This window comes from Hylobates moloch, unplaced genomic scaffold (genome assembly GCF_009828535.3).
Source record: "Hylobates moloch isolate HMO894 unplaced genomic scaffold, HMol_V3 SCAFFOLD_8, whole genome shotgun sequence".
Classification (NCBI taxonomy): domain Eukaryota; kingdom Metazoa; phylum Chordata; class Mammalia; order Primates; family Hylobatidae; genus Hylobates; species Hylobates moloch.
In genome coordinates, this window is record NW_026652283.1 from 8,354,852 (window position 1) to 8,424,838 (window position 69,987).

Below are 69,987 nucleotides of genomic sequence, written 5' to 3' on the forward strand. Positions count from 1 at the left end.
TTGTTTTGTTTTTGGTTGGTGCTACTAGGCAATGCATCACCTCTGTTCTCTCTGTTCAGCTCTTGGCCCTGCAGGAACTATCTCAGCTTGGACTTGGCAGAGTTTTGTCCTATGTCTACACAGTCTAGAACTTAGCCACAGACATACAGTGAATTCCCACACAGTCTTAAGGGTGCCTCTCTCTTGTGAATTTCCCTGCCCTGCAAATTCCAGCCATTTAAGCAGCTCAAAACTCCAATCTCTGCCTCCTCATTTTAGTAAGACTGCTGTTCTGTTTAGGATTCATTTTTGTGCCCTGTACTAGAAAGTGGTCCTAGATAGAAAGCTAGAATGATCATTGCACTCACCTTTGTGTTCTCTCAAGGATCACAATGTTGCCTGTGTGTTCCTGAAAATAGCTGCCTCGTGTATTTTGCCATGTGGTATATTTTGATTGGAGAGTAAGTCTAATGCCATTCTGTCATGGCTGGAAGCAGAAATATATTTGTTTTTATTAATATGCACTCCCTGTTTCTTTTCTTTTATCCTTATGCAGTCTATCTTGATGATCTTATCCACTCTTAAGAGTTTCAGTACCCTTTCTGTTTTCCTTACTTTAACTTTTGTATTTTTTTAGACGGAGTTTCACTCTTGTTGCCCAGGCTGGAGTACAATGGTGCAATCTCGGCTCACTGCAACCTCCGCCTCCCAGTTTCAAGCCATTCTCCTGTCTCAGCCTCCTGAGTAGCTGAGATTACAGGCACCCACCACCACACCTGGCTAATTTTTTTGTATTTTTAATAGAGACAGGGTTTCACCATGTTGGCCAGGCTGGTCTTGAATTCCTGACCTCAGGTGATCCACTCGCCTCGGCCTCCCAAAGTGCTGGGATTACAGGCGTGAGCCACCACGCCCGGCCTACTTTAACTTTTTATTAACTTTTCATTCACTTTTCACCCACTAAAAATAAATTACTAAGACGTTAGAATGTATTTGTTTACTTTGCTCTTCTTTTTAGTTATCTTTGCATAAAGTATAATAATAAAAAAAAGACAACAAAGAGAAAAAATTTAATGGAATTTCTGATACTGTGAAGGGTAAAGACCATAGCACAATTTGGACAATGTTTTGGGGAAGACGTCGTTATGTCATATTCACAAAACATATCTGGGCAATAGTCCATTTCTCCCATGATTCCAGGCATATGCACCCAACAGTCCATTTCGTTATTGTTTATCACTACCCAAAAGTTCCAAGAAACGATGAAGTCAGTCTCATTTGGCATACATCTACTTTTTCAGAAGAAAACAAAGCAGAGAAAAAATTCTGAGAGAAATTCATAGCTAGTAACCCCTCTCACTTTTATTTTAGTTTCCATAACTGAAATTGCTGGACTTGAGAGCAATTTTTCCTTGCTCAACAGAATTAGGTGAGATGGGGAATCAATTTAATATATATTTAATGAGCATCTAGAGTGTCATGGGGCAAAAAAATAGCAACTTAAAATATTAATTTCTATAGGCAGCCCCCAAATTTGAATCATTTCCTGAAAAATTACTTCTGCTTTTGTCAAGTTTCCTGCTAGCAGTTTAGAGATTGGGCTGTTTCCTCACTGATACATATCCCTTCACACTTCTATAACTTAACTCTCTCAACTGCATGTGAAAGATCTTAGCTGAAGATGACTGACAGTGTTATTTATTCCATGTTAGAGTTGCCTACGGCAACCCAAGCCCAGAATGACCACGGACCACAGCAAAAATGTGAGTTAACCAAGGTAGCATGGAAGACAATGCATAGTGACAGTAGGCTATGGATGAATGGGGAGTAGAGTAAGTTTAAAGCAGAGGGTGCAGAAGAATCGAGGATAATTTGAGGAAATACTTTTGGTTCAGTTTAAAGTCCAGAGTTGGAATATGGAAAGTTGGTGTATGGTACAGGATCTGATCTTAGGTCTCAGGTAAACTCTTTTCTAACCGTTCACTTCTTTAATCACATCTTAGAAACCCAACCTAGGGCACTGCTGTTATTCCTTCTTGCTCCTAGCTAAAGCAGGAACTTTGTTGGGAGAACTTTATCTCTTTAGTTGTATTCGGAGTAACCTTGGACCAGCTGTTTAAATTCTAGGTATGGCTGTTTTTCTGACTATGGAATGAGGAGGACACCAATAGTTTCCTAGTAAGATTTTTGTCAGGAAAGAAACTGATTTACATATCTAGATTTTTTTTTTTTTTTAACTTCACAGTGTTGCACTAGAAAGGTGACAGGGAAGAAAAAGTATCAAGAACACTACAGATAATAGTCTCTGTGACTGAGGATTTGAAGGCAAAAGAGCCATTTTTACATAGAGCCTTGAGAGAATATTATCTGAGACAGACAGGTAATAGTGTAAATGCCAAAATTAATCCTTGATTTTGTATCGTAGGCAGTAAACTCTCACGAGGTATATTCTTTAGGGTAGTTCCCTAAGCTTTCTCTCTTTTTACTACATAGTTTTACTATTATAATTTTTAATGTCTTTTGAGAGTGTTGCCTTAATTTGCTAAATCATTCTAGTATACTTGGGATATTTAGACCTATTTCTATTACTATAAATTATACAGCATTGGACATCTTTATTTGTGTAATCTTTTCCTATTTTTGCATCATATCTATGTTAATTTCTAAGGAATAGAAATATTAAGTTAGAAGTAATGTATATCTCAAAGTATATGTTCAAGGTCACACACACAACTGGTGATAAATTGGAACCTAGTTGGAACTATTTAGAGGCTTTCAATATATACTTAAAGTAAATTTTAAAAATTTACTTTACTTTTTGAATTGGCTTGTGGTTACACAAATTCAATTATGGTTTGATATCTTTTTAAAATTTAGCATAACACAAAAATGAACATTTGTGTATTTCATTAAATGTTCTCTTGTGATGCAAGTGTATTTTTAAAAGTTTTACTAGAAATCTAATGCTTTTGGATTCATCAGTCCAAATATTTATTATGCAGAATTCTCTCTTTATGAAGGCATCTCTCATAAATTTTTTTCTTTAAGAAGTTCAGAATACTCCATAGATACACACATATATAGAATAATTTATCTAAAATTTAAACAGAAAATTGAAGTCCAAATAGGCAAGTTTAATTTCCTAATTAAATGTTATTAAGCAAAGGAATCAAAATTAGAACTTTTGCTCGTTACACGTAATTTCTACACTATTGCACTATGAGATACCTTTGATTTTAAAATAAAGATTTGCTGAAAATACTTCCATTTTTCAAATTTAAAATTTAGATTTAGGTTGTATGCAACATAGCTAACATGAGGTAGTGTCCTATTCTTAAACTTGGCATCAACTTAAACTTACTGCTCTTTTAGTAACAACAGTTTACAAAGCACTTCTGAAATGTAGATTATTTTTATTTAAATTTTATGTATTTAAATTTTGAGTAGATAATATGTTTACATGGTTCAAAATTCAAAAGGTACAAAAGAAAGTAAGGTAAAAAGTCTTTTTCCTATTTTGTCTCCAGTGACTGTTTTTTCCATTCCAGAGGCAAACAATGTTATCAGATTCTTGGGTGTGCTTGCAGAGATATTTGTATATCTTGTTCTGCAGAATGTTTCTTTGTCTTGACTATATATCTTACAAAATATTCCATATCAGTTAAAAAAAAGCCAGTCTTTATTAGAGCTATATATTCACTTTATGGATATATCAAAAATGTATTTGACTGGCCTTTTACTGATAGAATGTAGATTGTATTCAGTCTTCTCCTCCTACAAATATTGCTGCCATGAATAAATATGACATTTTGCACCGGTGAGTATCTGTAGGAAAAATTTCTTAAGGAGAAATTTCTAGGTCAAAGGATACATGCCTTTGCCATTTTGGTAGATATTGCCAAATTGTCCTCCGAAGAGGTACCAATTTATATTCTCACCACCTAAGTATGAGACAGTGTAAGTCACAATTTCAAAGGAAAAAAGCATTCTTTATCTTGATAAATAGAGTAAGTTCTCTGATACAGGTGTTGGTGGTTACCTTAGACTTTAGAGCAAGTTCCTGACACATCTAGAAAAGGAATCTTTATGGCCTGGATCTCAGTTCCCATCAGGCCAAATTGCTTTAAGATGCGCTATCCTTCCCTGACTTTCTCTTTTCTTTCAACCTGTCTTCTGACTCAGGAGTGTGCTTTGACTCTGTTGTTGCAGCTTCCTCTTCCAGGCCTTCTTGTTCTTGCCTTGTGGCAATAGCTCTGGGGCTTCTGACTGCAGTTCTTATGAGTGTGCTGCTATACCAGTGGATCCTGTGCCAGGGTAAGTGCAAACTTAAACCAAAATTAATCTTTCATTTTATATTATAAAAGCAATATAACATGGCAGAAGCTTTGAAAAATCAAAAAATAATTCAAACAAAATAAATCTCCATCTGTATGCAACTATTTCCTGGGTATAGCCTTTGACCACGTGCATTTGTATAAGCATGTATTTTCTTTTTTCTTTTTGTTTTTTGAGACAGAGTCTTCCTCTATCAGCCAGGCTGTGGGTGATAGATTTGTGTGCTGCTATACCAGTGGATCCTGTGCCACTGTACAATCACAGCTCACTGCAGCCTTGACCTCCTTAGGCTCAAGTGATCCACCTCAGCGTCTCGAGTAGCTGGGACCACAGGCACATACCACCATGCCTGGCTGATTTTTGTATTATTATTATTTTTTTTTTTGTAGAGATATTTCACCATGTTGCCCAGGCTGATCTCAAACTCGTGGGCTCAAGCCATTTGCCCTTCTTGGCCTCCCAAAGTGCTGGGATTATAGGTGTGAGCCACTGCACCTGACCATATTTTCTTAATAGAACTGCAGTCAAGTCCTCTTAAAATTTCTCCCACCTTTCTTTTAATGCAAGGTTGAGAGTAGTTCTTATCGCAGTATGCTCATAATTTTGTATATTGCTTTTTAATTTTATGTTGCCAGAAACATTTCCTTACTGCCATATTTATTGTGATGATTGAGTTATAATATTAATGATGTTTAACTTTTCACATAATAGATATACCATAATGTAATTAAACATAGTCTGATTTTTTTTTTTTTTTTTTTTTTTGCCATTCGGGTGCTTTCACGTTTTCTAAAACTAATTTTTCTAAGTTTAGTTCTTCTAGGTCCTTAAATCTAGTGATCTAGAGGACTCTCAGTTTGTTGTTTTACAGTCTAGAGTCCTAGCTTAAGTTTATGTTTTTAGGGGATGATAGTGACAGATTACACAGCAGTGATTTATTAGGATCCTTTTTTTTAATTAAAAAAAATTTTTTTTTGAGACAGAGTCTCTCAATGTTGCCTGGACTGAAGTGCAATGGTGTGATCTCAGCTCACTGCAACCTCTGCCTCCCAGGTTCAAGCGATTCTTGTGCCTCAGCCTCCCAAGTAGCTGGGATTACAGGCACCCACCACCATGCCTGGCTAAGTTTTTGTATTTTTATTACAGACGGGGTTTCACTATATTGGCCAAGTTGGCCTCGAACTCCTGACCTCGTGATCTGCCTGCCTTGTCCTCCCAAAGTGCTGAGATTACAGGAGTGAGCCACTGTGCTCTGCCAATTTATTAGGGTTCTAAGAGTTCAGCTCCAGGGCTTCTACCTCAGATCCAATTCCGACCTTTGACAAAAAGGAACTCCTAGGGAAGTTGGGAATTTCTAATCCAGGCTGAGTAATGTCACAGTTCTATGGAAAAAGCACAAATCTATAAGGTGCCAATTTAACAGCTTGATCTCCAGAACTTATATTGGTGTATGCCAGGCCTTCCTAGAGAACAATTATCTAATATTTATATGAAAAGTACTAGTTTCCCCACTTTGTAACTCCCAAATCTAGAGTAGATGTATACTCTATTCTGCAATTATATATCTACACACGTGCTCATGGAGTATAATGGCTCATACTTGCTCACTGTAGAATTGTACTTATGGCGAGTTTATGCACATATGTTTAAGTATTGAAACTGAAGTAGAAAATCAATAGAATTTTGGAATCTTGGTTGGAATTACCTTGAAAGCATATTCAGTTCCCTTTCATCTTTGTTTGTTTTTGAGACAGTGTCTTTCTCTGTTGCCCAGGCTGGAGTGCAGTGGCGTGATCTTGGCTCACTGCCACCTTTGCCTCCTGGGTTCAAGTGATTCTCATGCCTCAGCTCGTAAGTAGCTGGGATTACAGGCGGGTGCCACCATGCCTGGCTGATTTTTTTGTATTTTTAGTAGAGATGAGGTTTCACCATGTTGGCCAGGCTGATCTTGAACTCCTGGCCTCATGTGAGCCACCTGCCTCGGCCTCCCGAAGTGCTGGGATTACAAGAGTGAGCCACCATGCCTGGCCAGTTCCCTTTCATCTCGACAGAACTGTGAGCCAACCATTTTAAAGGAATGCAGATCTTCTGTATTTAAAAGAGCTCGGTTAGGGCTTTCTATCACTTTTCACCTTAGCACCTGTTATGCTTCTCTGCCAGAAAACTCTTGAAAAAATATCAAAGTAAGTTCTTTTTGCTGAGATATAAGTGTTTTTTTCCAGTTTTCAATGGTGAGAGACAGTTACATCTGTGATAATAAAAAAGCAAAACCTTTCATTCTAGTTAAGTTTGCTTTTCCTAATTTATTTTTGGCATTTTCAGTTGGGCATTCTGAATGATTCTGCCTGATTTAAGCAATATACATTATGCAATTATGCAATATATACACTGAGCAAAGACAGTACACAGATGCATATTATACAAATTCACAGTTATCTGTTGTGTGTATATTACATATGCACAGAGATCTCTAGCACAAGTAAAGTACTTGCTCCAGAGTTTTCAGGCAGACTGTTGTATGCTTTCTTCTTTGTTCCTTCAGTTATAGTCATATTCTTGTGTAGTGGAATATATACTTAGTAGATGATGGGGTTGGACATTATGAGGTATTCAAATTGACACCATGCATTGTTACACACTTCTCTAACCCTTAATCTGAAAAGTGGTGGAGCAGGGAAGACCCGGGGCTGCCATCTTCCATTTTATCTCCCATTTCATTTCCAAGACTGAGTGGTCCATAAAGATGTGAACCAGGTCCTCTTCTTTCCTAGGCTCCAACTACTCCACTTGTGCCAGCTGTCCTAGCTGCCCAGACCACTGGATGAAATATGGTAACCATTGTTATTATTTCTCAGTGGAGAAAAAGGACTGGAATTCTAGTCTGGAATTCTGCCTAGCCAGAGACTCACACCTCCTTGTGATAACAGACAAACAAGAAATGGTAAATGCAAACATTTAGAAAATGTAGGGTTTTTGTTTTGTTTGTTTTTGTTTTTTTTAAACTGCTATTTAAATGTATCATGTATCCTCTTTTGAGGAACAGAAGGAATCTGTGATTTGGGGGGGATACTATATTCTTCCCCTTCCCTCTTCTTTTCTTTCCTCTTCTTCTACTTCTGCCTTCTTCCCTCTCCCTCCCCACTCTTTACCCTTATGCTGTCTGACCCAACAAACCTCAGTTACAGCAACCCAGATGCTTGTATAGGATGTAAGTGCGTATGTGGGGCAAGGAGGCAGAAGGATGGCGAATGTTTTGGAGAGGAATGAGACCTGAAATACAGGTCTAGTTAAAAGAAGTCTTAGGTCCAGAAACATACAGGTCCAACAACAAGGCAGCAGATTTTTTTTTTCTTTTGATGGAGTCTCCCTCTGTCATCCAGGCTGGAGCACAGTGGCGCGATCTTGGCTCACTGCAACTTCCGCCTCCCAGGTTCAAGCGATTCTCCTGCCTCAGCCTCCCAAGTAGCTGGAACTACAGGCACGTGCCACCATGCCCAGCTAATTTTTTGTATTTTTAGTAGAGACGGGATTTCACCATGTTAGCCAGGATGGTCTCGATCTCCTGACCTTGTGATCCGCCCACCTCGGCCTCCCAAAGTGCTGGGATTACAGGCGTGAGCCACTGTGCCAGGCCTTATATAGTGGAACTTGGGAGGGAGGGAAAGATAGAGATCATGGGGACAGTGATTATGGCAAGGGCTTAAATGCCTTCTTTTACAAAGTTTTCCCTTAATTCACTGGAATCCAGTAAGTTCCAGACTGCAATGTCGAGAAAGTTGGGATATAAGGAAGAAAACACGCATGCACGCGCGCGCGCGTGTGTGTGTGTGTGTGTGTGTGTGGTGGCCTCCACTTCCTTCAGGCCCCTCAGATCCTTCCTATCCACCCAGCAATCTCTTGGAAAAGAGCTTGCTATTAGTCCTAGACCATCTCAAGGCAATACAAGGAATTGACATACTGAGGTTGCCTAGCATAAAAATCAATCAAATTCTAATTTGTCAACATAAATAACATCTATAAGGAAAACAAGAAATCTTAGTTTCGTGTTTAGTGCTAATTTGATACTGATTTTTGTGTTTTGCTATTGTTTTCTGTTTTCTTTTTTTGGGTAGAATCTAGTCACAGAGAACAGTTTATTGAGAATTAAACTATATTAACTTACTTTGGGAAAAATCCAGAGGTTACTCTAAAGCAGTTGGGGAGAACATATAGTTCCTAAATTTTATAGCTACCTATATAACTACCTATATAAAGCATACAGATTCTTGTTTTCTGTCAAAGGAACACTTACTCCTTTGGAATTCCACATAGAATCTAAACTCTAAATCATTCCACATTTGTGACTAACATTTTTTTTTAAAGCCTTCTCTAAGGGAGGTGGCAGAATGCATTGAGCTGTATTCATTAAACATGTGTTCTTAGTTTTATGGCCTCCAGCAATATAGCCTTGCTTTCTGGACCTTGTTGTAGCAACTCCTATTCTCATTCTGATACAGTGGCTCCGAGGATTTGAACTGACTAAAGTCAGTAGCAGAAGTGAGCCATGAACTTGAAACATTGAGGGCAAAACTGATAAACAAGAGTCGTGAGTCATAGCACAAGACACTGCCACAGAAAATTGTGGTGTAGCAGCTACTATAAATTTCACAGTGTGATCATGAGCGGTGAGGAGGGACAGGATGAAGGGCACAGAGTATCTGGGAAAATGGCAATATTTCTGTTTCTCTGAGGTACCCAGAGGAAGGGCAGGATCATTAGAGGGATTTTGTCCTTCCTTTGTTTCCTGACATGCCCCCATCCCTGAGACTATTGTTGAGTAAAACCAGCAGAGTCACACTCACTGCATTTCCAAATTGAGTTTATTTTCTCCTAAGGCTCCTTGGGGCCAAGTCAGTGCTGGAGACGGCGGAATGTCCCTGCTAGATGTCGTTAAGTTTTACTTTTAACATTCCTGTGGAATCTTACTTGATTCTCTAGTTTAATTCTTTTTCTTGCTCCGGCTTTTGCCAGATTCTGTAGAACCAAATTGACTTTTACATGCCCTGCTGTGTCTCTTGTTCTAGTGTTATTATTCTTTTGTTCTCAGGACGAGATTTACATACTATTTTGAGGTATGTACAATGTTTCTAGTATCATACTGGGGTCTGAGCCACTACCAAAAAAGCAAGAAGTAAAAATAAAAAAGAGAGCTCTATGGATCTATTAAAACTGAAGTTTTTCAAACTGACATTCCATTGGTGGAGAGTGCAGCTAGAGAATTTTGTTGCTATATGTAGAATCTACAGGCTTATGGAAAATATCCCTCTCATGCTGTTAAATGGTCATCTTTCAGTGAGATACTTAAGTAGAGTTCACCTCCTATCTTAGATCACTTATGGCAAAGTGTACAATAGTAACAGAGCCTACCATGGATTGAGCACTTGCTTTTTGCCAGATGTTTTATGTATAGTATTCTTTTTTTTTTTCCTTTTGAGATGGAGTTTTGCTCTTGTTGCCCAGGCTGAAGTGCAGTGGCACAATCTCGGCTCACTGCAACCTCTGCCTCTGGGGTTCAAGCAATTCTCCTGCCTTAGCCTCCCGAGTAGCTGGGGTTACAGGCGCCTGCCTCCATGCCTGGCCTTTATGTATAGTATTCTTAATCGTCACAGCAATTCTAAAAAGTAGAGTTCAACATCCCCATTTTGTTGGTGAATGAATACAATTCAGAGGAATTTGCTGCGCGTAGTGGCTCCTGCCTGTAATCCCAGCACTTTTGAGAGGCTGAGGTGGGTGGATCACTTGAGGTCAGGAGTTCAAGACCAGCCTGGATAACATGGTGAAACCCCGTCTCTGCTAAAAATATAAAAATTAGCTGGGTGTGCTGTTGTGCACCTGTAATCCCAGCTTCTTGGGAGGCTAAGGCACCCGAATCATTTGAACCCAGGAGGTGGAGGCTGCAGTGAGCTGAGACTGCACCACTGCACGCCAGCTTAGGCAGCAGAGTGAGACGCTGTCTCAAAAAAAAAAAAAAAAAAAAAAAAACTTGGAGAATTAATGAGTATAAGTCTAAGGCTACAAATCTGGCAGAGCCAAATTTTAAATTCTACTCCAGTGGGCACGGTGGTTCACGCCTGTAATCCTAGCACTTTGCGAGGCCATGGCAGGTGGATTGCTTGAACCCAGAATTCAAGACCAGCCTGGGCAACATGGGGAGACCCTGCCTCTACAAAAAAATACAGAAATTAGCTGGGTGTGGTGGCACACACCTGTGGTCCCAGCTACTCAGGAGGCTGAGGTGGGAGAATCCGCTGAACCCAGGAAGTCGAGGCTGCAGTTAGCCGTAATCACACCACTGCACTCCAGCCTGGGCAACAGAGCGAGACTCTGTCTCAAAAAAAAAAAAAATCCACATCAACTCACCTTCAAAGTCACTTATAGAAATATTGTATTTGACAGCTTCCAGAATCCATTTTGCACATGCTCAACAAGATAACTTTTTCTGCGAATTGTCTTCTGGTTTCTTTTCTATACATATTTTAAAATTTTTTTGAATTGACATACAGAATGTACATTGTATGACTGTGGATATTTAAATTTATTTATTGTGATGAGGTCTCACTATGTTGCCCAGGCTGGTCTTGAACTCCTGGGCTCAAGTGATCCTCCCGCCTTGGTCTCCCAAAGTGCTGGGATTATAGGCTTAAATATATTTAAAATAGTGAGATGTTTTCTTATTATCTCTTTTTTTTTTCTGTCTGGGACTTCAAGATTATTCTTGATAGAGAAAATAAAATGGAAATTAAATTGCTCTGTTATTTTCTCATTTTTGTGTTAACATTATGGTGTCAGCCCTTGCTTCTTCTTGCCCTTTGAGTATATCTTTAGATGTTTGGATATATTCAAATTCTTGATTTTTCTTGCCATTTTTCCCCCATCAAGCTCAGTTCATCCTGGACGTTGTTAGCCCTGGTTCCTTATAGTTATTCGTATGTTATTTTAAAGTATGCATTTGTTAGTGAGTTCCCAGTGAAACTGCTTTGATTTCTTTAAATCTATTCTGATGCTCCTTGCCCTGTAATATCTCTCTTCCTCATTATCATAATTTGGAATTATATGATCCAGATTTACTGTTGCAACAACCTCTCATTCAACTTTACCTGTCTTCCTGACCTTGGGATTCCCCGAACTTTTGACATTGGCTTCTCACATACTTAGGATTTACATCTAATAATACCCAAGGTTTCCTTCTTTGGGTGCAGCAATGCAAACACTATGGTAACATGGTCACTTTTCTGTATATTTTTAATCAGGTAATGAAAACAGCTTGGTCTCTTTCAGACAGTCATGAGTGTGCTTTTACTATAGTTCTTACTAGCTATGCAAACTTCAGCAACTTTCTTAACCTTTTTGACTCTCAGTTTCCTCATGTACAAAGTGAAGATAAAACTTTCTAGACTGTCCGGGCGCGGTGGCTCATGCCTGTAATTCCAGCACTTTGGGAGGCCGAGGTTGGTGAATGATTTGAGGTCAGAAGTTCAAGACCTGGCCAATATGGTGAAACCCCATCTATACTAAAAATACAAAATTAGCTGGGTGTGGTGGTGCGTGTCTATAATCCCAGCTACTCAGGAGGCTGAGGCAGGAGAATCACTTGAGCCCTGGAGGCAGAGGTCACAGTGAGCCGAGATCAGGCCACTGCACTCCAGCCTGGGAGACAGAGTGATACTCTGTCTCAAAAACACAAAAAACTCAAAAAACAATATAAAGCCTAGAGCCAAAAATAACTTTTTACTTTACTCTTCTGTGTCCCAAGACATACAATTTCAGTAAAATATGCATCACAGAGTAAATTATGACTGGTTAAATTAAGTATTTTGTTTATGAGGAAATCTGAGATGATATGTCAGAAGATTCAAAGAAATGGCTGGAAACACAGCATAGATGGCAGGGGAATTATTTTACTCTGGAGGTCTTCACAGTCTGGTAATGTGTGTCTTTTGTCATGCTTCTTTATAATCAGATTAAGCAGCTAGTGTGAACTGCATAACAAGGGATGGGCATGATAAGCTAGGATATTTCCACTATTTTTTAACTTAAAAAATTGTGGGAAAATATGCATAACATAAAATGTACTATTTTAACCATTTTCAAGTGTGCAATTCAGTGGCATTAAGGACATTCACATTGTTGTACAACCATCACTACCATCATCTCCAGAACTTTTTCATCATCTCCAACTGAAGCTCTGTACCTCTTAAACACTAACTCCCCTCCCTCTAGCCCCTGGTAATCACTATTCTACTTACCACATCTATGAATTTGCCTACTCTGTCCTTTAGTGTCTAGCTTATTCACTTAGAATACTGTTTTCAAGGTTCTTCCGTGTTGTAGCATGTATCAAAGTTATGGCTGAATAACATTCTATTATATGGATATACTACATTTTGTTTGTCCATTTATTCATCAGTGGATGCCTGGGATGCTGCCACCTTTTGACTGTTGAGAGTAAGGCTGCTGTGAACTTGGATATCCATCTGTTGACAAACACAGTTTCCACCAGCTTTTAAAAAGAGGAGCAAATGATGGTTTACAGAGCAGGGCTTATTGACTTTTAGCGTTGCGTACTTACACAAAATTATAGGGAAAATTCTTATTGATATTAAGCTCTAGTAATTTGTAACCTGTCAAATTTTCCTTTGAAATTTCTTAATGTTATTTGCATGTTTTTAGATGATGGTAATTAATGTGTTCATATTATAGGATATCTGAAAAGTCTGGAAACAGGCTAAACTTATTTTTAAACAGTATGTTAGTTACAGTTTCAAGTAATATGCTCTATATTTTTACTCAATCTTGAGACATGTTTTCAAGTGAAACATATCTAAATTTAAAGCAATAGATATAATTATTTTTAGACCTTATGAGTACTCTGTAGTGTAATTTTTTCAAATTAGTAATTACATCCTTTGCTTTAAATACTTCACCTGGAAAAGTGTCTGAAGAAAAACATATTAATGATATTTGAAAATATGAGACTGTAGGGTTCCCCAGTGCCTGGCTTTCTTTCTGTGTATTGGCTGAAAATCGCAGAGGGCCTTGACTGCTCTGTGACCCACCCAGCTACAGGTTTTTCCCCTGCAGGGCTCCACCCAAACCCTGGCCTTGAACATTTCCAGTCACTGATAAAGGTATTTAGGTTGCCACTCAAAACACTGAAATAAACTAGCCCCAGCCCTAAGTCAGATTCCTTAAACCCTCATAAAATCTCCATCTCTCATCCCCCTGGCTGTGGACATACGTAGGTCAAATGCTGCTTTTCTCTGGCTGTCCATCGTGAGTGTTGCTGCAGCCTTCTGTAAGTTCCCCTAATAGATGCTTTGCACAGATCACCTTGACGTTTAGTGCCTTATTCTATGGTATCCCAACCAACCCCATCTCATGATGATTTGGGGTTCTCCCTTGTGGGAATTCCCGCCGCTGCTTTTGGGATGATTTCAGCCATGGATTTGGTGGGACAAAACAGAGATATACTGCCTAAAAATACACTTACCCTATGTTTTTAGGTGTTTTGGAACCCATTATTTTATATTCTGCTTTTATCAAACAGCATTATTTCATTCTTGGTTTTTGCTAAGCATTAAATTATTTCCAGGTAACAAAAAGTTGCAACCAGATTTTATTTTATTTTTTATTTAGTTTTAAGAATTATTTTTACACATCCTGCATCGTTCCACTATTGCTTAAATTTTTTCATATTCTTAGATAAAATTCTCCTTATTTTCAATTGTCATGAGCTATGAGCATATTTATAGAAATCATTTTGCTTGCAGTTATTTATTTACATTATATTCCCTAAAATTAAGTTGGCTAATCAAAAGATATGATTTTATAGTTTTGATGTATTATTAGTTTTTATTAATATGGGTTGAAATCACTTACATACATTCTGTAAACCATGTTAATTTGGAAGTTTAAGGGGTATGCTTTGTGCCTTAATGATATTTTAGTTTCAGTTAAAAATACTACATACAGAAGTGTGTGTGGAAGGTATAAATGTTGAACTAAAAAAGCAAAAAAAGGAAAAGAAAAGAAAAAGTGCACCTGATTTTATTTGTTTGGGTTTTATCTTCACTTTGCTTTTAGGGTTTGCATTTTTTCTAAAATATAAGCAAACATTACAAACTCTAAGTGACATAACACCTAAGCGTTCTAGCTCACACCCTCTCTGGGTGACAAGAGTTCTCAGTTACCACCTTTACCTATACTTCTGTTGTTGTTGTTGTTTGAGACTCTCACCCAGGCTGGAGTGCAATGACACAATCTCATCTCACTGCAACCTCCGCCTCCTAGGCTCAAATGATCCTCCTGCAACCTCCGCCTCCTAGGCTCAAATGATCCTCCTATCTCAGCCTCCCAAGTAGCCGGGACTACAGGCATGTGCCACCATGCCCAGCTAATTTTCATATTTTTTGTATTAATGGGGTTTCGCCATGTTACCCAGGCTGGTCTCGAACTCCTGGGCTCAGGAGATTTTCCTGCCTTGGCCTCTCAAGGTGATGGAAGTACAGATGTGAGCCACTGCACCAGACCAATTTGTACTTTCATGCTGCTTCTATATTCTCCCTCTTTCTCTAATACACACACACACACATATTATCCATGAGTACATAGAACATAAGGTTATTGCACTATGGTTTTGAAGGCCTCTTCCAAGTGGGAAGGTTTTTGAGTGAAAGTGCCATAATAAACATTTTTAATATCCAGCCTCACCAATGAGAAGTTGTAGAAGGACCGACTGATCAAGTGACTTAGAATTCTATGGGTCTTGAGGGTAGTAAATGAGCACAGGATTGGGGTTTGTACGTGGGCATTAGCTAATCCTAGCTCTTCAGATTCTAATTGAAATTTCTGAGCAAATCTTTATCAATTTCTGTGCTTCATTAGCTGCCGTTCCTCCTCTTGAAATGAAAGAAAAAGAAATGGACTATTTTTCTCATAGTATCAGTGGAGAAATGGGGAATCACTCTTTTTCTTCCTTTTGTTAATTTTATTTTTTCAAATATTTAGCTTACAATTTTTGATTTGAATATACTCAAATTTTATATACTTTGAATGCAGTAACATTTATTTTTGAATCTTTTAGATCATGGCTATCGTTACCACACCAATTTTGTGAAAATATTAAAAAAAATCCATTCTTTTTTTCTTAAGTTAAATAATTCTTTAAACAAGTTGGTTAAAGAAATGCAAAACTTTTAAGCAATCTTGAAAATTACAGTGTCATTTCATCTGTCGTATACTTCATTCACTCTCCGGTCTACCTCCTTACCCACAGCGTGCACAGTTAAGTGTTCCACAGACAGAAAGTAAAAAATACAGAGTTTGTGTTCAGAGGGTTTTAACTTCTTGCAGCATAATGCCTGATTGTGTGTTCTTTATTTCTATAAATACTTATTAAACATAATTTTTAAAAAAAGAGATGGGATCTTGCTCTGTTACCCAGGCTGGAGAGCAATGGCATGATCACAGCTCACTTTAGCCTCAAACTCCTGGGCTCAAGTGATCCTCCTCCCTGCCTCTGCCTCCCAAGTAGCTGAAACTACAAGCACATGCCACCATGCCTGGTTGGCTACATTTTTTACTTTTCGTAAAGATAGAGTGTTACTATGTTTTCCAGGCTGGTCCCAAACTCCTGGCCTCAAGTAATCCTCTCACCTTGGCCTCCCAAATTGCTGGTATTACAGGCATGAGCCACTGTGCCTGGTCTGCATTTATTGAGTATAATTTTATATCTTTTTCTAGGTGCTAGGGATATGGTAGTCAAGAGTTGTTGCTATTATGTTTACATTTTATTATTTTAAAGGAAAATGATATTTTAAATTTAATTTTGTTATTAACATTTTTTAAATTGACACATAATAATTATATATATAGGGTATTTATCTGAAGGAAATAAAATCAGTGTGTTGAAGAGATATCTTCACTCTCATATGTATTGTAGCAATATTGACAATAGCCAAGATATGAAATCAACCTAAATGTTCAACAACAAATAAATGGATAAAGAAAACAACACAAGAACAGAAAACCAAACACCGCATGTTCTCACTCATAAGTAGAAGTTGAACAATGAGAACACATGGATGCAGGGAGGGGAACATCACACACCGGGCCTGTGGAGGGTGGGGGGCAAGGGGAGGGATAGCATTAGGAGAAATACCTAATGTAGGTGACTAGTTGATGGGTGCAGTAATCCACCATGGCACGTGTATACCTATGTAACAAAACTGCACATTCTGCACATGTACCCCGGAACTTAAAGTATAATAATGAAAGATGAAATAAAGAAAATGTGGTATGTATACACAATAGAATACTAATCAGTCGTAGAAAATAAAGAAATCCTGTCATTCATAGCAAAATGGATGGAACTAGAGGACACGGTGTTAAGTGAAATAAACCAGGAACAGAAAGTTAAACACTGCATGTTCTCGCTTATGTGAAAACTAAAAAAAATGTTGACCTCAGAACAGAGGATAGAAGAAGCTGGGAAAGGCTGGAGAAGGGGAGGTTAGGGAGACTCATGTTAAAGGATACAAAATTACAGCTAGATAGGCAGAATAAGTTCTAATGTTCTATAGCAGTGGTCTCCAACATTTTTAGCACCAGGCACCAGTTTCGTGAAAGACAGTTTTTCCATGGACCGTTGTTGGGGGATGGTTTCAGGATGAAACTGTTCCACCTCAGATCATCAGGCATTAGTTAGATTCTCATAAGGAGCAGGCAACCTAGATCCCTCACATGCGCAGTTCACGATAGGGTTTGTACTCCTATGAGAATCCAATGCCGCCACTGCTCCGCTGATCTGACAGGAGACAGAACTCAGGCAGTAATGCTGGCTCGCCTAGCCAGTCACCTCCTGCTGTGCAGCCCAGTTCCTAATAGGCCACAGACCGGCACCTTGCATGGCCTGGGGGTTGGGGACCCTTGTTCTATAGCACTGCAGGGTAACCTATAGTTAACAACCATTTATTGTATATTTTCAAATAGCTAGAAGAGAGGATTTTGAATGTTCCCAACACAAAGAAATGGTAAATGTTTGAAGTGATAGGCTAATTATCCTGCTCTGATCATTACACATTGCATACATGTTACGTGTGCTTTCATTTTCTTCGGAAGAGACAGACAAAACTAAACAAATGAATATGGTGATATGTGCTTTAAAGAAAATGAAACAGTATGATATAATAGTAACTGTGAATACTATTTTAGATTGATTAGTTAAGGAAGGCCTCTTTGGGGGGGAACATTTGAGTTGATATCTCGACCTGATTGACAGCCATATAGAAATCTTGGGTAAGATATTCCAGGCAGAGGGAAAAACTATGCAAAGACCCTAAAGCAAGAATGACCTTGGCATGTTAAAGGAAAAGAAAGAAGGCTCACGTGGCTGGAACCTAGGAAGTGAGTAAATGGTTAGCAGGGGCTAGATTATGTAGGACTGTGCGTACACAGTAAGGATTTTAGATTTTATTCTGTGTGACAAGTGAGACTACTGGAGGACATTAATCAGGGGCACAGAGTGATTAAAAGTTTAGCACTGGGAGAGAAAACTTGGATGATTATTTGATAAGGAGACTTGGGTGAATTCTTTCACCCATATGACCTTGTCTTCTCATCTCTAAAGGTGAGGATAATAATAGTTGCCTATCTTCCAAGATTGTCAAGAATTTCATAACTGGAAAGAATCCTAGAAAATATCTAAGCTAAATCCTCATAAAGAAGTTGACGCTCAGCCAGATTAAACCACCTGCTCATCTTCAGATAGGAGGACAGAGCTAGGAGCCTCCAGAATTTTGTTTCTGTTTTGTTTTCCTAAATGCCATACTGCATATCCAGTATTTCAAATGATATTGGGAATGAACGCAAAGGGACTTTTCAAACCTTAGAGTACAATACAAATGTAAGAGATAATTGTTTTCAGGATACTGGGCTCTGAGAGAATAAAGTTTTCATAAGGAATAGATTATTTGGGAAGAAAAGCATTGATAAACAAGTTGTACTGATTTTTCAAATGCTTCGTCTAGGAGCCACCACAGTCGTGTCCTGAATGGAAACAGGACTGAAACCCAGTGAAGAGAAAATAGAGGTTATTCTGACCATGAGAAACAGCACAAAAGACTCCTTTTCTCTCCTGTAGTCTCTCTACTAGAAGTGCAAAGAGGCTTTCTGCCTTTCTTAACTTTATTTTATTTTGTTTTTTTTGAGACAGAGTCTCACTCCGTCACCCAGGCTGGAGTGCAGTGGTGCCATCTCGGCTCACTGCAATCTCTGCCTCCTGGGATCAAGCGATTCTCATGCCTCAGTCTCCCAAGTAGCTGGGATTACAGGTGCCCGCCACCACGCCTAATTTATTTTTTTATTTTTAATTTTTATTAGAGATGGGGTTTTTGTACCGCATTCACCAGGCTGGTCTCAAACTTCTGACCTCAAGTGATCCACTAGCCTTGGCCTCCCTAAGTGCTGGGATCACAGGTGTGAGCCACTGTGCCTGGCCCTCCCTTAACTTTAGAAGAGCAACTCTTTATTTGTGCTGATGCAGGATCCAAGTAGGCAAAGAGACAGTTAAGAGCAGAGCCCATTTGTTTGTATCCTCTTTTATTTCATTGAGCAGTGGTTTGTAGTTCTCCTTGAAGAGGTCCTTCACATCCCTTGTAAGTTGGATTCCTAGGTATTTTATTCTCTTTGAAGCAATTGTGAATGGGAGTTCACTCATGATTTGGCTCTCTGTTTGTCTGTTATTGGTGTACAAGAATCCTTGTAATTTTTGTACATTGATTTTGTATCCTGAGACTTCGCTGAAGTTGCTAATCAGCTTAAGGAGATTTTGGGCTGAGACAATGGGGTTTTCTAGATATACAATCATGTCATCTGCAAACAGGGACAATTTGACTTCCTCTTTTCCTAATTGCATACCCTTTATTTCCTTCTCCTGCCTGATTGCTCTGGCCAGAACTTCCAGCACTATGTTGAATAGGAGCGGTGAGAGAGGGCATCCCTGTCTTGTGCCAGTTTTCAGAGGGAATGCTTCCAGTTTTTGCCCATTCAGTATGATATTCGCTGTGGGTTTGTGGTAGATAGCTCTTATTATTTTGAGATACGTCCCATCAATACCTAATTTATTGAGAGTTTTTAGCATGAAGGGTTGTTGAATTTTGTCAAAGGTCTTTTCTGCATCTATTGAGATAATCATGTGGTTTTTGTCTTTGGTTCTGTTTATATGCTGGATTACATTTATTGATTTGCGTATGTTGAACCAGCCTTGCGGAGAACATTCCATGCTCATGGGTTGGAAGAATCAATATCGTGAAAATGGCCATACTGCCCAAGGTAATTTATAGATTCAATGCCATCCCCATCAAGCTACCAATGACTTTCTTCACAGAATTGGAAAAAACTACTTTAAAGTTCATATGGAACCAAAAAAGAGCCCGCATCGCCAAGTCAATCCTAAGCCACAAGAACAAAGCTGGAGGCATCATGCTACCTGACTTCAAACTATACTACAAGGCTACAGTAACCAAAACAGCATGGTACTGGTACCACAACAGAGACATAGATCAATGGAACAGAACAGAGACCTCAGAAATGATGCCGCATATCTACAACTATCTGATCTTTGACAAACCTGACAAAAACAAGAAATGGGGAAAGGATTCCCTATTTAATAAATGGTGCTGGGAAAACTGGCCAGCCATATGTAGAAAGCTGAAACTGGATCCCTTCCTTACACCTCATACAAAAATTAATTCAAGATGGATTAAAGACTTAAATGTTAGACCTAAAACCATTAAAATCCTACAAGAAAACCTAGGCAATACCATTCAGGACATAGGCGTGGGCAAGGACTTCATGTCTAAAACACCAAAAGCAATGGCAACAAAAGCCAAAATTGACAAATGGGATCTAATTAAACTAAAGAGCTTCTGCACAGCAAAAGAAACTACCATCAGAGTGAACAGGCAACCTACAGAATGGGAGAAAATTTTTGCAACCTACTCATCTGACAAAGGGCTAATATCCAGAATCTACAATGAACTCAAACAAATTTACAAGAAAAAAACAACCCCATCGAAAAGTGGGCAAAGGACATGAACAGCCACTTCTCAAAAGAAGACATTTATGCAGCCAAAAAACACATGAAGAAATGCTCATCATCACTGGCCATCAGAGAAATGCAAATCAAAACCACAGTGAGATACCATCTCACCCCAGTTAGAATGGCCATCATTAAAAAATCAGGAAACAACAGGTGCTGGAGAGGATGTGGAGAAATAGGAACACTTTGACACTGTTGGTGGGACTGTAAACTAGTTCAACCATTGTGGAAGTCAGTGTGGCGATTCCTCAGGGATCTCGAACTAGAAATACCATTTGACCCAGCCATCCCATTACTGGGTATATACCCAAAGGACTATAAATCATGCTGCTATAAAGACACATGCACACATATGTTTATTGCGGCACTATTCACAATAGCAAAGAGTTGGAACCAACCCAAATGTCCAACAACAATAGACTGGATTAAGAAAATGTGGCACATATACACCATGGAATACTATGCAGCCATAAAAAATGATGAGTTCGTGTCCTTTGTAGGGACATGGATGAAACTGGAAAACATCATTCTCAGTAAACTATCGCAAGGACAAAAAACCAAACACAGCATGTTCTCACTCATAGGTGGGAATTGAACAATGAGAACTCATGGACACAGGAAGGGGCACATCACGCTCCGGGGACTGTTGTGGGGTTGGGGGAGAGGGGAGGGACAGCATTAGGAGATACACCTAATGCTAAATGACGAGTTAATGGGTGCAGGAAATCAACATGGCACATGGATACATATGTAACAAACCTGCACATTGTGCACATGTACCCTAAAACCTGAAGTATAATAAAAAAAAAAAAAAGAGCAGAGCCCATAAATGTTTACTCTTCAGCAACCGTCTTTCAGGAGTGGAATTAAAACAACATCGAAATGGGACATCTGGTAGTATCATAATCACCATAGGCAGTTGAAATTGTATTGCTTTCTTAGTAGTTTCTAGATTAAAAAGAATATTTTATTCCAAAAGTACTTAACCAATTAAGCTGTCATTAGAAAATATTGAAAGTGTAATTGTTAATTACACCAACACTAAATCCTACAACAAAATTACCTTGGATTATCTTTTTAACCTTTTAATCTATTTTAATCTTTAACATTTTATTTTATTTATAGAGCCAATTCTCTTAGGATATAAACTTCTTCATTTGAATGTCAGACTTTGCAGATCAAAGCATCTTTTATCTCTGTTCTGTTGGGTAACATGGCACACATAAGTGGTGTAGCCAATTTACCTTTACCTTAAACTTGTTCCCTTAAGAACTGTTTTTTTCTTGCCATATACAAGATTGACGAGGACATGGAAAATGAGACTTCAGTGGGGGAAAAAGATCAAGAATATTGCTATAGGCTTAATCATAATTTATGTACTTAAGGATGATGGGAAAGATGACCACTTCTGCAGCAAATGTTTAGCTTCTTTCTTTTGAAATAATCTGAATACCTATCAGGTGCTCCCTTTAATTAAGGAGAAAATTGCAATGGAAGGTAGAGATGTAATATTATCTTATTTGCTACATTATAAGGATCCAGTTATGGACAGAAAGGTCAATTCTAGGATGCTGCTCCTCTCTACAGTTAACACATCTTTAGAATTAGATGTTAAATGATAAATTAGTTATTTAGAGTGAATAATTGTCTTAGCTTGGGCTGCTCTAACAAAATACCATAGACTGGATGGCTTGAACAACAGATGTTTCTCTCTCTCAGTTCTGAAGGCTGGAAAATCCAACATCAAGGTTCTCTGGCTCCTGGTGAGGACCTACTTCTGGCTTGCACATGGCTGCCTTTTTGTTATATCCTCACTTGGCAGAGAGAGTGTTTTTATCTCTTCCTCCTCTTATAAGGACACTAATTGCATCATGGAGGCCCCACCCTCATGGCCTCATCTAACACCTAATTACTTGCTAAAGGCTCCACCAGCAGATACCATCACATTAGGGGTTAGGGGTTCAACATATCGATTTTAGGAAGCATTCAGTCCTTAAGAGTGGTGATGATGGAGGGTGTAAGGAATGCTAGTTTGTCTTTTAATTAATTACTTAACTTAGTATTAGGAATCCAATGTGGAAAGGAATAATTGTTTGACTGTGACATTAGGTCCCTTTTTTGGTTTTCAACCTCTCCCTTAGAGCCTGCTCCAAGTTTTCCTCAGTGAGTCCTTTCGTTGGATTGGTCTGAGGAACAATTCTGGCTGGAGGTGGGAAGACGGATCACCTCTAAACTTCTCAAGGTAAGGGGCTTCAAAGGAATGCAAAAAAGGAGAGAGAGGAAAAAGGAAAGCCAAATTATGATACTTGGGGAATAGATTAAGAAGAGCAGATGGAGCGGAGAGGAAAGAGTGAAAAGGAGAGGAAATAGGGAACAAGGAAGGGAATGAACAATGGGTAAGGGCAAAAAAAAAAAAAAAGGGATAACATTTTAAAGAGATGCTGTTGAACAATTTTAATTCTTCTGCTGTTCGGGGGAATTAGGGGCCTGAATAGGGAGAAAGAATTTGCTTAATTTTTATCCCTTCATGCCTTTCAACTCCTTTTCTGTGCATGCGGCCTTAAGTGATTGACTTTTCTGATTTCTTACAGGATTTCTTCTAACAGCTTGGTGCAGACATGCGGTGCCATCAACAAAAATGGTCTTCAAGCCTCAAGCTGTGAAGTTCCTTTACAGTGGGTGTGTAAGAAGGTCAGACCTTGATGGGTGACCACTCTGTCCTGACCCTCAGATCTGTCATGTATCCCTAAAAGGAGGGAGCTGGCCACTGGCTGTTGGGAAAGCCATGAGTATATAGTTAGCAAATACTGAACTTTCTCAGATATGGCATTAGATGCAAGACAATCTCCTAGGGATTGATGCCTAACTGATGGATTCTCTTTGAGACTATTTAGATATTATGTGAGCAATTTAAAGACCAGATCTAAGCAAATTTTTGAAACAGATGTTTGTTTTTTGTATTTCTCAGTATGGCAACTAATGCTGCCACTCTCATCCCCATCCCAACCATCTCTGTCAAAAATATACCTTTTTCATATTATATTCTGAACTAATCTGATAAAATCTATGCCAATATATACTATTGCTTATGTACTAGAGAAGTACATTATTGCTGTACTCCTCTTGTACATTACTGATCCCTGATGGTATATTTCTATCCTAACAGTGACCCTTTGCAGATCAAGCTTTATTCTAAAGAATAAACCTAGCTGGCATGTTGGTGTGTACCTGTAGTCCTAGCTATTTGGGAAGCTGAAGTGGGAGGGTCACTTGAGCCCAGGAGTTTGAGGCTGCAGTGAGCTATGATTGTGCCACTGTACTCCAGCCTGGGAGATAGAGCAAGACTCCATCTCTAAAAAAAAGAAAAAAAAAATGCTAATGTGAGAATATAAATTGTGGGAAGTGAGTGAGGGCAAGGTGGTACTTCCCTCCTTCTGAGCTCTTCACACGTAATGCAAAAACCCGGTCTTAATTGATTTTGTTTTTATTCTGAGTATGCATAGATGTGGTTGAATGAACCAATGTGTGATTGTATCTTTTCCATTCTGTGACTGTTTGACCTGCATATTAATTTCAAGATAGCAGTCAATTCAATAAGGCATTTTCATAGAGGAAAGTTTACAGAAACAGTTTATGTGGTTGGATCACCAAATTATCTTAGGTACCAAGGCCTCAAAAATAAGAAAAACTTTATTATTTCTCCTTAGTAGAGTTTGGAGATACAGAAGGACAGAAGGTACAGTAATGAAGGAGACCATAATTCTGTAGTGTTGATGATCCTGTATTGTAATCTTTTTCTCTTTATCTTTCATAGTTTTTTTAAAAACTATACTATATCTTTTCTACCCCGTATCCCAAATACCTAAGATAGTGCTTACATTCAGTGACTATTAAATAAATAAATGGATGAATAAAAAATAAGAATGAAAACTGTTCATTCTAGTTATTTCTGTTAGCCCATAAATTAGAGGAATTGAAGATGAGAAAAACAGTATATCCTAATCCTCCCTAACTCACCAATATGAGTCTTCAGTAGCTAACTCTAAAAACGCAAATGGCCAGTTAATTTGGATACAATGCTCATAGAAGGAAGTCATGGAAACAAGCTCCCATCCCCTAGTGATCTCTTTCCTTTGGCTCTGGTGCAGGAAGTATTCCTTAGTTATGGATATGATGGTAGTGACTCTCAATTAAGGATGTAATGATAGCGATTCCATGTGGGCCATGGCTTGGCTACTACAGGGTGCACAATTTCATTTACTTATTGAAAGATAAGAAAACGAGAACTATAGTCGGGTCTTAAATTCTCATCTGAGCAGGCAGGATGTGTGCAGACCTCCTCTGTGACTAGGGTTCAGGCCTTTTATAAGGATTTATCCCTATTATCAGAATTGGGTGTAGTTCTTCACTGCTTTGTCTCCCTTAAGGTTGTTACAAGAGAAGTAACAGTTTACTTCCTGGTTGCTTATTTATTCCTTAGACTTATTTATGAAGGGCTGGGGTCAGTTAGTAACTCAATTCTTGTACCTTACCTAGTGAAATAAAGTTTGGTAAAACTAGAAACTAACATTTTTTGATTAGCACTTACATTGTACAGCGGACTCCTTTGATGAACATTATACATTAAACATATCCGGGACATTCAGTGTTTGGAATAGGACATTTATTAAAGATAATAACAGAGCAGTCACAAAATTAAAATGAAGAAAATCCAGGAACACACAGGAGGAGGTGGAGCAAGAAGCCTCCACCGATTTCTCCCCCGCAGGAATGCAAATGGAACAATTATCCGCACAAGAAAGCACCTTCATAAGAACCAAAAATCAGATGGGCAGTCACAGTGCCTGGTTTTAACATCATATCAACAAAAGAGGCACTGACGAGGGCAGGAGAGACAGTCTTGATTTGCCAATGCCACCCCTTCCCCATCTCCCAGTGGCACAGTGTGGTGTGGAGAGAGAGTCTGTGCTTCGGGGAGGAAGAGTGCAGTGATTATGGGACTTTGCAGTGGAACTCAGTGCAGTCCTGTCAAAGCAGATAGCAACATGGGACAGAATTCAGCCAGTGCCCACAGAGGGAGCATTTAGACCAGCCCTAGCCACAGGGGAATGGCCCATCCCAGTGGTCGGAACCTGAGTTTCTGCTAGTCCCACCACTGCAGGCTAAAGCACTCTGGGATCCTAAATAGACTTGAAAGGCAATCTAGGCTACAAGGACCACAGTTCCTGGGCAAGTCCTGGTGCTATGCTGGGCTCAGAGGCAGTGGACTTGGAGGGAACGTGACCTAGTGAGACACCAGCTGGGTGGCCAAGGGAGTGCTTGTGTAACCCCTCCTCCGACCCCAGGCAGTGGAGCTTGCAGCTCTGGGAGAGACTCCTTCCTTCCACCTGAGGAGAGGAGGTGGAAGAGTAAAGAGGACTTTATCTTGCAATTTGGATACAGCTCAGCTACAGAAGGATAGGGCATCACCACGCAGAGTCCTAAGGTCCCTATTCTGGGACCTAGTTTCTGGATGATATTTTAAAACACACTCTGGACAAGAAGGGAACGTGCTGCCTTGAAAGGAAGGACCCAGTCCAGGCAGGATTCGTCACCTGCTGACTAAAGAGCCCTTTGGCCCTGAATAATCAGCAGCAGTACCCAGGCAGTATTTGCTATAGGTATTGGGTGAGATCCAGTGCCATGCGGCTTCCAGGGTGACCCTGCACATTCTTAGCTATTGTAGCCATGGGGAGAGACTCCTTCTGCTTGAGGAAATTAGAGGGAGTTTGGACATAGATAAGGAGAGATTTAACCCAAGACTAATGGGGACTCTATTTTGCAGCTTAGGTATTAGCTTGGCTATAGTGGGGTAGAGCACCAAATAAGCACCTGGGGTCCTCAATTCCAGGCTCCTGGACAGCATTTCTGGACCTGCCCTGGGTAAGAGGGAAGGGAGCCCATTGCCCTGAAGGTAGAGACCCAGGCCTGGCAGCATTCACCATAAGCTTACTGAAGAGCCCTTGGGCCTTGAGGGAACATCAGTGATAGCCAGGTAGTGGTTACCACAAGCCTTGGGCGAGACCCAGTGCTGTGCTGGCTTCAGGTCTGACCTAGTGCACTCCAAGTGGTGGTGGCCACTAGGGTACTTGTGTCACTATTCCCCAGCTCCAGATAGCTCAGTATGGAGAGAGAGACTCCATTTCTTTGGGGAAAAGTAACAGAAGATAACAAGAGGCTCTGCCTGGTAATCTAGTAAATTCTCCTCCATCATACCCAAGACCACCAAGGTGGTACTTCTATAAGTCTGCAAGAGTCACAATGTTACTGGGTTTGTGGTGCTTCCTAATGCAGATATAGCTGCAGTGACCAAAGACTTAGATCACAACACTCAATTCCCTTTGAATGCTTGGAGAGTTTTCCCAAGAAGGATGGGTACAAACAAGCCCAAGACTGCAAAGACTATAATAAAAACCTAACTCTTTAATGCCCAGACACCAATAAACATCCAGAAGCATCAAGACCATCGAGGAAAACATGACCTCACCAAATGAACTAAATAAGGCACCAATGACCAATGGCAGAATGAAGAGATATGTGACCATTCAGACAGAGAATGTGAAATAGCTGTTTAGAGGAAGCTCAATGAAATTCAAGATAACTGTGTTAGTCTGTTTTCATGCTGCTGATAAAGACATTCCTGAGACTGGGCAATTTACTATTAAAAAAAGAGGTTTAATGGACTCACAGTTCCACGTGGCTGGAGAGGCCTCACGATTATGGTGGAAGGTGAAAGGCACATCTCACATGGCAGCAGACAAGAGAAGAGAACTTGTGCAGGGAAACTCCCCTTCATAAGACCATCAGATCTCATGAGACTTATTCACTATAATGAGAATAGCATGGGAAAGACCCACCCCCATGATTCAATTACCTCTCACCAGGTACCTCCCACGAGGTCCCTCCCACAACATGTGGAAATTGTGGGAGCTACAATTCAAGATGAGATTTGGGTGGGGCACAGCCAAACCACATCAATAACATAGAGAAGGAATTCAGAATCCTATCATAAAAACTTAACAAAGAGAACAAAAATTTAACAGAAATAATTTTGAAAAATCAAGCAGAAATTCTAAAGCTGAAAAATTCAGTTTACTTACTGAAGAATGCATCAGTCTCTCAACAGCAGAACTGATCAGTTAGAAGAAGGAATTAGTGAGCTCAAAGACAGGTGGTTTGAAAATATACAGGCAGAGGAGACAACAGAAAAAAGAATAGAAAAGAATGAAGCATGCCTACAAGGTGGAGAAAATAGCCTCAAAAGGCCAAATCTAATTATTATTGATCTTAAAGAGGAGGTAGAGACAGAGATTGGGGTAGAAAGTTTATTCAAAGGGATAATAACAGGGAACTCTCCAAACCTAGAGAAAGATATCAATATTCAAGCACAAGAAGGTTATAGAACACCAAGTAGACTTAACTCAAATAAGACTACATTTAATAATTGAACTTCCAAAGGTCAAGGATAAAGAAAGGATCCTAAAAGCAGCAAGAAAAAAGAAACAAATAACATACAAATGAGCTCCAATATGTCTGATAGCGTCTGACAGCAGACTTCTCAGTGGAAACCTTACAGGTCAGGAGAGAGTGGCATGATATATTTAAAGTGCTGAAGGAAAAAAAAACTTTTACCCTAGAGTAATATATCCAGTGAAAATATCCTTCAAACATGAGGGAGAAATAATGACTTTCCCAAACAAACAAAAGCACAGGGATTTAGTCAACACTAGACCTGTTGTATAAGAAATGCTAAAGGGAGTTCTTCAATCTGAAAGAAAAGAACATAAGATGCAATAAGAAATCATCTGAAGGTACAAAACTCACTGGTAATAGTAAGTACACAGACAAACAGAATATTATAACACTGTAATTGTGATGCATAAACTACTCATATCTTGAGTAGAAAGACTAAAAGATTAACCAAAAACATAGTAACTACCACAACTTTTTAAGACATGGACAGTACAATAACATAAATAGAAACAACAAAAAGTTAAAAAGTGGTGGCATGAAGTTAAAGTGTAGAGTTTTTATTCGTTTTCTCTTTGCTTCTTTGTTTATTCAATCAGTGTTAAGTTGTCATCAGTTTAAAATAATGGGTTGTAAGATATTATTTGGAGGCCTTATGGTAACCTCAAATAAAAAAACATACAACACATACACACACAAAAAAGGCAAGAAATTAAAACATACCACCAGAGAAAATCACCTTCACTAAGAGGAAAACAGGAAGGAAGGAAAGAAGGAAGAGAAGACCGCAAAACAACAAGAAGACATATAACAAAATGGCAGGAGTATGTTTTATCAATAACAATATTGAATGTAAGTGAACTAAACTCTCCAATCAAAAGACATAGAGTGGCTTAATGGATAAAAACACAAGACCCAATGATCTGTCACCTACAGGAAACACATTTCACTTATAAAAACACACGCAGACTGAAAATAAAGGGACGGAAAAAGATGTTCCATGCCAATGGAGACCAAAAAAGGGCAGGACCAGCTATATTTACATCAGACAAAATAGATTTCAAGACAAAAACTATAAAAAGGGACAAGGTCTCTTTGACCTTATGATAAAGATGTCAATTCAGCAAGAGGATATAACAAGTAATTGTAAATAAATATGCACCTGACACTGGAGCACCCAGATATATAAAGCAAATATCAGAGCTAAAGAAAGAGACCCCAATGCATAATAGCTGAAGATTTCAACACCCCACTCTCAACATTAGACGTATCATCCAGACAGAACATCAACAAAGAAACATCAGACTTAATCTGTCCTATAGACCAAGTGGACCTAATAGATATTTGCAGAACATTTCATCCAATGGCTGCAGAATATGCATTCTTCTCCTCAGCATATGGATCATTCTCAAGGATAGATCATATGTTTGGCCACAAAACAAGTCTTTAAAAGTTCAAAAAAATTGAAATCATGTCAAGTATCTTCTCTGACTACAATGGAAAAAAACTAGAAGTCAGTAACAAGAGGAACTTTGAAAACTATATAAACACATGGAAATTAAACAGTACGTTACTGAATGACAGGTGAGCCAATGAAGAAATTAAGAAGGGAGTTAAAAAACTTCTGAAAATAAATGATAATGGAAACATAATACCAAAATCTATGGGATACAGTGAAAGCAGTACTAAGAGGAAAGTTTATACCTAAAACCACCTACATAAAAAAGTAAAAATGCCTCAAATAAACAACTTAACAATGCATCTTAAACAACTAGAAAAGCAAGAGCAAATCAAACCCAAAATTAGTAGGAAAAAAAGAAATAATAAAGATCAGAGGAGAAGTAAATGAAATTGACATGAAAAAAGATACAAAAGGTCAATGAAACCACAAGTTGGTTTTTTGAAAAGATAGAATCAGCAAACCTTTAGCCATACTACATAAGAAAAAAAGAGAGACGATCCAAATGAGTAAAATCAGAGATAAAAAAAGGAGACATTACAACCAATACAGCAGAAATTCAAAGGATGATTAGAGGCTACTGCAAGCAACTATATGCCAATAAATTGAAAAACCTAGAAGAAATGGATAAATTCCTAGACAGATACAACCTACCAAGATTGAACCGTGAAGAAATTCAAAACTTGAGCAGACCAATAACAAGTAATGAGGTTGAAGCTGTAACAAAATGTCTCCCAGGAAAATAAAGCCCAGGACCCAGTGGCTTCACTGCTGAAATTTCCCAAACATTTAGAGAAGAACTAATACCAATCCTACTCAAATTATTTCATTTTATTTTATTTTGAGACAGTATCTTGCTTTGTTGCCCAGGCTGGAGTGCAGTGGCACCATCTCGGCCCACTGCAACCTCTGCCTCCTGGGTTCAAGTGATTCCTCATGCCTCAGCCTCCTGTGTAGCTCAGATTACAGGTGTGTGTCACCACACCTGGCTAATTTTTTCATTTTTAGTAGAGATGGGGTTTCACTATGTTGGCCAGACTGGTCTTGAACTCTTGACTGCAAGTGATCCACCTGTCTCAGCCTCCCAAAGTGCTGGGATTACAGGCGCAAAGCACTGTGCCCAGCCCTCAAACTATTTTAAAAAATAGAAGAGGAGGGAATGCTTCCAAACTCATTCTGTGAGGCCAGTATTACCCTGATATAAAACCAAAGACACATTTTAAAAAATTTCAAACAGGAAGGCCAAGGCGGGCAGATCACAAGGTCAGGAGTTCAAGACCAGCCTGACCAACATGGTGAAACCTTGTCTCTACTAAAAATACAAAAATTAGCCAGGCGTGGTGGTGGGCATCTGTAATCCCAGCTACTCGGGAAGCTGAGACAGGAGAATCGCTTGAACCCGGGAGGTGGAGGTTGCAGTGAGCCGAGATCATGCCATTGCACTCCAGCCAGGGCAACAAGAGTGAAACTCCATCTCAAAAAAAAAAAAAAAAGAGAAAAAATCCCAAACAAACAAATCCAAATGTCAATATCCCTGATAGACATTGATGCAAAAATTTCCTACAAAATATTGGCAAACTGGGTTCAACAACACATTAAAAAGATCATTCATTATGACAAAATGGGATTTATCCCAGGGATGCAAGGATGGTTCAACATGCACATATCAATCATTGTGATACATCATATCAACAGAATGAAGGACAACAACCATATGATTATTTCAACTGATGCTGAAAAAGCATTTGATAAAATTCAACATCATTTCATGATAAAAACAGTAAAAAATTGGGTATACAAAGACATACCTCAACACAATAAAAGCCGTATATGAGACAGACCCACAGCTAGTATTATACGTAATGGGGAAAACCTGAAATTGTCTCCTCTAAGATCTGGAACATGACAAGGATGCCCATTTTCACCACCGTTATTCAATATACTACTGGATGTCCTAGCTAGAGCAATCAGACAAGAGAAAGGAATGAAGGGCATTCACATTGGAAAGGAAGAAGTCAAATCATTCTTGTTTGTAGATGATGTGATATTATATTTGCAAAAACCTAAAGAGTTCACTAAAAAACTATTAAAACTGATGAACAAATTCAGTGAAGTTGCAGGATACAAAATCAACCTACAAAAAATCAGTAGCATTTCTATATGCCAACAGTGAACAATCTGAAAAAGAAATCAAGAAAGTAATCCTATTTATAATATCTACAAATAAAATAAAATAACTAAGAATTAACAAAAGAAGTGAAAACCATACAGTGAATACTATAAGACATTGATGCAAGAAATTGAAGAGAACACAAAAACAGTAGAAAGATATTCCATGTTTATGGATTGGAAAAATCAACACTGTTAAAATGTCTATAGTACCTAACGCATCAGATCAGATTTAATACAATTCCTATCAAAATACCAATGACATTCTTCACAGAAATAGAAAAAGTAATCCTAAAATTTATATGGAACCACAAACCCAGAATAGCCAAAGCCATCCTGAGCAAAAACAAAAACAAAAATAAAACTAGAGGAATCATATTACCTGACTTCAAATTATATTACAGAGTTATAGTAACTAGAACAGCATGGCACTGGCATTAAAAACAGATACATAGACCAATGGAACAGAATAGAGAACTCACAAGTAAATCCATACATTTACAGCAAACTCATTTTCAAGAAAGGTGTGAAGAATAAACACTGGGGAAAGGACAGTTTCTTCAATAAATATTGCTGAGAAAACTGGATATTCATATGCAGAAGAATGAAACTAGACCTTTCTGAGGCTGAGGTGGGAGGATCATTTGAGCTCAGGAGTTTGAGACCAGCCTGGGCAACATAGTGAGACTTCATCTCTATTTAAAAAAAGAAAGAAAGAAAGAAAAAAAGAAAGAAAGAGAGAAACTAGACCCTCCTCTCTCTTCATATACAAAAATTAAATAAAATTGTATTAACAGCTTAAATATAAGACTTCAAATTATGAAACTACTAAAAGAAAACATTGAGGAAACTCTCTAGGACATTGGTCTGAGCAAAGATTTCTTGAGTAATACCCCACAAGCACAGGCAACCAAAGCACAAATGAATAAATAGGATAGCATCCAGTTAAAAACTTTTGCCCAGCAAAGGAAACAATTAACAAAGTGAAGAGATAACCTATGGAATGGGAGAAAACATTTGCAAACTATCCATCTGACAAGGGATTAATAACAAGAATATATAAGGAGCTCAAACAACTCAACAGGAAAAAAATCTAATAATACAATTTAAAAATGGGCAAAGGATCTGAGTAGACATTTTTTAAAAGAAGACATTGAAATGGTAAACAGGTATATGAAAAGGTACTCAACATCACTGATCATCAGAGAAATGCAAATCAAAACTACAATATTGTCTCACCCCAGTTAAAATGGATTTTATCCAAAAGATAGGCAATGACAAATGATGGCAAGGATGTGGAGAAAAGGGAACCCTCACACACTATTGGTTGGAGTGTAAATTAGTACAACCACTGTGGACAACAATATGGAGTTTCCTCAAAAAACTGAAAATAGAACTATCATATGATCCAGCAATACCACTGCTAAGTATATACACAAAAGAAATGAAATCAGTATATTAAAGAGATATCTGCACTCCCAGGTTTATTGTAGCACTATTCACAATAGCCAAGATTTGTCAGCAATCTGTCAATGAATAGAAGAATGGATAAAGAAAAATGTGGTACATATACATGAGGGAGTACTACTCAGCCATAAAAAGAATGAGATCCTGGCTGGGCGCAGTGGCTCATGCCTGTAATCCTGGCACTTTGGGAGGCTGAGGAGGGAGGATCACAAGGTCAGGATATCAAGACCATTGTGGCCAACATGGTGAAACCCCATCTCTACTAACAATACAAAAAAATTAAATGAGCCTGGTGGCATGCGCCTGTAGTTCCAGCTACTTGGGAGGCTGAGGCAGAAGAATCACTTGAACCCGGGAGATGGAGGTTGCAGTGGGCCGAGATCATGCCACTGCACTCCAGCCTGGGCAACAGAGCGAGACTCCATCTCAAAAAAAAAAAAAAAAAAAAAAAAGAGAGATCCTGTCATACGTAACGACATGGATGGAACTAGGGGACATTATGTTAAATGAATTAAGTCAGGCACCAAAAGACATACTTTGTGTGTTTCCACTCAAAGTTGTGGGTGCTAAAAATTAAAACAATGGAATTCATGGATATAGAGAGTCAAATGATGGCTGCCTGAAGCTGGGAAGGGTAGTGTGTAGGGGGAGTGGGAAGTGGGGATGATTAATGGGTGTAAAGATAGAGTTAGACAGAATGAATAAGATCCAGTATTTGATAGCACAACAAGATGATTACAGTCAACAATAATTTATTATACATTTAAAAATAACTAAATGTATAATTGGAATGTTTGTAACACAAGGCAATGATAGATGCTTGAGATGATGGATACCCGATTTACCCTGATGTGATCATTATGCGTTGTATGCCAGTATCAAAATATCTCATGTACCCTATACACATACACAACTACTATGTATCCATACAAATTAAAAACAATTTTTTTTTTTGGCCAGGCATGGTGGCTCACGCCTGTAATCCCTGCACTTTGGGAGGCCAAGACAGGCAGATCATTTGATATCAGGAGTTTGAGACCAGCCTGGCCAACGTGGTGAAACCCTGTCTCTACTAAAATACAAAAATTAGCCAGGTGTGGGTGTGCACACCTTTAATCCCAGCTACTTGGGGGGCTGAGGTGGTAGGATTGGTTGAACCTGGGAGGTGGAGGTTGCAGTGAGTCGAGATTGCACCACTGCACTTCAGCCTGAGTGGCAGAGTGAGACCCTGTCTCACAAAAAAAAAAAAAAAAAAATTAAATGAAGGAAATCCAGAGAGGAGAAGAAACTCCGTAGGGACCACAGCTATATGGTATCTGAGGTTTCTATAGGAAAAGTGGAAATAACAAGACTGTATAATCCTTGTAATGTAGTAAAAGCTTAGACTCGTTCATTTCTTTTTTTTTGTTATTTCATTGTACTTTAATAAATTTTTTTTGGATCTCAGGTACAGTGATTAGTTAATCAGAATCTGTGCATCGCTGTCTTGATCAGTTCATATGTGTCTCTCTCACATTCTGTTTTCCCCACTTCCATTCACCTTTCCTTCACAGGAACATACTTTGGTGTTCGATATATTTGTGTACATGTTTATCCTTATAAAAATATGTAGTTTTCTTCATTTGTTTCATATTTAATTAAATGATTTTTATGCTCTACCTCACTGTTTCACCTTTGCTGCTGGCGTCATGAGTTGAGCTCTGTTCACTTGCTCTGTGTGCACGTGTTGCATCCTTTCAGCAGCTGCAGTCTCCAGCTTTTATTTTTCATTGTCTTAATGAAGGACCCTAGCTTGTTCATTCTCTCAGTGAAGGACTCTAGCTTGCCTTTATTCCTCACTGTCACAAACAATGCTAGGATGAATATATTCTCTTCTATGTGTTCCTACTCCCATCTTCCCCACCTCAGGAAATGGCTCTACCATCTACTCAGTTGTTTAAATACGAAACCGAAGAAATTTCTGATTTCTTCCTTTAAAAAGAAAACACAAATAGAGATGGGGGTCTCACTCTGTTGCCTAGGCTGGTCTGGAACTCCTGGGCTCACACAATCCTCTTGCCTTGGCGTCCCAAAGTGCTGGGATTATAGGTGTAAGCCACCGTGCCCGGCCCTTCCTTTTTTACTTACTGCAGCAGAAAACTTTCTTGTCACTATTACCAAAGTGTATTCTAAATCTCACTCTTTTCCTCCATTCCCACTTTTCAACTCTTTCCAAGCCACTATTGTTGTTCACCTAGGTTACTGTGACAGATTCTTAATCATTCTTTCTTAAAATATATACATATATATTTTATTATTTTAGGGATGGGGTCTTGCTGTGTTGCCCAGGCCTTGAACTCCTGGGCTCAAGTGATCCTCCTGCCTTGGCCTCCTGAGTCCCTGGGATTATAGGCATGAACCACAGTGCCTGGCACTTCTTCCTTTAAAAAATAACTTGATTGAGGTACAATTGACATACAATAAGTGGGATATATTTAAAGAGTAAAATTTGATAAGTTTTGATAGGTATATATATCCATGAAATCATCACCACAATCAGCAGAATGAATATATCAATTTCTCACAAAAGTTTCCACATGACTTTTTGTAATTCCTCTCTCTTTCCTCCCTGTCCCTCAACACTCATTACCCCAGGAATTCCCAATCTACTTTCTGTCACTATATATCACACAGCATCTTCTAGAGTTTTACAGTACATAGAGTTTTATAGAATCATATAGTATGTGCTTTTTTTTCTGGCTTCTTTCACTCAGCATAATTATTCTGAGATTCATCCATGTTGTTGTATGCATCAATACTTTACTCTTTTTTATTGCTAATATTCTACTGTGTGGATTTACCACAATTAATTTATCCATTTACTCTTTGAGGGACATTTAAGTTGTTTCCAGCTTTTGGCTATTAAAAATAAAGCTGTTATGAACACTTGGATACGAATCTTTGAATGGACATAGTCTTTCTTTTTTCTTGGCTAAATACCTAGAAAGTGGCATGGCTGGATCATATGGTAGATGTATAGTTATGTATACATCTACCATATGTATAGTTATGTATTAGTTGTATAGTTAGTTATTAGTTGTATAGTTAGTTGTATAGTCAGATGTATAGTTATGTATTAGTTGACGACAAGGACGCCTTCTGAGAAATGCATTGTTAGGCAAATTCATCGTTGTGGAAACATCATAGAATGTACTTATGCAAACCTAGATGGAAGAGCCTACTACATACCTGGGCTATATGGGACAGCCGATTGCTCCTAGGCTACAAACCTGCACAGCAAGTTACTGTACTAAATACTGTGGACAATTGTAACACAATGGCAAGTATTTATGTATTTAAACACATCCAAACATAGAAACAATACAGCAAAATACAGTATAAAAGATAAAAAATGGTACACCTGCATATGACGCCATGAATGGAGCTTGCAGATTACAGTATAAAAGATAAAAAATGGTACACTGGTATATGACACTTACCATGAATGGAGCTTGCAGACTGGAAGTTGCCCCGAATGACCAATCGGTAAGTTAACGTAAAGGCCTAGGACATTACTCCACATTACTGTAGACTTTATAAATATTGTATGTTTAAGCTACAGTAAATGAAATAATGAAATAACCTTAGCTCACTGTAACTTGTTTACTTTATAAACTCTTACATTTACATTTTTAAAAACTTTTTTACTCTTTTTTTTTTTTTTGAGACACAGTCTTGCTTCGTCACCTAGGCTGGAGTGCAGTGGCATGATCTCAGCTGACTGCAACCTCCGCCTCCTGGGTTCAAGCGATTCTCCTGCCTCAGCCTCCTGAGTAGCTGGGCCTACAGGCGCATGCCACCATGCCCAGCTAATTTTTTTTTTTTTTTTTTACTCTTTTTGTGATACACTTAGCTTAAAATACAAACACATTGTGCAGTTGTACAAAATATTTTTCTTTATATCCTTATTCTATAAGCGTTTTTCTATTTTAAAACTATTTTTAAAATTTTTAAACTTTTTGTTATAAAAAACAAGACATAAGCATGCACATTAGCCTAGGGCTACACAGGGTCAGGATCATCAGTATCACTGTCTTGCCCCTCCACATCTTGTCCCACTGGAACGCCTTCTTCGGAAGTAAGGCATGGAGCTGACACCTGCTATGATAACAATGCCTTCTTCTGCAACACCTCCTAAAGGACCTGCCTGAGGCTGTTTTACAGTTAACTATTTTTTTCTTAATAAGTAGAAGGAATAGACTCTAAAATAATGATTTAAAATATAAGAAATAGCCGGGTGCCATGGCATGTGCCTGTAATCCTGGCTACTTGGGAGGCTGAGATGGAAGGATCCCTTGGGCCCAGGAGGTTGAAGTTGTTGAGTGATATGATTGTGCTTGTGAATAGCCACCACATTCCAGTCTGGGCAACATAGCCAGACCCCATCTCTAAAAAAACAAAAGTATACTAAATACATAAACAGTAACAGTTGTTTATTATCATTATCAAGTATCATGTACTGTACATAATTGTATGTGCTATACTTTTACATGACTGGCAGCACAGTGAGTTTGTTTGCACCTGCCTCACCACAAATACCTGAGTGTTTATGCAGTGCCTTGAGCTGTGACTTCATGGAATCATGAGGCAATAGAAATTTTTCAACTCCATTACAGTCTTATGGGAGCACAGTGTATAGATGGTTCATTGTTGACAGAAACATTGTTATGTGTGCATGACTGTATATATTTGGCCATCAATGATGGCCAATGATGTAATCAATTATGCCTATGTAATGAAGCTTCCATAAAAACCCAGAAGAACTGGTTCCAAGAGCTTCTGGACAGCTGAACGGGCGGTGGTTTCTCGCAGGTAGTGCACCTGTGTGGGGCCTGGAAAATCTGTGCCCCTTCTCACATGCCTTACCCCATGCATCTCTTCCATCTGGCCATTCATCTATATCCTTTGTGATATTCTTTAAAATAAATGAGTAAATGTTAAGCCTTTTCCCGAGTTCTGTGAGCCGTCCAGCAAATTGGACCTGAGGAGGGTGTCAGGGATACCCAGATTTAAAGCCAATCAGTCAGAAACTCAGGCCACATCCTGTGCTTGTGACTGGCATTGGAAGTGGGAGACAGTCTTGGGGGGCTGAGCCCTGACCCTGTGGGATCTGATGCTATCTGCAGGTAGACAGTATCGGAATTGAATTGAGTTAGAGGACACTCAGCTGGTGACCTCTGGAGAATTCACTGCAGAATCGATTGCTTGCTTGGCGTGTGGGGAAAAATCCCTACCCGTTTGGTCACAAAAGCATTCTGTTGTGAGACTATAGTGTGGGAGAAACAGATTTTGATTTTCTTTTCCTATTCAATCTTTTACATCATCGCTTCCTCTTTCTGTATGTTGTTAAGGAAATCCTTGCCTAGGCCAAGACCACAAAGGTTGCCTTAATGATTTCTTCTAGAAATTTTATAGTTTTAGGTTTTACATTTAGGTTGGTAATGTATTTCTATTTAACTTTTTTTTTCTTTTTTTAAAGAGATGGTCTTGCTCTGTCACCCAGGCTGGAATGCAGTGGCACCATCATAGTTCACTGTAGTCTGAAACTCCTGGGCTCAAAATCCTCTTGTCTCAGCCTCACAGCTAGCTGGAACCACAGGTGAATGCCACCATGCCTGGCCAAGTAAAAAAAAAAAATTGTAGAGATGGGTTTTCACCATGTTGCTCAGACTTGTGTTGATCTCCTGGCCTTAAGTGATCCTCCAGCCTTGGTCTCCTGGGCTGCTGGGATTACAGGCATGAGCCACAGCATCCAGCCTGTTGTTGTTTTTTTTTTTTGTTTGTTTGTTTTTTGAGACGGAGTCTCTCTCTGTCGCCCAGGATGGAGTGCAGTGGCGTGATCTCTGCTCACTGCAAGCTCTGCCTCCCTGGTTCACGCCATTCTCCTGCCTCAGCCTCCCAAGTAGCTGAGACTGCAGGCGCCCACCACCACGCCCAGCTAATTTTTTGTACTTTTAGTAGAGACGGAGTTTCACCATGTTAGCCAGGATGGTCTTGATCTCCCGACCTTGTGATCCGCCTGCCTCGGTGCATCCAGCCTGTTTTTATATAACTTTGATACATGGTGAGAGGTATGGGTTGAGGTTTTTTTTTTTCTTATAAATGCCCAATTATTTTAGAATCATTTATTGAAATAAATATCCTTTTTCCATTGAATTCTTTTGGCACCTATATCGAAAAGCAATTGTTCATGAACACAAGGATTTTTTTTTTTTTTTCGAGCCAGAGTCTCACTCTGTTGCCCAGGCTGGAGTGCAGTGGCGTGATCTCAGCTTACTGCAACCTCCTTCTCCTGGGTTCAAGCGATTCTCCTGCCTCAGCCTCCTGGGTAGCTGAGATCACAGGTGTGCACCACCATGCCTGGCTAATTTTTGTATTTTTAGTAGAGACGAGGGTTCACTATGTTGGCCAGGCTGGTCTCAAACTCCTGACCTCAGGTGATCCGCTTGTCTCAGCCTCCCAAGGTGCTGGGATTACAGGTGTGAGCCACCGTGCCTGGCCAACACATGGATTTATTTCTGCATTCTCTTCTGTTCTTTTTTAAAATAATCTATCCTGTCACTTCTACCCCATTGTAATTTTATAGTAAGTCTATAAGTAAGACTATAGGGTAGTATAGTCCTCCAACTTTGTTTTTCTTTTTAAAAATTGTTTTATCTGTTCTTGGTCCTGTGGGTTTTACTACAGATATTAGATAAATGTTCTTTTCATACATTTTGCATATGTGTGAATATATTGGGGGAAATCACCGAGTTAATGGCAATATGCATTTTAAATTTTATAAGACAGCTTTAAATGACCCCACCAATTTAAACTCTCCAGCGATGTATAAATTTGGGTGCCTATTTCTTTATACCCTCACAAGGCAGAGACAAAGTGAACCCCAGACTCTTCATGATTATGATGACTTCACTTCTGGTTCCATTTTTGAAGGATAACGAGGGGTTTTTACTTAGAAGGAGGTCTTTCAGATTCTTCACATTGGAACATCTATAATACACGTCTTTCCCTTGCTAGTAATGCTCTCACATGGCAAAGTTTTGGTGATAGTAAAGTCTTTATTTCTATATTAGCACTGAGAAGGGAAAGGAAATAAAGAGGAGGGAAGAAAACTCGTGGCACAGAGGAAAGAACATAAAAAGGAGGGAAGAAAACTCGTGGCACAGAGGAAAGAGCATAAAAATGATGTGATAAAAGCTAAAGAGGAAGTGGTTTTCAAGGGGGAGGGAGCACTCATGAGAACAAAATGCCAAAGAGTTGTAAAGTAACATAATGAGAGGAGAGTATTCAATGGAAATGGCAATATGAAGGTCATATCACTGGTGTGGTGGTGACAGGTGAAATTTCAGCAGGCTGATAATACAAGGTAAGGAAGTGGAAACAATGAGTTTAGATGGTTCGCAGTTTGGTTAAGACAGGAAGGAAAGATAATATCTAAGTAGAGTCATATGTCGGGTCAATATATCTTAAAATACAGGTAGAAGAGAGTATCACATTTTGTAACTTGAGGTAACAAAATTATGTTGAAAGGGAGACACTAAAAATGCATGTGGGTGTGGCCGGGTGCAGTGGTTCATGCCTGTAATCTCAGCACTTTGGGAGGCCAAGGCAGCCAGATCACTTGAGGCCAGGAGTTTGAGATCAGTCTGGCCAACCTGGTGAAACCCTGTCTCTACTAAAAATACAAAAATTAGCTGGGCATGGTAGCACATGCCTGTAGTCCCAGCTACTCAGGAGAGTGAGGTACGAGAATCACTTGAACCCAGGAGGTGGAGTTTGCAGTGAGCCGAGATCGTGCGATTGCACTCCAGCCTGGATGACAGAGTGAGACTTCATCTCAAAAAAAAAAAAAAAACCCCAAAAAATATGCATGTGAGAGTGGATGCTTTATAGACCAAGATTCTTGAGTCAGTGGATGAATATGAAGCTGACTGGACAACTGGAAGAAGTAACCTTGGGTAGAAAGAGTGCCCCTTCCCCATGGAAGAAGGAAAGATGGGTGAGGATTCTGATGGGTTTATTACAAGTGATAGGGAAGTAAACTATTCTTGCCTGGTGAACTTCATTTTCTCAGTGAAATCAAAGACAAGGTCATGTACCAAGAAGGAGAGAGGAAATAATAGGTTTGGGGGTCTATGGACAGCAGAATTTTTGAATAATCACGAAGGGGAAAGAGAGGCATCTGCCTAGAGACACAACATTGCTGGGCAGCCCTGTGAGCTTGGGGGAGGCAGGGGGCCATATATTTTCAGTGATTTCAATCTGTACTATTGCATGATTTCTGGCAGCAGCCCACATGGGATTAGTCATAATAACAGAGAAATCAAATAGCAAGAAGGATGGAGGGAGAGGATGTTACAGAATGGTTTCAGGGGAAGAGAAAAGGTGTCAGAAAAGAGAAGTAGCCAGAAGTAGCCAAGAAACCCAAATAATAGGGTCTCTGAAGTGAGGGACATGTATAGCAAAAGATTTGGGAATAATAGTGTAGGAGATGAAATAAAACACCACGGTGAACATTTTTATACATGTATTCTGTTTTCTCATGTTTTGAAAGCATGAGCCAAAAATGTATGCCAAAACAAAAATGTTAATAGATACCACTGGATTACTTTTCAAAAAGACTGAAGCAATTTTATTCCCCCTGGAAACAGATGAGGGTACTAGTCCTAGGTCCTTCTCAGCTCCATGTATCCTCAATGTTTTAAATTCTGGCCAATTATTATTATTACTGCTTTTGTGGGGGAAGAGGGATGTTATAGCTTTGTCATCGTTTGTGCTTTCCACACTACTAGTGGCTTTGAGCATCTTCTCAAGTGAGTTAGTTATTTGTATTTCTTCTGAGTTACATGTTTATATCCTTTGGCTATTCACTCTATCAGGATTTTTTTCTTTTTTTTTGTCTTTTTTCTTATCAATATGTAGGCACTCTTTGAGGCACATGCTGCCTGCTTATTTGTCAGTCATATGTGTTGCAAATATTTTATATTTTTTGTTTTCTTAAAACATTATGGAGTGTTTTTTTCTTTCTATTCATGCATTTTAGGTTTTTAAAAAATTGTGTGTGTGTCTGTGTATTTTAGAGAGAGGTGCTCACTTTTTTGCCCAGGCTGGAGTGCAGTGGTGTGATCATGGCTCACTGTAGCCTCGACCTCTTGTGCTCAAGTAATGCTCCTGCCTCAACCTCCTGAGTAGCTGGGACCACAGGTGTGCATCACTGTGGCTGGCTTTGTTTTTTAATTGACAAATAAAAATTGTATACCTTACAACGTAAAACATGTTGTTTTGAAATATATATACATTGTAGAATGGGTAAATGAGCTAATTAACATATGCATTACCTCACATATTTGTGTGTGTGGGGTGAGAACGCTTAAAATCTATTTTCTTTTTCTTTTTTAAAAGAGACGTTTATTCAGCGTCACGATCAGACTATTCCATTTAGCAATCAACAGCATGGGTGCAAAAAAAAATGTACATTAAAACCCTTTGTTGGAATGCTTTATACTTTCCACAGAACAGAAACTAAAATAACCTGTTATACGATTAGTCACAAACACAGTCCTCAAGTTTTTTTGCCTATACACATGAGTATTTGTGTAAAACATTTCTTCTTTGTAGCAGCTAGGCCTTGCCACCACTGTGCTTGGCTGAGTTCACAAATCTGTTGTTACCTGTAGCTTCCCTGTCACTTCTCTGGCTCTCCTCTCCTGCTAAGCTTTGGTTCCTAATTAAAATCTTCTGCCACTGCCATAGCTACTGCTGCTACTAGAACCACCACAGGCATCTTGGTTTCGTGGTTTGGCAAAGTATTGGCCTCCACCACCATAGGGGCCAGAGCTTCTGACTCCGAAGATTCCTCCCTTCATGGGTCCAAAATTTGAAAACTGATTGTTGTAATTGCCAAAATCATTGTAGCTTCCACCACGTCCAAAATTGCTTCCATCATTACCAAATCCATTATAGCCATCCCCACTGCCACCATATCCACCGCAACCGCAGCTGCCACCAAAGCCACCATGACCATGAAGTTTTCTCCGCTACCAAAGTTGTCAGTCCCACCGAAACCACCTCCACGACCACTACCAAAGTTTCCAGAACCACTTCGACCTCTTTGGCTAGATGAAGCACTAGCCATCTCTTGCTTTGACAGCGCTTTCCTAACTTCACGGTTGTGGTCATTCACAGTATGGTATTTCTGAATGACAGTCTTATCCACGGAGTCATGGTTGTCAAAGGTTACAAAGGCAAAGTCCCTTTTCTTGCCACTGCCTTGGTCAGTCATGATTTCAATCACTTCAATTTTTCCAAACTGTTCAAAATTATCTCTTAGGTGATGTTCTTCAGTGTCTTCTTCTTTATTTTTTCTGAGACAGAGTCTGGCTCTGTCACCTAGGCTGGATTGCAATGGCGCAATCTTGGCTCACTGCAACCTCCGCCTCCTGGGTTCAAGTGATTCTCCTGCCTCAGCCTCCCGAGTAGCTTGGACTACAGGCACGTGCCACCATGCCCGGTTAATTTTTGTATTTTTAGTAGAGACAGGATTTCACCATTTTGGCCAGGATGGTTTCGATCTCTTGGCCTCATGATCCACCCGCCTTGGCCCCCCAAAGTGCTGGGATTACAGGCGTGAGCCACCATACCCAGCCTCCGTGTCTTCTTTAATGCCATCAACAAACATCTTTTTCACAGTTAAGTGGGCACCTGGTCTTTGAGAATTTTCTCTTGAGAAAGCTCTCTTTGATTCCACAACTCTTCCATCCACTTGTGTGGCCTTGCATTCATGGCTGCATCCACCTCCTCCACAGTGGCATATGTGACAAACCCAAAGCCCCTGGAGTGCTTGGTGTTTGGGTCTGTTATTACCGTACAGTCCGTGAACATTCCCCATTGCTCACAATGGCTCTTCAGGCTCTCATTGGTTGTTTCAAAGCTCAACCCTCCAATGAAGAGCTTCCTCAGCTGGTCAGGCTCTTTAGGAGACTCAGACTTAGACATGACGGCAGGTAGAAGAGAGACTTTAATGATGCTTCCTCGGTGGTGTCCAAGGGCAGAAAGGTAAAATCTATTTTCTTAGCAATTTTCAAGAATACAATACATTGTGTGTGTGTTTTTAAATTTTTTATTTATTTTTATTTATTTTAGTTGGAGTTTCACTCTCGTTGCCCAGGCTGGAGTGCCATGGTGCAAGCTCGGCTCGCTGCAACCTCTGCCTCCCGGATTCAAGTGATTCTCCTGCTTCAGCCTCCCAAGTAGCTGGGATTACAGGCGTGTGCCAGCAGGCCTGGCTAATTTTTGTATTTTTAGTAGAGACAGGGTTTCACCATGTTGGCCAGGCTGGTCTTGAACTCCTGACCTCAAGTGATCCATCTGCCTTGGCCTCCCAAAGTGCTGGGATCTGGGGCCCCTGGCCTGAATGCACTGTTATTAACTACAGTCACCTTGTTGCACACTAGACCTCTTGAACTTACTCCTCCTCTCCAACTGAAATTTTGCATATTTTGACAAATATCTCCCCAATCCCGCCTCCTCATTTTAAGTTTTAATAAAGTCAAAACTGTCATTTTTCCCCCTTATTGTGGATTTTGGCATTCCACCTAGAATTGCCTGCTTGGGATTTTACTCGTATTTTCCCAAAATTTTTTTCTAATAAGTTTGCATTTTTAATTAATTAACTTATTTATTTGAGACAGTCTCACTCTGTTGCCCAGGCGGGAGCACGGTGGCATGATCTCAGCTCACTGCAACCTCTGCCTCCCGGGTTCAAGCGATTCTCATGCTTTGGCCTCCCGAGTAGCTGGGATTACAGGCATGCGCCACCACACCCTAATTTTTGTATTTTTAGTAGAGACAGGGTTTCGCCGTATTGGCCAGGCTGATCCTGAGCTCCTGACCTCAGGTGATCCACCTGCCTTGGCCTCCCAAAGTGCTGAGATTACAGGTGTGAGCCACTGTGCCTGGCCCTCTCTTAAGCTGGCTTTATTATTTGGTTTCACATTTTGATCTTTAATTAATTTTTGCAGTTATGATATCTAACTTGGAAAAGAGAAGACAGACTGAGTTCTGGGCAAAGTCTTGGATCATTGAGAGGGAAGAAAAAGATTTGAAGATGAAAGTGATGAGAAGGGGTAGTGGATGGGGTGGGCAGGTGACATGTGCCTCAAATAAGCTATTTTTTGGGGGTATTGTTTTTATTATGATAAAGTGTACATAATATAAAGTTTATCACTTTAACCATTTTCAAGTGTATAATTCAGTGACATTAATTACATTCACCATGTTGTGCAGCCATTATCACTACCCATTAAAGGAACCATTTTTTTTCTTTTTGACATGGAGTCTCGCACTGTTGCCCGGGCTTGAGTGCAATGGCGAGATCTTGGCTCACTGCAACCTCCACCTCCCGGGTTCACATGATTCTCCTGCCTCAGCATCCCAAGTAGCTGGGATTACAGCGGCCCACCACCACACCTGGCTAATTTTTTGTATTTTTAGTAGAGACGGGGTTTCACTATGCTGGCCAGACTGGTCTCGAACTCCTGACCTTGTGATCCGCCCACCTTGGCCTCCCAAAGTGCTGGGATTACAGGCATGAGCCACTGTGCCCAGCCTAAAGGAACTATTTTTACATGATAAGAAACAATGGTCTGGGGAGCCAAGATGGCCGAATAGGAACAGCTCCGGTCTACAGCTCCCAGTGTGAGCAACACAGAAGACGGGTGATTTCTGCATTTCCATCTGAGGTACTGGGTTCATCTCACTAGGGAGTGCCAGACAGTGGGCGCAGGACAGTGGCTGCAGCGCACTGTGCACGAGCCGAAGCAGGGCGAGGCATTGCCTCACTCGGGAAGCACAAGGGGTCAGGGAGTTCCCTTTCCTAGTCAAAGAAAGGGGTGACAGACGGCACCTGGAAAATCGGGTCACTCCCACCCTAATACTGCGCTTTTCCGACAGGCTTAAAAAACAGCACACCAGGAGATTATATCCCGCATCTGGCTCGGAGGGTCCTACGCCCACAGAGTCTCGCTGATTGCTAGCACAGCAGTCTGAGATTAAACTGCAAGGCAGCAGCGAGGCTGGAGCGCTTCATACTAAAAACTCTCAATAAATTAGGTATTGATGGGACGTATCTCAAAATAATAAGAGCTATCTCTGACAAACCCACAGCCAATATCATACTGAATGGACAAAAACTGGAAGCAGTCCCTTTGAAAACTGGCAGAAGGCAGGGATGCCCTCTCTCACCACTCCTATTCAACATAGTGTTGGAAGTTCTGGCCAGGGCAATTAGGCAGGAGAAGGAAATAAAGGGTATTCAATTAGGAAAAGAGGAAGTCAAATTGTCCCTGTTTGCAGATGACATGATTGTATATCTAGAAAACCCCATTGTCTCAACCCAAAATCTCCTTAAGGTGATAAGCAACTTCAGCAAAGTCTCAGGATACAAAATCAATGTACAAAAACCACAAGCATTCTTGTACACCAATCACAGACAAACAGAGAGCCAAATCATGAGTGAACTCCCATTCACAATTGCTTCAAAGAGAATAAAATACCTAGGAATCCAACTTACAAGGGATGTGAAGGACCTCTTCAAGGAGAACTACAAACCACTGCTCAATGAAATAAAAGAGGATACAAACAAATGGAAGAACATTCCATGCTCATGGGTTGGAAGAATCAATATTGTGAAAATGGCCATACTGCCCAAGGTAATTTATAGATTCAATGCCATCCCCATCAAGCTACCAATGACTTTCTTCACAGAATTGGAAAAAACTACTTTAAAGTCCATATGGAACCAAAAAAGAGCCCGCATCGCGAAGTCAATCCTAACCCAAAAGAACAAAGCTGGAGGCATCACGCTACCTGACTGCAAACTATACTACAAGGCTACAGTAACCAAAACAGCATGGTACTGGTACCAAAACAGAGATATAGACCAATGGAACACAACAGAGCCCTCAGAAATAATGCCGCATATCTACAACTATCTGATCTTTGACAAACCTGACAAAAACAAGCAATGGGGAAAGGATTCCCTATTTAATAAATGGTGCTGGGAAAACTGGCTAGCCATATGTAGAAAGCTGAAACTGGATCCCTTCCTTACACCTTATACAAAAATTAATTCAAGATGGATTAAAGACTTAAATGTTAGACCTAAAACCATGAAAACCCTAGAAGAAAACCTAGGCATTACCATTCAGGACATAGGCATGGGCAAGGACTTCGTGTCTAAAACACCAAAAGCAATGGCAACAAAAGCCAAAATTGACAAATGAGATCTAATTAAACTAAAGAGCTTCTGCACAGCAAAAGAAACTACCATCAGAGTGAACAGGCAACCTACAAAATGGGAGAAAATTTTCGCAACCTACTCATCTGACAAAGGGCTAATATCCAGAATCTACAATGAACTCAAACAAATTTACAAGAAAAAAACAAACAACTCCATCAAAAAGTGGGCGAAGGATATGAATAGACACTTCTCAAATGAAGACATTTATGCAGCCAAAAGACACATGAAAAAATGCTCATCATCACTGGCCATCAGAGAAATGCAAATCAAAACCACAATGAGATACCATCTCACACCAGTTAGAATGGCCATCATTAAAACATCAGGAAACAACAGGTGCTGGAGAGGATTTGGAGAAATAGGAACACTTTGACACTGTTGGTGGGACTGTAAACTAGTTCAACCATTGTGGAAGTCAGTGTGGTGATTCCTCAGGGATCTAGAACTAGAAATACCATTTGACCCAGCCATCCCATTACTGGGTATATACCCAAAGGACTATAAATCATGCTGCTATAAAGACACATGCACATGTATGTTTATTGCAGCACTATTCACAATAGCAAAGACTTGGAACCAACCCAAATGTCCAACAACGATAGACTGGATTAAGAAAATGTGGCTCATATACACCATGGAATACTATGCAGCCATAAAAAATGATGAGTTCATGTTCTTTGTAGGGACACGGATGAAACTATTGCAAGGACAAAAAACCAAACACCACATGTTCTCACTCATAGGTGGGAATTGAACAATGAGAACACATGGACACAGGAAGGGGAACATCACACTCCGGGGACTGTTGTGGGGTGGGGAGAGGGGGGAGGGACAGCATTAGGAGATACACCTAATGCTAAATGACGAGTTACTGGGTGCAGCACACCAACATGGCACATGGATACATATGTAACAAACCTGCACATTGTGCACATGTACCCTAAAACTTAAAGTACAAAAAAAAAAAAAAAAAAGAAACAATGGTCTGGAGTCAGCAAGGAAAACAACAATAACAAAAATGCTGACTTCCTCTCTTCCATACTTCCACTCTCCTTGCAACTTAATAGCCTCATTTTGAGAGGACATAATTTTTAAGAAACAGTTGGCTTGTAGTTAAGGCAAAGAGGAGTGGGGATATTCTGTGTAAAGGTTGATAAGATAGGGCAACCTGTTTTCAATTAACAGGGATTGCAGTGAGCACATCAGATAGGATCTCCCGGCAGGGGGTAGTGAGAGAATGGTCAAATTGTGGAGGCGTACCTTGCAACAGCATGAGACTGTGGGCAGAAATTAATTTTAACATTTTAGAATTAATTTTTGTTGGGGATTTCCCTGCAGGGCTGCTGCACGTGGCAAGGGCTCAACCCCTCAGACACTCCTGTGAGGCCCCTGGTCACCCGGGGGCACCTTTCGGCTGGGAGGGGCAAATGCCCTTTCTCTTCAGAGCTGAAAAACTCAGTCTCTCATTTAGCTATGAAAACAACAGTTCAGTTCCTCAGAATCAAGATAAATTTTAGGAGAAAAAGCAATACAGAATTCCCTTTAGAATGCATCTCTGAATTAGAATTAGGATCCTTAAACAACAGTTTCCTAGGAGAAAACCAGCTCAGAATAAATCAAGGACCGTCAACCAAAGGGAGGTCCGGGGCTCAGGAGGACTTACCCGTTCCACCGGGGGAGAAGCTTGAACTCGATGGGACTTCAATGGGCCACTGCTGATACCTTAGCTCTGGTTTCAGGCAACTCTTTCAGGGTCCTGAGTCTTCTCTGAGGCCCCATGTATTTGGGCACCAAAATACTGTCAATAAAAAGAGTCAAACTCTGTAAAATATTTGAAGAGATTTATTCTGAGCTAAATATGAGTGACCATGGCCCATGACCCAGCCTTCAGGAAGTCCTGGGAACATGTGCCCAAGGTGGTTGGGGCACAGCTTAGTTTTATATATTTCAGGGAGGCATGAGACATCAGTCAAACACACTTAAGAAGTACATTGGTTTCGCTCAGAAAGGTGGGACAACTCAAAGCAAGGGCTTCCAGGCTAAAGGTAAATTTAAATATTTTCTGGCTGACAATTGGTTGAGTTTGTCTGACCTGTATTAATTTCCTAGTGCTGCCCTGACGAAGTACCATAAACTTGGTGGCTAAAGCCAGCGGAAATGTATTGTCTGACAGTTCTGGAGGCCCAAAGTCAAGGTGCTGGCAGTGTTGGTTCCTTCTGGGGGAGAATCTACTCAGTCCACTAATTTAAATACTAATCTCTAGTGGAAACACCTGAACAGACCCACGCAGCAGTAACACTTAACCAGATATCTGGATATTTCATGGCCCTGTTAAGCTGACACGTAAAATTAACCATCACAGAAGCTCACCTATGATTAATTCATTTTTTTGAGGGTGCAAAAAGCTACTCAGTGTTGAGTATAATAAAATATTAGAAAGAGATTTTTTTGGTTGACTCAGAATTTTGGCTAAAATCTAAAGCTGAGAACAATAGGTGTTAAGAAATCCTATATTCCAAAGAGAGTTCTTAGCATACCCTACAGGACTTTCCAAACTGGTCTAAGGACAATTACCAACAGCCCATATCAGGAAAAGATAGAGACTGATTGAAACCACCTTTGCAAAATTATGACAGTAAGAGAAAACTGACACAGTTGATTCCATTTTGCTTCTAAGCTACAAGATGTCTTCAGTGATTCCTCAGTGTAGGCCGAACTAACTTCGGGAGGCACTTAATTTATACTTTAACCTTAAAGCAAAGATGACAATAGCCCTTTCCTAAAACTAAACCACCTCTGTAAAACTAATGAAAGGCCACAAGTTAGGATTATGAGAGGGGCCTGAATTCTGCTAAAATGTAGGCAGAGTGAAATGATAACCAGCCATTGTTCTGGAGGTCACAGGATTTGTCACTTCCCCAATTACTCCTGTAGATAACGTCGACTAACATAGAACCCAAGATTGGCCTTTTGAGATTTTTTTTCAGACTGTTATATTTCTCATGACCAGCTGACTCGGGTCAGACCTGCAACTCATGAGTCAATCAGTTCTGTGGCCCTACCCAGAGGACAACTCAGTGCATGAAGACTGTTTTCCACACTCCTATGATTTTACCCCAATCAATCAATATTCCCCATTCTCTAGCCCTCTGACCACCAACTATCCTTTAAAACCCCCAAAACTTTGAGCCTTCAGGGAGACTGATTTGAGTGATATTTCTGGTTCTACTACATGAGTTAGCCTCCTGTCAATCAAACTCTTTCTTTACTGCTATGCCATAGTCTCAGTGAATTGATTTTGCCTGTGCAGAGGGCAGGAAGAACCTGCCGGTGATTACCTGATTGCAGAGACAAATTCCTTGAAAGAATTTGTGAATCAAAAGATTGCTGGGGTCTGGGTGTGGTGGCTTACATTTGTAACCACAGCACTTTGGGAGGCCAAGGCGGGAAGATCGCTTGAGCTTAGGAGTTCAAGACCGGCCTGGGGAAGGTAGAAAGTCATCATCTCTAATAAAAATAAAAAAATAAAAGAATTAGCTGGGCATGGTGGTTTATATCTGTAGTCCCAGCTACTACGGAGGCTTAGGTGAGAGGATCGCTTGAGCCTGGGTGATAGAGGCTACAATGAGCTACAATCATACCACTACACTCCAGCTAGGGTGACAGAATGAGACTCTTTAAAAAAAAAAAAAAGGATTACTGGGGTATTTCCCCTCCCACCCTGATTCCAAGTGAGAGGTGAAACAAGAGGACACTTCGGAGAAATTGGGCACTGCTTGCTGAAGGTGGACAGAGTCTTACTCCTTGGCTCTATGCTTGCTCAGCTATGGGAGCTTGTAAATTTGAGACAGCATGGAGAACAAAAAAGTGTTTGGAAGAACCTGACCTATGTCCCTTACTGAAGAGGACAAAGACACTTTTGTGTGACTATTGTTTAGAGAGGCCCAGTGGTGAGAAGTTAGCAGAAGTTGCTCCTGATGACAGGGTAAGGTGGGGTGGCTTCAAGGCTCAGCTTCACTATTTGGTGAGTGGGTATATGAGCTCCCCTCATCCCAGAAGCAGCAGATGTGGGTTTGCATCCTCTACAAAGGGCTTTATCCAAGAGGACTCCCTATCGGTGGGAGATCCTACAAGGAAGAAGCCATGTTGGATGCTTCGCTAGAAGTTGAGAGCTAAGGTAAAGTCACAAGAGGCCTCCCAGAGAGCGTCTTATCTGTATCAGGGAATGATGCAGTGCAGAAATTCCTCAGGGATGTATCTCTGTGTAGGATCTCCTAAAATCCATCGAAGAACCCCAGGAGGGACAATTGGTATTTGTGTATTGTATCAGTCAAGTTTCAACCAGAGAAGCAGAACCAGTAGAAGAGATACGTACAGTCATGCATTGCATAATGATGTTTCGGTTAACAATGGATCACATATATGCTGTAATTATATCCATAAGATTATAATGAAGGTGAAAAATTCCTAGTGACATCCTATCTCTAGGGACATCATAGCTGTCATAACATCACAGCACAACACATTACTCATTACTCACGTGTTCGTGGTGATGCTGGTGTAAACAAATCTACTTCACTGCCAGTCATGTAAAAACTATAGCACATACGGTTATGTATGATACATAATACCTGATGATAATATGTGCCTCTGTTATTGTTTTATGTATTTAATATACTATACTTTTTTTTTTTGAGATGGAGTTTCACTCGTCACCCAGGCGCAGTGCAATGGTGTGATCTCGGCTCACTGCAACCTCCGCCTCCTGGGTTCCAGCGATTCTTCCGCCACAGCCTCCGGAGTAGCTGGGATTTACAGGCATGTACCACCATGCCCGGCTAGTTTTTTGTATTTTTAGTAGAGACGGGTTTCATCATGTTGGCCAGGATGGTCTCAAACTCCTGACCACAGGTGATCCACCCGCCTCGGCCTCCCAAAGTGCTGGGAGGCATGAGGCACCATGCCTGGCCATTATACTTTTTATTGTTATTTTAGAGTACATTCTTTATACTTACCTATTAAAAAATTTGTTAATTGTAAAACAGTCTCGGGCAGGCCCTTCAGGAGGTTTTCCAGAACAAGGCATTGTTATCACAGGAGAGGACAGCTTCATGCGTGTTATTGCCCCTGAAGACCTACCAGTGGGACAAGATGAGGAAGTAGAAAAGTGATATTGATGATCCTGACCCTGTGTAGGCCTCCGCTAATGTATGTGTTTGTGTCTTAGTTTTTAACAAAGCTATTTAAAAAGTAAAAAAAAATTTAAATAGAAAAAACTTATAATAAAGATATAAAGAAAGAAAATATTTTTGTATAGCTGTACAATACATTTGTGTGGTAAGCCGTGCGTTAATACAAAAAAGTGAAGTAGTTTGGAGATTTCTCAAAGCGCTTAAGACAGAACTACCTTGGAACCAACCCAAATGTCCATCAATGATAGACTGGATAAAGAAAATGTGGCACATATACACCATGGAATACTATGCAGCCATAAAAAAAGGATGAGTTCATGTCCTTTGCAGGGACATGGATGAAGCTGGAAACCATCATTTCAGCAAACTCTCACAATAACAGAAAACCAAACACCGCATGTTCTCACTCATAAGTGGGAAATGAACAATGAGAACACATGGACACAGGGTGGGGAACATCACACACTAGGGCCTGTCAGGGGGTAGGGGGCTAGGGGGAGGGATAGCATTAGGAGAAATACCTAATGCAGGTGACGGGTTGATGGGTGCAGCAAACAACCATGGCACGTGTATACCTATGTAACAAAACTGCACGTTCTGCACATGTACCCCAGAACTTAAAGTAAAAAAAAAAAAACAAAAAAACTACCATTCAACCTAGCAATCTCATCACTGAGTATATACCCAAAGGAATATAAATTGTTCTACCAAAAAGGCACATGCACATGCATGTTCATTGCAGTACTATTCACAATGGCAGAGACATGGAATCAACCTAGATGCCCATCAACGGTGGAATGGATAAAGAAAATGTGGTACATATACACCATGAATTACTACACAGCCATAAAAAAATAAAATCATGTTCTTTGCAGCAACATGGATGGAGCTGGAGGCCATTATCCTAAGTGAACCAATGTAGGGACAGAGAACCAAATACCACATGTTCTCGCTTATAAGTAGGAGGTAAACATTTAGTATGCAGGGAGGCACAGTGGAACAAAAGACACTGAGGCCTACTTGAGAGTGGAGGTTGGGAGAGAGTGAGGATGGAAAAACTGCCTATTGGGTACGGTGCTCATACCTGGGTTACAAAATCATTTGTACACCAAACCCGGCGACTTGCAATTTACCCATGTAACAAACCTGCACATGTACCCACTGAACCTAAAATAAAAGTTAACAAAAAAAGGAAAAAGTTTGTTAAGTAAAAAAATTAGAATAAGCTAAGGTTAACTTATTATTGAAGAAAGAGATTTCACTTCACAGCAGCTGCGGCCTGACTGTGAGCAGGCTGAGCAGCCTCAGCTGAGAGTGGGGTGGTGGCGTGGCCCTCCTTAGGAGACCACCAGATCACCTCTTACTGTGGCCTCACCGTGGCGACCTATGGGCAGACCTGCATGTGGCCAGTGTGCATTTCTTCATCACATGTTAACCTGGGCAAAGCTGCCAGAGATATTTTTAACAAAGGATTTGGTTTGGGGTTGGTAAAACTGGATGTGAGAACAAAGTCACTCAGTGCTGTGGGATTCTCCACATCTGGTTCATTTAATACAGACACTGGAAAAGCTTTTGAAGTCTTGGAGACCAAATATAAACAGTGTGAGTATGGTGTGACTTTCCCAGAAAAATGAGACACTGATGATACTCTGGGAACAGAAATCACAATTGGACCAGCTTTGTCAAGGTTTGAAACTAATATTTGGTACTACCTTCTTACCAATCGCAGGAAACAAAAGTGGTAAAATCAAGTCTTCTTGCAAGAGGGAGTGCATAAACCTTGCTTGTGATGTTAATTTTGATTTTGCTGGACCTGCAATCTATGCTTCAGCTGTCTTTGGTTACGAGGGCTGGCTTGCTGGGTACCAGATGACCACTGGTAGTGCCACCTCAAAGCTGACAAGGAATAACTCTGCAGTGGGCTACCAGATGGGGGACTTCCAGCTACACACTAATAACAATAATGGGGCAGAATTTGGAGGCTCAGTTTATCAGAAGGTATGTGACAATCTTGACACTTCAGTAAACTTTGCTTGGACATCAAGTACCAACTGCACTCATTTTGTCTTGCCGCTAAACATCGGCTGCATTTCACTGCTTCTGTTTTTGCAAAAGTCAACAACTCTAGTATAATTGGAGTGGAAAGAAAGAGACTTCATTTACACTCAGACTCTGAGGCCTGCTGTGAAGCTTACACTTTCTGCTCTGCTAGATAAAAAGCACATTAATGCAGGAGGCCAAACACTTGGGTTTGTCCTGGAGTTGGGGACTTAATCCAGCTGAAAGAAATGGCAATGGATATCAGAAGATTTGGCTTTAATATATTTTCATTGTGATCAGCAGGCTCTCCCCACAAAGACGGTGATCAAAACAAAGGATCTAAATAAGAGCTATATTTTAAATATTTAAACAGCTACTCATTAGCTGATTTCTAGTTGAATTGGTTATGTATCTAGTTACCAATATGCTGCAACCATGCAGTCACCTATACATTATTTAAGTATATTTAACTGTTAAATGCACTACCCACCAATCACAACTGATGTCTTACTACACGTTACTCTCATTATCTCATTGTAGGATTTAATTGCCCTCTTTCGGTCAATGCCAGTAATTGCACATTAATGACAGTTGCTAAAGCAGTTAGTCCAGTGACTTTTCAGAGGGTGCTGCGATTACAGATTCTCTTCCAGGATTCTTTGTTTGTTTGTTTAGTAGCCAATCAAGGGTAAAGTCTCTTCTATTCAATCACTAGAGGAAAAAACATTTTCTTACTACCTTGATTCTAGAAAAATTTGTGCATTCTTTTTATAATACTCAGACACAAATAGTTCTTTAGTGGCCATTCAATTATTTCCTTTGTTACTGTACATTTCCAAGATAGATTATTTGATTAGCAAAAATGCCTGTGCAATGCATTCAGGTTATTGCCAGGTATGGACACTACTAGAATGACAGTGAGTAAGAGAGAAAAAAGAAATGATACCTTTCAGTAAGAAGGAAAATGGAACTATCAATAATAGAAGGCTAATTAGTAAAGTCAAGAGAATATAAGACTGAGAAACACTTCAGATTCTTAATAAAAAGAAGGCACTCATAGGAAAGTAAACTTTCTGAAAAGTAGGAGAGAAGTAGGATAGTGGTAATTTTGCTACCATTTTGAAACGGTCCATAATCATGAATATATAATTTCAGTATATGGCACAGACTCATTACAGAATCACACAGTGCTCAGCTCCTAGGTCTTGTGTGTCCTCGAACAATAATATATAATTTAACTTCTCCTACCTCATCTTGACACATAAATACCATGCTATCCATTTTTCTGTTTAAGCGCCCTCTGTGTTGGGCTATCCAAGTCAGGAAATCTTTCCTCAGTATTCTGTAGGACCCATGAGGCTGCAGATCCGGACGTTTTTCACCATTTGATGGTTTGGATCTATAAGAAGGACACTTTCATATTGTTCAACCTAAATATTTATTGTCCTGTCATGAAATAGCGATGATATATTTGGAATGTCAGCTAGCTTTTCTGTCCAGTGCCTCCCTCCCATCTTCATTTCGGATATTAAATTTTACTAAAACTTACTTTTATTTAGAATGTAATTCTCCTGAATCACTTTCAGACTCTCTGTTTTTATACCTGGTTGTGTGGTCTGTGACATCACCGGACATTTTCTAAAAGGGCGCCTCACTACTGTCTCTGGGGTTGTTTTCCAAACTATTGAAAACTATTCTGCAGATCTTCCTGCTCAGAATGTTTGATCTTACAACAACTTATCACTGAAAGATTTCAAACAACAACTAGAGTTCAGATTCCTTTTTCAGCTGCTTAGTAAATGGTTTATTGATTGAAACACTGAGAGATTGTAGTTGTTCAATGGGAATGTCAATGGGAAAACAACTAAGTTTATGCATGAAGAGGGAAAGGCAAGTAAATCATGACCACTGCCCACCTGACAGCAGCTGTGCAAAATGCTGTGACAGACTGCTCCCAAAGATGCGTATCACTGCATATCTTCCAACAGACATACCCTTTAAAAACAACTTTATTGCCAGGCGTGGTGGCTTATGCCTGTAATCCCGGCACTTTGGGAGGCTGAGGTGAGTGGATCACCTGAGGCCAGGAGTTCAAGACCAGCCTGGCCAACATGGTGAAACCCCGTCTCCACTAAAAATACACAATTAGCCAGGCGAGATGGCTCATGCCTGTAATCCCAGCTACTCGGGAGGCTGAGGCAGGAGAATCACTCGAACCTGGGAGGCAGAGGTTGCAGTGAGCCGAGATCGTGCCACTGCAGTCCAGCCTGGTAAAAGTGTGAAACTCCATCTCAAAAACAAACAAACAAAAAACTTGGTTGAGATGTAATTTATGTACATGCATATTTTGATGAGCCACAGGATTTTTTGCCATGTGTCCTTGATATGGCTTCTCCAAGAATTTGAGTCTATTTTTACTATTCTTGAATCCAGTCCAGCCCTGTGACTCACTTGACCAACAGAGTGCTGTGGAGCTGCTGTTGTGTGTCTTGTAGAGCTAGGTTATAGAAGCCTTGCAACTTCTACTGTCTCTTGGCACATTTGCACTTGGGACCCCTGACCTGCCTTGTAACAAGTGTATCTACTTGCCGGAGACACTAGGTAGAGAGGACCTAAGTCTATTTGGGGAGTGAGAGAGGTCAAGTTGTCCCAGCATCCTAGTCAAATCTTCAGGTAATTCCAGCTCTAGCTATCATCTAACTGCTTGGGGTACCCCATGGGAGACCACTCACCTTACCCCAGTCAACCATAGAGCCATGAGAAATAAGAAAATGATAATTACTTTAAACTGCTAAGTTTTGGAGTGGTTTGAATGCAGCAATTTGTCACCAAAACAGAGATTGGTACTATGAAAGGCTGATGATTTAACAAAAATCTAAAATATGTGGCATTGGTTTGGGGACCAGGTGATGAGAAGAATCTGGAAGGGACTCTAAGAAATTCTTTGGAATTAGCCGGTGTGGTGGTGGGCGCCTGTAATCCCAGTTACTTGGGAGGCTGAGGCAGGGAGAATTGCTTGAACCCGGGAGGCAGAAGTTGCAGTGAGCCGAGAGTGCACCGCTGCACTCCACCTGGGCAACACAGCAAGACTCCATCTCAAAAAAAAAAAAAGATATCTGCCATGCACACAAACCCAAAAAAGATGGTGAGACAAAGAAAAGAAAGGATAAGGGCATAAATATTCCTATTCAAAAAAATTGAGAGAACAGGAAGCACATAGCAGTCACTCATCACAGCAATTCTGGCTGGGAACACATCGCCATTCCTCCATGAGGGCCCATGAGGCTGGAAGGACAAGGAACACATTTTTTATTGGGAGCTAGGAAAAAGGTCGCTTGTGTAATGTAGTGGCAAAAAGTTTAGCAATGCTTCAGCTTGTGATAAGGTGGCTAAGGAAGTATACACCTAGGATGTTGAATATACCAGCTCGTTTCTTTTAGCTGCATATGATGAGGTAAAGATGGAGATGAACTAAAGAAGTAACTGCTCAGTTTTCAACTAGAATCTAGAGGAAACACATTCTTAGCCAGATTTTTTAGGATTGAAAATAAAACTGTTTCTCATCTCCATTCTCTTCCAGTAAAAGATTATTAAAGTAATAAATTACAACAGAGCAAAAGATCAAATTCAGGGCACTGCCACTAAAAGTATGGCTTCAGGGTCAAGATTTCAAGATTACAGCTGTAGACCTTTGTGTAGACCTCAGAAAGGTTTAAAATAATGCCTCCTGAACCCTCTCAGCTAGGCAAAAAGTCTACTAAAAATCCCAAGGATGTGTTTCTCAGACCTTTTCTGTTAGAGGCTTCTAAGAAACTTAAGAGCATTGTTACCCAGCACTTTTCTTCTCAGTCGAAGGTAGAGAGGGACCTGTCTTATGATTTATCAGTGTGGCTTTTGTTTACTGGAATGGTTATAAATTGATAGAAAATAAGTCCATACAGCTTTTAAAAGAATTCTGCTACCTTGCACTGAAAGGGAGAGACAGTTGAAAATAAAAAGAGGCCTCTGAGTCTTCAAACTTTTATACTCAGGAAGCAGTTTGATATTGACCTGCAAATATGGGCAAAATCTTATAGAAAAGGAAAGACAACTTAAAAGGAAAAGCTTAGAACCCAGAAAGTAGAGGGAAGAGGAATGGAGAAGCACTTCGATGAGTGCAGGACTGGGCCCTCATGGAGGAATGACGATGTGTTCCCAGCCAGAATTGCTGTGATGAGTGACTGCTATGTGCTTCCTGTTCTCTCAATTTTTTTGAATAGGAATATTTATGCCCTTATCCTTTCTTTGTCTCACCATCTTTTTTGGGTTTGTGTGCATGGCAGAGATCTTTTTTTTTTTTGAGATGCAGTCTTGCTCTGTTGCCCAGGCTGGAGTGCAGTGGTGCACTCTTGGCTCACTGCAACTTCTGCCTCCCGGGTTCAAGCAATTCTCCCTGGGTCAGCCTCCCAAGTAACTGGGATTACAGGTGCCCACCACCATGCCGGCTAATTTTTGTATTTTTTAGTAGAGATGGGGTTTCACCATGTTGGCCAGGCTAGTCTTGAACTCCTGACCTCAGGTGATCCACTTGCCTTGGCCTTCCAAAATGTTGGGATTACAGGCATGAGCCACTACGCCTGGCAGATATCTTGTTTCTTAAGTTCAAATGTCTTCAGGTTGAGATACCTTGTCTCCTGTGCTCAAGGAGTAGTACCTAAGGAACTTCACCCAAAGGACTCCGTTCACATCTGATTTAGATGATGAAATCTTAGACTTATGCTTAAGAAGATGAGGCTTTTGAGGAAGAGGCTAAGTGCATTTTGTATGTGGGAGAGAGATGAAATTTGTGGCCAAATGGCAGCTCATAACAATTTGTGTTTCCAAAGGTGGCCACAATAATATCTCCAACCACACGCTCTTTTGTAATGTGATCTTGCTACTCCTCCCTCAAGAGGTGAAGTCTGTTTCACTCTTCTTGAATTCTAGCTGACCTTATGATGTACTTGACTAATCAAATGTAATGGAAGTAATACATGACTTCTGCGGCCAATTCAAAGAAACCTTGCAGCTTCTTCCTATAGTTTTTGAAGCTCTTGTTCTTGGGCGCTCTGAAATGCCATGTAATGAGCCAAGCTACTCTGTTGGAGAGACCATAAAATGAAGTCCTGAGACTACATGCAGAGAGAGAGAGAACAAGCAGTCTCTCAGAATCCCAGTGGAGTCTCCACATGACTCCAATCCCAGCTGCCTTCTGGCTGCAATTTCATGAGAGACTCTCGGCAAGACCATGAGAAAAATCATCCAGGTAAGCCATGTCAACCCATGAAACTGTGAAATATATAAAATTGTTGTTTTAAGCAAATCAGATTTTGGGGTGGTTTTTTATATAGTAACAGATAAATGAAACAGATATTAATCTATTGTAATATGTGTCCCAATTTCAAGGATCTTAAAATGTAAACAAAGTACAATTTAGAATTGATGAAATACAAAAAAAGAAACACATGCAAATTATATGAATAGGTAATTTGTAGAAAAAGAAATCCCAGTGGCTAGTATGAAGAGACGCTTTACTCCTCTAGTAATAAAAGAAGGAAAAGTTTAAACAATCAAAAAATAAGAATTTTTACTCAAAAAAAGTACAAACAGGCTTGGCGTGGTGGCTCACACCTATAATTCCAGCACTTTGGGAGGCCGAGATGGGTGGATCACTTGAGGTCAGGAGTTTGCCACCAGCCTGACCAACATGGTGAAACCCTGTCTCTACTAAAAATACAAAAATGAGCCAGGTGTGGTGGCGTGCGCCTCTAGTCCCAGCTACTTGGGAGGCTGAGGCAGGAGAACTGCTTGAACCCAGGAAGCAGAGGTTGCAGTGAGCCGAGATCGCCCTACCACACTCCAGCCTGGGCAACAGAGTGAGATTCCATTTCAAAACAGAAACAAAAACAAAAACAAACAATTAGAAACCTAGATAGTGGTAAATATTGGCAAGAACATAGGGGAAATGAGACCCCCTTTTATACTACTAAAGGGAGTATAGATTTGTGTAGCATTCTGGTTGAATAGTAAATTTAAGTCAGTATATAGCATTTTATTCAACAATTCTTATCCTGGCTCTATAACCCAGAGTAATTATCACATAGGTTGATAAATTGACATGTATTAGGATATTCAGAGCATTGCTGTATACAGTAGAAGTATCATAAATATCTGTCACTAACGGAGTGAATAAAATTTTGGTGGATGCAAATTATTTTAGTAGAATACTACACAGAAGTTAGAAGCATGACACAAAATATGCAAACAGCAACACAGAAAGAGGCTGAAAAGTATTGAAGGACTTCTGGTTTCTGGCATGACTTATAAAGAGCTTGGAAGTCACCACTGCCACCCTCACAACAAGGAAAAAAAAACTGAAATACTGAAAATCAACACCTTTTCTTAGATCCATCAAAGAATTGAGGTAATGGGCAAACCATCACTCAGAAAGCTGAGAGAGAGAACCACAGTTTTGTGAGAGAAGATACCATGGCTGTCATCGGACCTGTGAGGCTTAGATCCTATTTAAGAAGCCTCTAGAGAAGCCCAAAGACAAAAACGACAACAGAGGAAATTTTAGCCTCAAATAAAGACACAGAGAAAGTAAACACAGCCGAACTCCCAGCTACATAAACAGAAAACCTCATGATAACTTACTGCAGTTTCTTTTACCCAATATATAATCATCTAGATTTCTACAGAAAATTACACAGCACTTTAAAAGGCAAAAAACACATTTTGAAGGGGCCAAGCAAGTACAACAACATGAAGATAGGACAGAGATTTTGGAATTAAAGGGCTGGAAATTTAAAATAATGATTATTATGCTAAGGGATCTAATAGAAAAAGTGGCCAACATGCAAGAAGAGATGGGAAATATCAGCAGAGAGACTGAAACTCTAAGAGAGAGAAAGAAAGAAATGCTAGGAATAAAAGTACAGTAATTCTATTATAAAGATACATGCACACATATGTTCATTACAGCACTATTCACAATAGCAAAGACATGGAATCAATCCAAATGTCCATCAGTGATAGACCGGATAAAGAAAATGTGGTACATATACACCATAGAATACTATGCAGCCATAAAAAAGGGACGAGATCTTTGCAGGGACATGGATGGAGCTGAAAGCCATTATCCTCAGCAAACTAACACAGGAACAGAAAATCAAACACTGCATGTTCTCACTTATAAGTGGGAGCTGAAGAATGAGAACACGTGGACACGGAGGGAAACGACACACACTGGGGCCTGTGTGGGGCGGGGGTGAGAGCATCAGGAAAAATAGCTAATGCATGCTGGGCTTAATACCTAGGTGATGGGTTGATAGGTGCAGCAAACCACCATGGCACACGTTTACCTATGTAACATGGTCTGGACATGGCTGAGGAAAGAATCAGTGAGCTTGAACATTTATCAGTGAAACTGAAGATTTCCCAAACTGAAAGCCAAAGAGAAGAAAGGCTGAGAATAAAGGAACAGAATATCCAAGAACTATGGGACAATTATGAAAGGTATAATATATGCATAATGGGAATAACAGAAGAAGAAGATAAGAGAACAAAAGGAACACTTGAAGTAATAATGACTGAGAGTTTTCCAAAATTACTGACAGACACCAAACTACAGATCTAGGAAGTTCAGAGAACACCACACAGGATACATACCAAGACATCTGCACCTAAGCATGTTATAATCAAACTGCAGAAAGTCAAAGACAAACAGAAAATCTAGAAAGAAGCTAGAGTGAGGGAATGCCTTGCTTACAGAGAGCAAAGGATGAGAATTATAGCAGATGTCTCTTCAAAAACCATGCAAGCAAGAAGAGAGTGGAGTGAAATATTTAAAGTATTGAAAGAAAAAAGCCACCAACCTAGAATTGTATATCAGGGTAAATTATTCTTTAAAAATGAAGGAAAATAAAAACTCAGAAAAACAAAAATTGAGAGAAATTGTTGCCTTCCAAGAAATGTTAAAATAAGTTCTTCATAGAAAAGGAAAATGATATAGGTCAGAAACTTGGATCTATGTAAAGAAAGGGAGAGCATTTAAAGTCTTTCATTTTTCTCATTCTTGTTCTTCTTTTTTTTTTTTTTTTATGAGACAGAGTCTTACCTTGTCACCCAGGTTGGAGTGCAGTGGTACAATCACAGGTCATTGCAGCCTCAAACTCCTGGACTCAAGTGATCTTCCCACCTCGGCTTCCTGAGTAGCTGAAACTACAGGCACGTGCCGCCATACTCAGCTAAATTTAAAAATTTTTATAGAGATAAAGTCTTGCTATGTTGCCCAGACTGTCTCAAATCCCTAGCCTCAAGTGCTTTTCCTGCCTAGGCCTCCCAAAGCGTTGGGATTACAGGCATGAGACACCACACCTGGCTTTATTTTTCTTATTCTTAATTGACCTAGCAGATAACAGTTTGTTCAAAAGATTTGTAGCAATAAAATATTATTAGTAGCAATAAAACTTATAGATATGTGAAATGTGTGACAGGAATGTTATACAGGATGGGAGTGAGGTACTGGCAGTTCTCTCCTATAAGGTAAGTGCACCACCTGTGACTCAGTGTAGTGTTATTTGAAACAAACTTAGATTAGCTGTAAATGTATATTGCAAACTCTAGGCGAGCACTGAAAATGTTTTTTCGAAATAAGTATAATTGATATGCTAAGAGATGAGACAAAATGAAATAATATAAATTTCTCAGTTAAAATCTGAGAAGGCAAAGAACAAGGGAAATGAATAAAAAACAATTAAAATGCCTGCCTGCCTGCCTGCCCGCCTGCCCGCCTGCCCGCCTGCCCGCCTGCCTGCCTTTCTTCCTTTCTTTTTCTTTCCTTCCCTTCCCTCTGCGGCCCAGGCTCCAGTACACTCGGCTCGCTGCAGACTCCCTGCGTCTGCCTCCCGTGATTCTCCTGCCCTGGCCTGCGGGCTGCCTCGGATTGCCGGCGCGCGCCACCACCCCTCCCTGGTTTTTCTCCTTTGCCTGGAGGCGCGGTTTCGCCATGTCGGCCAGGCTGGTCTCCAGCTCCAGACCTCCGGTGGTCTGCCCGCCTCGGCCTCTAGAGGTGCTGGGACTGCAGACAGAGGCTCGCTCACTCCGTGCTCGGTGTTGCCCGGGCTGCAGTGCGGTGGCGTGGTCTTGGCTCGCTGCAGCCTCCGCCTCCCAGCCGCTTGCCTTGGCCTCTCAGGGTGCTGGGATTGCAGCCTCTGCCCGGCCGCCGCCCCGTCTGGGAGGTGAGGAGCGCCTCTGCCCAGCCGCCACCCCGTCTAGGAAGTGAAGAACGTCTCTGCCTGGCCGCCCATCGTCTGGGATGTGAGGAGCGACTCTGCCCGGCCACCCCGTCCGGGAAGCGAGGAGCGCCTCTGCCCGGCCGCCACCCCATCCGGGAAATGAGGAGCTCCTCTGCCCGGCTGCCCCGTCTGGGAAGTGAGGAGCGCCTCTGCCCGGCCACCCATTGTCTGGGATGTGAGGAGCGCCTCTGCCCGGCCGCCCCGTCCGGGAAGTGAGGAGCCCCTCTGCCCGGCCGCCACCCCATCTAGGAAGTGAGGAGCGTCTCTGCCTGGCCGCCCCGTCTGGGAAGTGAGGAGCGCCTCTGCCTGGCTGCCCCGTCTGGGAGGTCTACCACAGAGGCCAGAAGCAATGTGGGGGCTGGACGTGGTGGCTCACGCCTGTAGTCCCAGTACTCTGGGAGGCCGAGGCAGGTTGATCACTTGAGGCTAGGAGTTCGAGACCAGCCTGGCCAACATGGCGAAAGATATGAAAAATACAACTGACAAACCAACCAACCAACCAACCAAGCGACAACAAAACAGGTCTACCCTGGAGTCATACTCTAATTTTTTCTATTTTCCTCCCTTTCTGGTCCTTTATCCCACTTTCTTTTTCTTCCTCTTCCTTCTCCTTCTTCTTTGTCAAATAGAGGATTGAGTTATTATCATTGATCCATACAAAGTCCCTCTCTCATTTATTTTCTTTAATTCCCACCCCCCATTTCTATTCCCCGTCTTCCCATGGGCAACCTTCCTAATATGTTTGATATGCATCTTTTTGTTTCTATGTACTTTTAGAAAATGTTTATTGTTTTGTGTGCAAAAAAAAAACAATTAAAATAAGGTAGAGATTAAATCTAAATATATGAATGATAAATTAGAATGTGAATAGTCTAAATACATCAATTTAAAAGACAGACTATTAGAGTGGATAAGAAAGCAAGACTCAATTATATGTAGTCTACAAAAAACTCACTGCAAATATAAAGGATAGATTGAAAATAAAGGATGGAGAAAAATATGCCACGTTAACACTAATAATAATAATAAGGCTGAAGTAGCTATATTAATTTCACACAAGGAAAAAGGGGACAATTCTCCAAGAAGTCATAACAGTCCTGAGTTTTTGTATACTTAACAACAGAGGTCAAAATATGTGGAGGCAAAAACCGATAGAACTGCAAGGGAAAATATACAAGTCCACTATTATAGTTGGAGACTACAATACCCATTTATCAGTAACTGACAGATCCAGCAGAAGGAAAACCAGTAAGCATATAGTTGAATAGCACAATCAATCAATTGGTGCTAATTGATATTTATAGGCTATTTCATCCAACAACAGTAGAATACACATTTTTCTCAAGCTCACATGGAACATTCTTAAAGATGGGTCATATCCTAGCTCAAAAACATACCTTAATAAACTTAAAAGAATAGAAATCAAAGTATGTGCTCAGAAAACAATGGAAATAAATTAGAAGTCAATAACAGAAAGATAGCTAGAAAATTCCAGAATATTTGGAGGTTAAATAACATACTCCTAAATGACATATAGGCCCAAGAAGTCTTATGAGAAATTTAAAAAATACGTTGAACTAAATAAAAATGAAAACAAGTTACTAAGAAACACTTCCTAACCCATTCTATGAGAACAACATTACCCTAATACCAAAACTAGAGAAGTACATTACAAGATAAGTACAGATTAATATCTCTAATGAACAAAAATCCAAAAATCCTCAACAAAATATTAGAAAACCAAGCCCAACAATGTGTAAGAATAGTTATGTGCAATAAAGAGTGGGATTTATTCTAGGTATGCATGGCTAGTTCGGCATTCAAAAATCATTTAATGTAATCCAGCATATTAACAGGCTAAAGAAAAAAACTTTTGGTCATATGAGTAAATGCAGAAAAGGCTTTTGACAAAATTCAACACTCATTCTGGACAAAAACTACTCAGCAAACTCAACTGTATATAGAACATCTACGAAAAATCTACAGCTAACGTTATACTTAATGGTGAGAGACTAGATACTTTCCCTTCAAATCCTGAACAAGACAGGGATGTCTACTCTTACTACTCCTAGTCATCATTGTCCTGGAATTCCTAGCTAAATGAAATAAGAGAAGAAAATAAAATAAAAGGTATACAGACTGGTAAGGAAGAAATGAAACTGTTTTTGTTCACAGATTACATGATTGGCTATGTAGAAAATCTTGAAGGAGTTGAACCTTTGGGGCAGGGTTACCTGGCTTTTGATTTTAAAAGAATAAACAAGAGAAAAACAGAATTTGAGAAGGAAGAAAGCCAATTAAGAGACAGAAGTTTATGCTGAGAGGGACTTTCCCAAGGCTAAAATGATTCTTTTAGGCTGGACGGAGAGAGGTCAGTGAGTCCCTTAAGAGCAGGTACCTACTCTAGTTTCTGGTACTCTCTGAGTAAGCATCAGGGCTTCAGAAGGAAGGTCTGCATGGAGCATTTGGAAGGTTGGGTTCCAGGCCCAGCTGCTTGTTCTTGGTCAAAGATTCCTATCCCCAAGAATGATAATGTGGCCACAGAGCTGTGGATCTAAAATGGTCATGTGGACTACAGACAGATGCTGGTGGTGGAGTGGGTGCAATATCTTGATCCTGCATTTGGTCACCAGGTAGGAAGGACCCAAAATGTCTGAGATAAATTTCCTGTCAGTCCAATGGAGCTGGGGTTTAGAGTCATATTTTATTTACAAAAAATAAAGGGATGTGCTATTTCTTGTAGAATATATTGTTTCTAAGAAAACAAAACTTAAAGCAAAAATCAGCTATTTCGAGAGTTGTGAATGCAATTCTGCCCATAGATAAGGACGATTTGTGCTAGTACCTTATTTTATCTTCTCATTTCAGGTTTCTATGGTTATTTTACTCCTCTCTTCTCTGTTCCCATTGCCTGACTTTATTTTTATTTTTACAAGATTTTTAATAAAGTAGCAGCACTCAACTTTTTTAACATTTGCTGCCACCCTGTGGCTATCTTTTATTACTGTATATGAAAAGGGCATCTCTTGGAGCCATCTAAACAAGAACAAGTGTAGGGGAAGCACATTAAAAACGTATTTGAAAATAATACTGCTCTGTATCTGGGGCATGAATCTGATATATGCTATACGTGTCTTATGTATCAGTATATGTCTTTCAGAATCCTATTAGTCTGTGTCTAACCTTATCATAGTACTCCCCCATTCCTCACTTCAAATTAAGATGCATAACGACTCTGGGAACACAGTAACTGTTGATCCTGACTTGCCACCTAGTGTCAATTATTGATTTTAATAAACTTCAGAAAAAAAATCTTTGTAGGAAGCTGAACCTGAAATCTACAGTAGACTCAATTATTAAAATAGAGCTCTTTGTAGATTTTCAGTTGGTCTAAAACTTGTCACATTGGTCCAAAGCATTTTGGCTCTCCCTAAGTGGTAAGAAATACAGTTTTAAGAAGTGGAATATACTTATAGCCCATTTTTCAGGAAAGTTTTCCATGAGAAATAAGGATGACTGTAATAATCTCCTTGCCACCTGTCTCTCTCACACTAGCTCTGCCACTTGTTATCATCCTAAACAAAATCTGATCTTGCCACTGTGTTGCCTCTAAAAGATTTCATTAGCTTCCTATTAACGGCAGTGGCTGCTTGCTATCATACCCCCTGCAGCTGGGGCTGCACACTCCATGGAGCCAGTGGGAGCTCCGCCTCTTCTGAGTTGGGGTGGGGGCTCCCCAGGTGCTGTTGCAGCCCTGCAAACCTCAGTCCTCCAAACCTCAGCTGCAGACCCAGGCCTCCTGCTCTACGAAGCAGGCAGGACCCCCATCCTCCTGGGTGGGGCTACAGCCGCCCAAATGTGGTTGTGGATATGAGCCTCCCTGTGCTCCCGGAGGGGGCCGGGAGTAGGCAGGATCTGCCCTTTTGGGTGCAGCTGCAGCCGCCCAATCTGCAGCTGCAGACCCGGGCCTCGTGCTCCACGGAGCAGGCAGGAGCCAGGGACACGTGGGAACCTCCCCACTTTCAAGTTGGCGAGGTGGGAGCTCCCCTGGCACAGGACCTGGGCATCTCTGCCGTGTGCACCCTCATGGGCCCAGGAAGGTCTCTCCCACACCCTGGTCTTTGCAAGCTCAGGGGTGTCTGCTTCCACCGCCTGGCCTCTCTCTGCTCCTGGCACTGGCTTGGATCTTGGAATGGGGACTTGGGGGCCATGAATGGCGGCAGGAGGCAGATTCCTGGGAGGAAGGGGGCGGGTCCCCACTAAGGCCCCACCTTCGGACCAGGAAGGGCCTGAAGGCTGGGGGCCAGGCTGCCAGTCCCACCAACTGGAGTGGGGACATGTGGTGCCTCTTCCTGTCCACCTATGGCTGCCCATGGACTAATCAGCACACACTTCCTCCCCTCCGAGGTCCATAAAAGCCATGGGCTCAGCCAGAACAAGACAGGATGGAGAGAATGGAGAGAGGACTCAATGGGAAGACCAGCTGTAGAAAGGAACCACCCTCTCTGCTCAGAGCTTCAGAGACTTCCAGAGACGGGACTACCAGCTGCAGAGAGGAGTAACTCTCTCCAGGAGGCCAGCTGCAGAGAGGAGCAGCCCTCTCCAGGGCTTCCTCTCTGCTGACAGCAGATGTCAGGATGACCTGTCTACAGAGACGACACAATGGGAAGACCAGCTGTAGAGAGGAACTACCCTCTCTGCTGAGAGCTTCAGAGACCTGCAGAGGGGAGCAACCCTTTCCAGAAGGCCAGCTGCGGAGAGGAGCAGTCCTCTCCACGGCCTCCTCTCTGTTGATGGCAGACGTCGGGACAACCTGTCTACAGAGAGCTAGCCACTGCCGGTCTCCTCTGAGCTGTTCTAATGCTTAGTATAGCTCATCTTTGTCTTGTTCACCCTTCACTTGTCTGCATACGGGACGATCAACGCCCCCCAAAATCCCCTAAGACTATTACTTATAAAATAACATGAAAACTTCTGTTAACACCCTTGGTAAATGAGTCTCAACTGATTTCTCTAGCCTCACTTTTTATCACTGCCATCAACACTGTCCTGACTTTTCAACAGTAAACCATGTCTAACTCTCTTAGCATAGGCCCCAATTGAGAACTGCTTCCTTTTCTGTCCTAAGCCTTACTTAGATCTTTTCATTGCAATTAGACAAAAATATTAGCGCATTAAGAGTCAGAGACCAATCAACAGGATGTTCTCTGTTCCTCCGTTTCCCATCAAATACAGCACTATGCACAAAGGTAGCATTCTCTATTGTGTCCATTTGTTGGGGAGCCCTGCAAATCTGGGCCTCAGCTGATGCAGCTCTCTTGTGATTGAGATTTACAACAGGAATCACATGTGCCTTATATAAGAGCATCTGCAGGCATGGCTGGATCCAATTCTGAGGATGGAGATTCTCTAACCCTCTTATTAAATACAGGATAGTGGATTATTCATAATCTTGGACTCCAGCGTATTATCCAATTATAAGTCTATTGACTCTTTCGGAGACACTGAGGGGCTCTTTTCTTTCTCTACTCTGGGAAGAAAGAAGGTAAGGCCACATAATCTTTAAATAAAGAGACTCTAAGCAAGAAGTTTTGTAGGTGTTACCTTTTCTCCTCCCTCAGCATAGTCTGACTTTGGGAAAGGCAGATTCAAATCGTGAGCAGCACTGGTCACAGTCTACCAGTGCCACATGCCTCACAAGAAATGAACAATCGCTCCATGCTGATGCCAACAGGTCTCAGACATGAACTCACCCGAGGGTCTCACAGATGCCTTTCCTGTTTTCTTTGCCCCATTTTTCTTTTTTTGCTTTGCTTTTACATACTTTCTCTTCTTTTGAACACATCTGCCTTTCTGCATTCAGCCTCCCACCATCATCTGATAGCTCAAAAGAAGAGACAGCCGCCTCCTTCCTCACAGCTGAGTAGCACTGAGAAGTAGTTAAGGGTGTGGACTCCGGAGCTGGAATGCCTAGGTTAAAATCTTGCCTTATTTTTCACTTAGAGCTGGAGAAAGTTTCTGAACTTCTCCAAACTTCTGTTTTT

General features: G+C 40.5%; 1 protein-coding gene and 2 pseudogenes across 1 annotated transcript; 2 read left to right on the plus strand and 1 right to left on the minus strand.

Moving 5' to 3' along the window:
* Positions 1-1,660: 1,660 nt before the first annotated feature.
* Positions 1,661-24,364, plus strand: KLRG1 (killer cell lectin like receptor G1). The gene is made up of 5 exons (XM_032159569.2): positions 1,661-1,742; positions 4,189-4,293; positions 7,086-7,255; positions 22,594-22,694; positions 23,044-24,364. Exons 1-5 carry the CDS (start codon positions 1,661-1,663, stop codon positions 23,153-23,155), a joined length of 570 nt encoding a protein of 189 aa, XP_032015460.1. The 3' UTR covers positions 23,156-24,364.
* Positions 24,365-42,823: 18,459 nt separating this feature from the next.
* LOC116472650 (heterogeneous nuclear ribonucleoprotein A1-like) lies at positions 42,824-44,090 on the minus strand (annotated as a pseudogene).
* On the plus strand, positions 44,089-54,860 carry LOC116472178 (voltage-dependent anion-selective channel protein 2-like; annotated as a pseudogene).
* The last annotated feature ends 15,127 nt before the right edge of the window (positions 54,861-69,987 follow it).

Bases quoted from the DNA above. Each gene is read 5' to 3' on its own strand.
- KLRG1 (XM_032159569.2), top strand. From the start codon at position 1,661: ATGACTGACAGTGTTATTTATTCCATGTTAGAGTTGCCTACGGCAACC. The intron at 1,743-4,188 runs GTGAGTTAACCA...CTGTTGTTGCAG, and splicing joins CCACGGACCACAGCAAAAAT to CTTCCTCTTCCAGGCCTTCT. The intron at 4,294-7,085 runs GTAAGTGCAAAC...CTTCTTTCCTAG, and splicing joins CCAGTGGATCCTGTGCCAGG to GCTCCAACTACTCCACTTGT.